The sequence below is a fragment of the Rattus rattus genome, chromosome 1, assembly GCF_011064425.1.
Source record: "Rattus rattus isolate New Zealand chromosome 1, Rrattus_CSIRO_v1, whole genome shotgun sequence".
NCBI lineage: Eukaryota > Metazoa > Chordata > Mammalia > Rodentia > Muridae > Rattus > Rattus rattus.
In genome coordinates this window covers 245,300,321-245,372,409 of record NC_046154.1, presented here as the reverse complement: position 1 = coordinate 245,372,409, position 72,089 = coordinate 245,300,321, and the positions used below count along the sequence as shown (strand labels likewise).

At 44.1% G+C, this 72,089-nt stretch overlaps 1 protein-coding gene across 2 annotated transcripts; it reads left to right on the top strand.

Moving 5' to 3' along the window:
• Positions 1-29,047: 29,047 nt before the first annotated feature.
• Positions 29,048-71,119, top strand: Kcnk9 (potassium two pore domain channel subfamily K member 9). Of its 2 annotated transcripts, XM_032916409.1 has the most exons (3): positions 29,048-30,170; positions 62,708-63,662; positions 68,758-71,119. In XM_032916409.1, the coding sequence occupies exons 1-2, from the start codon at positions 29,888-29,890 to the stop codon at positions 63,616-63,618; spliced, it is 1,194 nt and encodes a 397-aa protein (XP_032772300.1). In that variant the 5' UTR covers positions 29,048-29,887; the 3' UTR covers positions 63,619-63,662; positions 68,758-71,119. The 2 variants fall into 2 exon arrangements, with proteins under 2 accessions (XP_032772300.1, XP_032772294.1); XM_032916403.1 differs by lacking the exon at positions 68,758-71,119 and having other exon boundaries at positions 62,708-68,738.
• The last annotated feature ends 970 nt before the right edge of the window (positions 71,120-72,089 follow it).

Sequence of the window (72,089 nt, the reverse complement as noted above, 5' to 3'; positions counted from 1 at the left end):
CACATAAACATGATTTTAAAATTTCAATAAGTATGTTTGCCTTAGTGGGTGCTCTGTATTTTTGGAGACATTTGTACCCAACCCACATGACTTGGTTTGTGGCCCATTGTGTAGCTGAAGGAAAGTTACCCTGTAGATATCATACTACATCTTGGTTTTCTCTCCATTGTTATGACTAAGATCATGGCCAAAAGCAACTTGGGAGGGAAAGGGTTTATTTCAACTTACAGTTGTTGATCATGAAGGAAAGTCAGGACAGGATCAGAAGCAGAGGCTTACACACCCTTCATTCTTATACCACCCAGGACTAACTGCCCTGGGATGGCACCGCCCATAGCAAACCCAGCCCTCCTACATCAATCATTAATTATGAAAATGCATGACAGACTTGCCTGTAGACCATGGCATTCTGTCACCTGAAGTTCCTATCCCTAGATGACTCTAACTCATATCACATTGAGGGAAACAAAAAAACAAACCCAGCCAGGACAGCCTCTCAGAACAGAATGTTTAAATTAAAAGCTAATCACCAAAAGGTAATTGTAAGTTTATCTCATATTTGAATATTAAGATACATTTTAGATAACTTTCAGTCAAAAGAACAAATAACCGTGGAAAATAAAAAATGTTGAAAATGATATAGATAATTCTGCTCTGATGGGCATGTTTGATAGGCTTAACTTGTCTAATCAAAGGAAGAAAACATGGAAGTTAATAAGCTGATCACCATCTGCAAGAGCAGAGAACACTGGTAGGAGAGATTAAAGAAAACTGAAGGATATAATTAAAGATAAGACCAAAAATTAATACTATAGGAAGGAAACCCACAACAGCAGAAAGCCAAAGGTGGTTTCTTGAAGAAAGCTGATAAAACAAAGACGCCTCTGACTAGATTAATAAGAGAGAAAAGGCACAAATAAACATGTCACAGATAAAGAGGGGACATCTGACCTTTCAGACAGTCATCGAATGAACTTTTAAACATAGGAGGAAATGATAAAGAACCTTATTCTAGACCACTTGAAAACTTGAATGGAAATGTAAGCTTCTAGAATATGTAGGGATAAAACTGATGGCAGCAAATCAAAGGGTAAATATTTGTAAATTGATTACAGAAGTCTATCCAATGTATACAAAGAACTCAAGAAGGTAGACGCCAGAGAGCCAAATAACCCTATTTAAAAATGGGGTACAGAGCTAACCAAAGAATTCTCAGCTGAGGAATATCGAATGGCTGAGAAGTACCTAAAGAAATGTTCAACACCCGTAGTCATCAGGGAAATGCAAATCAAAACAACCCCAAGATTCCACTTCACACCAGTCAGAATGGCTAAGATCAAAAACTCAGGTGACAATAGATGCTGGCGAGGATGTGGAGAAAGAGGAACACTCCTTCATTGTTGGTGGGATTGCAAGGTGGTACAACCACTTTGGAAATCAGTCTGGAGGTTACTCAGAAAATTGGATGTAGTACTACCTGAGGATGCAGCTATACCATTCCTGGGCATATACCCACAAGATGCTTCCAACACACAAAAAAGAAACATGTTCCACTTTGTTAATAACCAGCAGCAGGAAACAATCCAGATGCCCCTCAACAGAGGAATGAATACAGAAAATGTGGTACATTTATACAATGGAATACTATTCAGCTATTAAAAACAATGACTCCATAAAATTCATAGGCAAATGGATAGAACTAGAAAATAACATCCTGAGTGAGGTAACCCAGTCACAGATAAACACACAAGGTATGCACTCACTGACAAGTGGATATTAGCCCAAAAGCTCGAATTACCCATGATACTATCCACAGATCACATGAAGCTCAAGAGAAAGGACCAAAGTGTGTATGTGTCAGTCCTTCTTTGAAGGGGGAACAAAAATATTAATAGTAGGAAATACAGAGACAAAGTTTGGAGCAGAGACTGAAGGAAAGGCCATCTAGAGCCTGCCCCACCTGGGGATCCAGCCCATATACATACAGCCACCAAACCCAGATAAGATTGCTGATGCCAAGAAGTGCATGTTGAGAGGAGCCTGATATAGCTGTCTCCTGAGAGACTTTGCCAGAGCATGACAAATACTGAGGCAGATGCTCATAGCCAACCATTGAACTGAGAAGGGGTCCCCACTGGAGGAGTTAGAGAAAGGATTGAAGGAGCTGAAAGGGTTTGCAACTCCATAAGAACAATAATATCAACCAACCAGAGCTCCCAGGGACTAAACCACCATCCAAAGAGTACACATGGACAGACCCATGGCTCCAGCTGCATATGTAGCACAGGGTAGCCTTGTTGGGCACCAATGGCAGAAGAAGCCCTTGGTATCCCAGTGTAGGGAAATGTCAGGGTGGGGAGGTGGGAAGGGGTGGGTGGATGGGTGGGGAAACACCCTCATAGAAGAAGGGGGTTGGGATAGTGGTTTTATGGCAGGAAACTGGGAAAGGGGATAACATTTGAAATGTAAATAAAAAATATTCAATAAAAAAATTTTAAAAATTTCTTGCCTTGGGCAGGGGCAGGGAGTTAAATCAAGATGGAGAATGTCTTCAAAAAGAAACTGGAGCCTCCAGTTGGTGTATGCACATGTATACGTGTGTGTGTGTGTGTATGTGTGTGTGTGTGTGTGTACATGCGTGCGTGTGGTGTGTACATGTATGGTGTGTGTACATGTGGGTATGGTGTGTGTATGGTGTATGTATATGTGGGTATGATGTTGTGTGTGTGTAGGTATGGTGTATGTGTGGGTGTGTGTAAGGTGTGCGTGTGGATGGTATGTGTGCGTGTGTGCATGTGTCTATGTGCATGCCAGTTCTCACCTCCCACCTTATTTGAAACAGGGCACTTTGCTGTTCCCCACTGCATATTTCAGGCTCCCTGGTCTCTGAGCTTCCTGGGATTTGTCTGTTACCACTTTCCATCTTGTCTTAGGAACACGGGGGTCACAGGGGCACCCTATGGTGTCTGGTTTATGTGTGTTTTTGGGATGCAGACTCAGGTCCTTACACTTATGCAGCAAGCCCTTCACTCACCTCTCCAGCCCTCTACCCTCCTCACTCTGCTCAATGCCTTTTAACAGTGATTTTCTCATAAGCATTCAAGGAGTGGACAATGATAATGAGTGCGCAACATATTTCTTGATGTACATAATGGAGATATGTTAACCCCCAAACCCAGCAAAGATAGCATGCAAAAGGATGGTTTGGGATAGCTCTACATCAAAACTTCAGCTTGATGTTAGCAAACAGGTTTGCTGGTGACAAATAGAATTATCATGACCAAGTGCCTTTATTCAGAAGATACAAGTTGGCTGAATGGTAAAATGATGATGATGATGATGATGATGATGATGATGATGATGATGATGATGATAACCTGATGAATCTACCATGTTAACAAAGTAGAAAAGTCATGTCATATAATCCCTGTTACGGATATAAGGAAATCCTTTGGTTCAAGTTCACATCCTCTCATGATGGCACAAGCCCCAAGGCTCAGAAGAGCTAGGGCTAAACATCCTAACTAGTCCAAGAGTACACACACACATGCACACAGATACACACAACACACACATATATATGCACATATACATGTACACACACACATATATATATATATATGTATGTGTATACACACACACACACACACACACACACACACACACACACAGCTTGAAGTGGGAAGTTTGAAAATTCAAGGTCTGCTAGGCTACAGAGTAGTGTTCAAGTCCAGCTTGAAAAATTTTAGTGAGACCCTGTCTCAAAATAAAAAGTTAAAAAGAAGACTGGGGAATAGCTCAGTGCTAAAGTGCTTGCCTAGCATACACAAGGTCTGCCATGTTCAATCCCTTGCACCACAGACACAAACAAACAAACAAACAAACAAACAATAATGTATAGTGCAAACTGGATTGTCTCAGCTGAAATGTCACCAGAATTCTCTCTCCTTTAATACTTACATTTGTTTTTATTTTGTGTGTGCACGTGCCACATAGGTGCAGATGCCCAGAGTCCAGAAGAAAGAATCAAATCCCCTGAAGCCAGAGTTACAGGCAGTTGTGAGCTGCTGGACATGGGTGATAGGAAGCAAACTCAGGATGTCTGCATAAGCAGTCTGAGGCCTTAATCATTGAGCCTTCTCTCCAGCACCCACTGAGTGTTGTTTTCAAGATCAGGAATAAAGCCCCTCTGCTTCTGTTTCTTGCTGTATACACAGTCTTCTCTATGGAGGGAAGGAAAATAACAACAGGCCTGCAGTCCAGAGGAGGAACCGAAACTGTTGTTAAATCTGTATGTTAATATTATTAACAATATGGAACACCAGAGGTGCATTTATATTTGTTAGAATACAAGATCACTTTACAAAAATCTACAGCATTTTTATATCTCAACACAAACTTCTCAAAAATAAAATGATAACACTGACCCATTATAGATCTACATTAAAGAAAAAATGAGTCCATGGTTGACAGAATAATGCCTTCCCAAAGACAGCTAAGCTCTATTTCCCAGAACCCATGAATATATTAGATTACACGGGAAAGGAGAATTTATAAGTACACATAAAATTATAGTTGACAATCACTGGACCTTAAAATAAATTATCCGGACAGGATCAAGGGAATTGGAAGGGTCCTTAAAGGGGAAAAGGAGGCCAAAGAGAACCGGAGAAGGTGACATGAAGACAATTTAACCCATAGCCTTGGCCTTGAAGATGGAGGAATTGGTCATATGCCAAGAAGATCCTCAAACCCTAGAAGCTGAGCTAGCCCAGAAAATAGATCCTTCCCTGCCCATAGAATTCTCTGCAGTGAACACACTTCTGCCAGCACCTCAATGCTTCCTCAGTGATCTTTGGATTCCAGAACAGTAAGATAATGAATTGGTGTTGTGTTAAGCCAAGTTTGTGGTTGCCGGTTGCAGCACCAACAGGAAACTGATTCAGAACCACAGAATAAATCTCTTCTTTTATATGTAAGGCTTTAAGGAGAAAGCTATAAAAATTTATTGAAGTACATTAAAGCACGGCTAAGTAAATGGGCTGAGAAACTCTTTCTCATAAAGATGCAAATTCTTGCTAAGCTGATCTATAGATTGAATTCTGTGCCAATAGAAACCTTAATAATTTTAAGGTGGAACTTGACAAGCTGACTCTAAACTTTCTACAGAAATGCAGAGAGGTCCACTGGCAGCCAACATACTCTTGAAGATAAAGTTCTTTAAAATACATTGGAATAGGGTCCAGAAGATGGTCCCATTAGGAAAGTATTTGTCATACAAGCATAAGGGTCTAGGTTCAATCCCTGGAACCCACTTTAAAAAGCCAGGCATGGAACTAGACACTTGCAATCTGATTGCTGGGGAAGTGGTAAGAGGAGGATCTTTTCTGGCTAGCCAGTCTAGATAAGTCACTGAGCTCCAGACTCAGTGAGAGATGCTCTCTCAAAATATAGAGAGTGATTGAGGAAGACAGTAGACATAGACCTATGGTCTCCACATACATGTACACATGTGAACATATATTTGCATCCCACTGTACATAATGTGTCACAATACTAAATTAATTAGTGTAATATTACAAGGCCAGAAGTGGACCCATGCACATATATGTGCACATGGTTACTGAGAACACTACCTTCCTGTACTGGTGGGAGAGAAGAGGGTTCCGCCTTTTCACAATTATAATGACCATTATTTTGATAAATTGTAGTGTTTGAGCTCACTGAGAATCTAGATCTGGAAGCAGACTCTCCCTTGCCACCATTTAAAACCCTAATAACCTACATTATTTTATAGTGTATTCCAAAGCCCCTTGTCTGCAGATGGACTGACCCCTAACTCCATGGCAGGAAAGAAAAAGAATAACAAAACAGCCCAGATTTCAAAACACTGTGCCTATGTGCACAGCTGGAGGGTCAACCATGTCCAACAGATATTACTAAGGTTTGTCCCACTATATAAAAATGCTTACAGAGGAAAGAGAGAATAAGAAGTTCAGCCATGGAAGCTGTTCCATGGAGAGAAAACTCAATGAGGAATTCACCTGACTGCCCCAACTTCCCTAATCAGTTTCCGCTGGGTTATGAGTGCCTGATTTGATGTCATCTCTACTGTTGTTATTTTTTTTCTTTTACTTGGAAGCTTCACTTGCTCTGCCTGAAAGTCTCTAGATAGGGAACCCCAGTTGCTGCCTGAACAGGTCCTCCCCAGTTGGTGTCCTCTGGAATTTTGTAAGCCCCGGTTTTCATGGTATTATTTTTCTTTTGCTATCTCAACTGGGCCAGTCCAGGCGTCTCTACTGTTGGCTGTAAGTGCCCAATGGGATGATGTTTTACCATCTCTCTGCTACCCCTTGCTGTTACTCACTATTTATTTTCTATATTTACTTACTTAACATTTAATAAGTTCACTCATTCACATCCAAAGAGCAGCATTTGCGGATTGCAAATGGAAAACCCAAGCAGCAAGGAGCTGTAGGGAAAAAAGAGCTATTGGGGTCTACTGTCCACTCTAGAAACTTCAATTCCACAGGAGTCATAAATGTGAAAATCAGAGTGTAAAACATTTGGAAGATGTTCGCAGGTATTTTATGATATTAAGGTATAGAATGACACAAAAAGCACAAATGAAAGTGACTCAGCTGTACCAAAAGTTATAAAAATTGTCTTCTTTGCTACAGAATAAAGGGATGTGCTATAATTTCAGAGTAGTATGAGGAGGATCTGACACAGTTTGTTTTCTGTTGCTGTAACAAAATACCTAAGGTGAGATATGTTACAAAGACAAGTTTATTTAGCTTACAATTCAGGAAGCCAAGAAGCATGGTACCAATGTCTGATCAGTGGTGATAAAGGCATTGCAACATGACAGATTGGATTATATGAAATGGAGAGGGTACAATAGGATCAGAAGCCAGAGACTAGGAAAAAGCCAGGCTCCTGATAGTCCTCTGATGAGAATTAACCAGCTTTGCAACATCAATATTAATTCCTTCTGAGAGAAATGCTTGACCACCTTCAGAAGGCCCTGCCTTTTAAAGGCCCCATCCTTTCAGCACTGACATACTGGGAACATAATTCCAGCACATGGTCCTTGGGGGGACACTCTTGAAATATATGGAAGGCACAGTGCATTTTGTAAGATTATTCAGCCTAGCAATTGTGCCAGTCACTATGTTTACAATGTATGAATGAGAACAGCTACTGATGTGGCCTACTCAGATCACAGAGGGTGTCCCCCAAAGGGAGGAAGGAAGAAATGGCTGTGGCACAGAAGTCTACCACTGCCAGTACAGCTGACAGGGGCATTAGCAGAGAATTCTGAATGAAACTCGGTTGTGTTAGTATTAGCTTGACAGAATCTAGAATAACCTGGGAGAGTGGCCTCTGAGCATGCCTGTGAGGATTACTTTACATTAGTTGTTATGAGAAGACTCAACGTAATTGTAGGTAGGACCATTATCTGGTCAAAGGATCCTAAATGGTATATAACAGAGAAAATGAACTGAGCACTAGCCTACATTTTCTCACTGCTCTCTGCTTCCTGACAGTGAATTAAACAGCCCCAATTATGTTCCATGCTTCCATGCCTTCCCAACCCTTGAACTGTGATCCAGAACAAACATTACATCTTTTGAGTTGCTTTTCTCAAGGTTTTTGGCTCATAGAACAGGAGAAGAAACAACACAAGATTCTCTGGAAATGTGACATATGGCTCAGAATGTTTACAACAGAATGTTTCTTAACAAAAAGGTATAATCCTGTACCACACCGAGAGCAAGGTGGTTATATTGTGGCATGCCTACGTGATAGAATACCATGCAGTGGCTGGTATGCAACAACTGGATCTGTGACATGATGCTGAAGGCTCAAAATAGAGGACTGTGGTGATTTGACTAGGTATGGGCCCCATAGACTGACATGTCTGAATTATTGGCACATAGGGAGCGGCATTATTAGGAGGTGTGGCCTTGTTGGAGGAAATATATCACTGTGAGCATAGGCTTTGAAGTCCCCTCTGCTCAAATTATGTCCAATATGGGATCCAGTCTCCTTCTGATGCCTACCAATGAAGATATAGAACTATTGACTTCTCTGGCACCATGTCTGCCTGAACACTGCCATGCTCCTTCCATGATGATAATGAACTTAAAACCTCTGAAACTGTAAGCCAGCCCCAATGAAATGTTTCCCTTTATATGAGTTGCCAAGGTCATGGTGGTCTCTTTACAGTAATGAAACCATTACTAAGACAATGACAGAAAGATACCATTAGTTTCATTCCAGGTACTTGGAATTACAAAAGTAAATTGATGATGCATTTACAAGGGATATGCACATAAGTAAAAAAAAATCAAAAACAAGGAAGAAAAGATAAATGAATAATGAACACAAAATTTAGCATACTGAGGGAAAAAAGAATAGAATTCGTGAAGAGGAAAATGTAGCGTTGGGAATTAAGTGATGTTCTATTTCTTCACTTGCACAGTGGAAACTTATTTCTATGTCTTTTTCAAAAGAAAATCACTATTCAAATCAGGTGACGAGCATTGGTAAAGACATGACTTTGGGGAAAATGAAGTCCTTTGGCACGAACTGAGAAAACCACAAAGAATGCTTCCTTTCTTCCTTTACCTTTGTAATTTAGTTTGCCATTTCAAACCTGCTGATTAATCACAGCATGCTTCTTGTAACCATCCAGGAGAGTGACTCCCTAAATTGGGTGAAGACAGAGATTTCAAAACCTCGGACAGCGCTCGAAGACCCGCTCTCAGCACCACGGACAGCACCACGGACAGCACCACGGACAGCACCACGGACAGCTCCACTCAGGTTCGCCCCCTCTTCAGCACCAAGGACAGAGATCACACCTACTACCATTGTAGAGTGCTCCTACAATGGTTCTCAACCTTCCAAATGCTGAGACAGTTTAATACACTTTTTCACGATGTTGTGACCACCAACCATAATTTTTTTGCTACTTCATAACTGTAATTTTGCGACTGTTATGGATAATATGAATGTTTTCATTTTTCTATGATCTTAAGAGACCCTCGTGAAAAGTTTGTTAGAACCCACAAAGGGGTCTTGACTCACAGGTTGAGAACCGCTGCTAGAGGTAGTAGACGAGCACAAGTCAAGATATAGCTCCTTTGTATCTCCCACCAAGCTGGTAGACAACTGCAAAAGAGAAGCCAGGCCTCCTAACCCTGATCTAATGTTCAGCCGATCTTTCCTGTATTTGTTTAAATGCACAGGAACTGTCAAAGGAGAGGTGCCCAGGAGACATATGTGACTTTCTTGTGAACCTACAAAAGAGTGAACTTTGCAGCTGACCTTGCCAAGCTCAAATCTTTACTCTGCCCTTGCCAGCCCAGTGAAGCCCTGGTATACCCCCAAGTGGACTGTGTCACCTTTCTGTTCCTAGGAGAATTCAGTAATCCAAAGTAGAAGTGTGCAACTAAAACAGAAGATTTCCAAACCCTTTTTCCCCTTGGTGTATTTCAAATCAGAAAGATATCTTTTTTATGGAATGTTTGAACTTGAGAGATGCTAAAACAATATTACCTTATATTCTCTTCTTTGGAAATAAGCTAAGGGAAATGACCACAAAAATACTTGGCCTCTTGTGACTACAAAGCCTCAGAGGATGCCTTAGCTGTGTCCAGCTCTGCTTATTTCAGATCTTCAATGATTCAGTGACCATTGTCTAACAGGTCCTCTGTTTGCTATGCCAAGAGAAACCAGAAAAAGACAGGTGATATTGTGTTTCCAAAATATCTCGATGGGAACTTCTGGATGCCATGGCCCATACCTTTAACCCCAACACTCAGAGGCAGACACATTTCTGTGAGTTTGAAGCCAACCTGGGCTACATGATGAATTCCAGGACACAGAACTTCACAGTGAGACTCTGCTTCAAAAATAAAAAGTCCAAAGTATCTTAAAGGTCAAGAATCATCAATGGCACACAGAATTCCTAGAATTTACACAGGGCAAAGGATTCTTTTTATGTAGAGTTGGGTTCCTTATGCTAGTGTTTTTTTTTCTTTTTTCTTTTTTTTCAGAGCTGGGGACCGAACCCAGGGCCTTGCGCTTCCTAGGCAAGCACTCTACCACTGAGCTAAATCCCCAACCCCTATGCTAGTGTTTTATGTTGGATTCTTTACTTTTATTCAAAGTTCTCTGGTCTGTAATTCACATTTTTGACCTTATTTGTATGAAAATTGCTCTAGATATATGGGATGAATAAGGGAATTTACAGAAATTAAAATAGTTTAAGTACCATGAAAGTGACTAGGTCTTTAGAAGTTAGATAAGACTGAAGCATGAACTTGCCTGAGCTTGATCCCTTTTGCTGAGCTCTGATGACTGATATTTCTATGGTAGTTGGTATATTAAATTTTCCTTTTTATTCTTTCATTGATTTTGGTAACATGCTTCCACTGGGAAATTGTCTCTTTCCTTGAGATAACTTAGCAATACACTTGTTTATTCTTCTTTCATAATTATTTTTATTTCCCCTGTCTCTGCACTTAAGCTGACCATGTCTGTTTTCTCACTCCAATCATGTCTAATTTTACTCTTTCTTTATTCTCTGTAGTTGGACTCATGAGGGTTTTTTATTATTTTTATTAGTTTCTCTGAAGAACCAGTTCTTGCACTTACTTCTTACCACATTTATATTTTTATTTTTTATAAGACAAGGTCTCACTGTGGATTCCTAGCTGTCCTGGACTCTCTATGTGGACCAGGATGGCCTTGAATTTACAAAGAATAGCCTGCTTCTACCTGGGTGCTGGGATTAACAGCATGCCCAGCTTGACTTCTCTTCTTCCATTAATTTCCGTCTTTATGAATTTCCTCCTTCTTATCTCTTATTGATTCTCCTAAATTCTTGAGGCAAATGGTAAAAATGAAGTCATGTTGGCCCACTTTCAGTGAAGGTATTTGAGGTTATGTCTAAATGGGATTGTTTCTTACCCTTAGATACATACACTTCTTACACTTTAATACTTTGCTTCCTCAAAAGTCCTTATGTTTTCTATATATCTTCTCTCTGATCCAAGGTTGTGTAGAGATACTAAAAATTTAAAGTAAAGTATTTGAGTTTTCCCCCTCCTGCTATCATTTACTGTTACCCATGTAGGGTGTAGTCAGAATATGCAGCCTTTGAAAACCTTATTTCTATGTTTCTGAATTTTGCAAAGTTTTATGTCCTATTCCATGTTGGTTACCATCAGAGGCTTTTGGAAGTGTTCATTCTCCATTGTATATCGCACAATCACATTCTGTTTACATTTTGCAATTCCTATGTCATTCATTTGGGCTTTGTTGTTTGTCTTGAAGTTTTCAAATGTAAAGAAAAGTAGAGAGATTCATATAATGAATGCCATTCACATGCCATTGTAACCCAAGGACTGTGCACACTCAGTCATGTTTACTTTCCTGGGGTGTAGAGTTCAGAATATTTCACTATTAAGTGCTCAAGTACCTCTTTTAAAAGAAATGTCCTTTCCCATATATCTTCCATATCATTATTGTACTTGGAAAATTATGCTGACGTATATAGCCTTCTCAAACAATCCCAAAAATTACTTTTGAAGGTGGAATTGCTTAAACTACTATACAATGAAGGACCAAGCAGTATATTCTGGATATTTATTAATGGTTGATCATTGTTCTTCAATTGCTGATTCTTTTATTTTTGCTTTGTTATTAGCAGGGTCATGGATACCCAGGTTGACCTTGAACTCACTATGTGTGTATTTTACAATGACCTTGAACTTTTAGTCCTTGTTATAGGTCTGTGCCATCAGACCAAGTTATTTGTACCCACTGACAAAAGAAATGTAAAATCAGTTATCTTGAACTGATTTTATTTATTTATTTATTTATTTGGTTCTTTTTTTTCGGAGCTGGGGACCGAACCCAGGGCCTTGTGCTTCCTAGGTAAGCGCTCTACCACTGAGCTAAATCCCCAGCCCCTCTGATTTTATTTTTTTATCAAATTGTCTTTTCTAAGTTTTTATTTTTATATTTAGGTTCTTCTATTTTTAAGTAATTATATATTGCTTCATCGTAGAATATTCTGATTGGTTCATACATTTAGATATGTTTGACAATTTTTTGAGGTGGGTATTTGCCAGTCCTACTTTAGTTTCATTTTATTAATTATTAATCAGTAATGCATAGATAATTTGTCAGCTTCTGCCTCCTACGTGCTGGATTTAAAGCCTTGCCACCACACCTAGCATTTACTTTAGTCTTATAATTATTTTCTTAGCCTTTACTTGAAATGTTTTAAATATTTTAATATTGAATATATTTTAGTATTTTGACATTAATATTAATTGATACAAATAATATTAATTAGCATTAATATTAAATGCAGAAATATTTTGATACTTCTGTAAGTGCATTTATTCTTTGGTTTGTTTTGTATATGATTCATATATAAGTGTCTGCCTTTTATTATATTTTGAGTTGTGTGTGCATGTGTGTGCACATGCATATGTGTGTATGCATGTGAAGAGGCCAAGGACCTGTTTCAGGCTTTGTTCCTCAGAAGCTATCCATCTTTTGTTTTTGAGACAGGGTCTCTCACTGGCTTGAGTTCATCAAATGGATTAGGCTGCCTGGCTAGTGAACCTTGAGGATCTGCTTGTCTCTGCCTTCCCAGCTCCTGGGTTATAAGCACTCTCCACTATGCCTGGCTTTTTAAAATGTGGGTTCCAGAGATTAAACTCAGGTTCTTTTGTTTGCAAGGTCAGCACTCTATTGACTACAGCATCTCTCTCTAGGTCCACTGTCTGTCGCTTAGTAGAAAATTTCTATTCTTTCCATTCTCACATTAACCTACTGATTGGTTCACTTTAGGCAGATTTTCTTGGTTCTCAGATTGAAACTCACCATCCTTCTGTCTCAGCCTCCCAAGTACAGGGATTACAGGTGTGTTCACTATAGGCATATATTTTTCACAACCTACTTTAATAAGGGTTCCCCTCTAGCTCATCACCCACCAGATGTAGTGGGAAAAAAAGGTTATTAGGATACAAAGTGGATTTGTTCAGAAATAGTTCTTTGGGGGTGATTCTAATATTTTTGTTCTCAGTCCAGGATACTAACAAACACCAAATGTGAATCAGCTACAGCCCAGTCCACTTGGCAGACACCAGACATGAATCAGCAAGGGCAGTTCAAGCCAGAAGAAACTGAGAGGCTTGCTAATCAGCCTGAGTCTTCAGAAGTGATAAGAAGCTGCAGGAATCTCATGGAAAGTTCTTTGGTGAATTTCTCTCTATGAAGTCACCACAAGCAAAGCTCAGCAATGCAATGGAAGGCAAAACAATGCATGCATGTCATCAGCGAAGACTAGTGAGGCAGAGCAAAGTGAACTAATGCTTGAGCTCCCATTGTTTCTCTTGGTCTAGTCTGGGCATTGTACCAGGGTTGAGATCATAAGTGGATTACATACAGATCTTCCCTGTCCTTTGGAAGTGCAGAAGGAAGACTGCTATATGGAATTAAAAAAGCTGTTTAAAATGATAGACAGTTGGAGCGATGTCTCAGATCCAGGTTGGGAGCCGAGGAAGGCTTTCTAGAGGAAGTGAACAAAGAACTGGAGGCAGAGGAGTTTTGGGGGAAGGCTTCGCTCTCCTTCCTTTTCCTTGGGAGTTGACAATACCCCATAAAGATAGAAACAAGATGCCTGTGCGTCCTCAAAACAGCAGGGTGTGTGCAGGGATATTGAGCCATGCTGCAAGTTGTTGTCACCTCAGCCGCTTTTGCAAAAATACCTTATGCCCACGAAGGTAAAAATGGCAGAGGAGAGAACCAAGCCTCCAAAAGCTCCCCCAAACTAAGCCAGAAAGTAGCGGCATACTGCTTTAAGCCCAGTCCTTAGGAGGCAGAGCCATGTGAATTTCTGTGACTTCAAGGCCAGCCTGGTTTATCAGAGCGAGTTACAGGACAGCCAGGGCTACACAGAGAAACCCTGTCTCATAGACAAAAGAAAAAAAACCACACAACATAACAGAACAACCCCTCACTCTAAAACCAAAAGGAAACTAGTGAATGGAACAGTTCATTTGGCTTACAGGTTACAGTCTATCTTCACAGGAAGCCAAGACAGGAACTCAAGGCAGGAACCAATGCAGAGGTCGTGAAGAAATGCTGTTTAATGGCTTCCTCAGTTTGTTTTCTTATTCACTTCAGCACCACCTGCCTAAGGGTGGCACCACCCACAATGGGCTGGATCCTCCCACCTAATAATCAATCAAGAAGATGCCTCACAGGCTTGTCTAGAGGCCAATGTTCTCAGCTGAGTTTCTCCCTTCTCTGACGACTCTGTGTCAAGTTGACAAAATAAAAACAAACAAAAACCAGTTTGGGATTTCTACCTTGGCTGAGTGCTACCAGGATTAGAAAGCTTCCAAACCTCCTTCCTCTCCATTCTACCAGCTCATCTCTATTGTTTTGCTATAGAGAAAGTGAGAAAGGAGGGCCCTTTCTTACCAAGTCAGATGAGTAGTAGGTGACAGTTTGGGGACCATGGCTGAAGCCTGATGTGGAAGCCATAGTTGCTTTTCAATCTGTGTGGGCTCTGGGGCTCCATCTGTGGGACAGAGTGGTTCTAATGATGGGGAGTTAGTCATCTTGGAAGATGCTTTATGGGATAGGCTAGGATTCTCTAGCCAGGGGAAAATTCCTATGTTTGTTACTAAATCTTGTTAATCCTTCCTAGATAGTATTATCCAGTGACCTTAGCTCACTGAGGGAATCCTATTTTATCTCTAAGTCAAAACCCAGGATTGGGTTGTTTTCCTTTGCTGTAACTTGGTTATGACTTCTCAATCAATTGTTTTTAAGTGTTTTTTCTTTTTGCCTTGAATAATATTTTGATTAATTCTTTGAGAGTTTCTTTTTCTTTTCTTTTAGACTTTCTTTCTAACACAATACATGCTGATTTCTGTTGCCCCACCTCTACCCCTCCCAGTTCCTCTCCACCTCCCCTTCCATCCCGATCTACCCCCTTTCCATCTGTTGTTAGAAAATGAGAAAGTTTCTATGGGACAATAATAAAGTAAGATATAATAAAATAAAACAAAACACATTGGAATTGTACAACATAAACAGAAAGAAAAGAGCCTGAGAAGGTGCAAAAGACAGACTCATTTATTCACATGCTGAGGAATCCCATAAAACACCAAACTGGATTTCATACTATATATAAAAAGAATCTGTAAGGTATAAAGAGTGAAGAGAAAAAAGAAGTAAAAACAATAATAAGATAAAAATGGAAAACCCCGACATGATATTATGAGGTAAGAAACATTCAAAGGTAACATTGAGCTCATAGTTTGTTGGCCATCTACTGCTAGATATGCAGCCTACCCTTACAAGCAGTTTGTTTCCCCAGTGAGACTCCCTTAAAGAAAACTAAGTTTTCATTTGCAGGTGGTTATCAATTGGAGATTGATTTTGGAGATTGTTTCTGGGTTTGGGATGGGGTTCATATTTCCATTTCTTTCAGTCCTGGGACCCCTTCTGCTACAGACTGATGCAGACTGTGCATGCTGCCTCGGTCTCTGTGAGTTCATATGTGTATTCACTTGACTCTTATTCTCTTTCTTCTTCCTCTTCTGAGGGAGTTTCTATCCCCCAAGGAGAGGGATTTTGAGACATTCCCATTGGAGTTGAGTGTTCCAAGGTGTCTCACTCTCCACACAATGTCAGGGTGTGGTCTTTCTGTATTTGTCCCCAACTATTACTGAGGAGAAAGTGTCTCTGATGATGGCTGAGCAAGGGACTGACCTATGAGTATAGCAGAATATCATTAGGAGTCATTTTATTGCTATGTTGTTGTTTGTTTTTCTCTTCTGTTCTCTTCTCTTCTTTTTAGAACAGTAGTATTTGGGTTGACCCAAGGTTCCTGTAGTATCTTGCTCACCCAAGCAGTGTCAGGTATTGGTTCCAACTTGTGGTGTAGGCCTTGAGTTCGATCAGAGACTGGTTGGTTATTCCCACGAGCTTTGTGCCATCATGGCACTATGCTATCTTGTAGGGAGGATACCATCGTAGATCAAAGGTTTTGTGGCTGAGTTAGTGTTGATGTTTCTACTTTGCTAGCATTTAGAGAAACATCCTATAACAAAGATGCTAACACATAGAGATGAAGGCTCTAAGTAGACACCAGCTTAACTTCTCCATGTTCATGATGTAAATGCAACTTTTATTCTCCTGATGTAATTGTCATCTTTGAGGATTTACTGCCTCAGTCTGCTAACCTAGGCCTAGGCCTGGAAGTTTCTAGCCTCTATACAATCCTACCTAGGCCTAGAGTATTTTCAGCCTCTGAAACTTATCGTTGAATAATCTCACCCTTTCTTGTTATTTCCGATCTCTGGATGGCTGGTTCAACCCATGTGTTCTGGCTTAAACTCCTCTCCAAGCTGACTGATTCAATCTATCTTCTTTCAATTTCTAGCCGAATTTCTCTGCCTGGCCTCATACTAACTTTGGCAATATGTTCTAATCTTCTGTCTCCTTCTCATTTTCTGGGTCGTTCTGTCTTCATTTGTGTCTAGCTTGTTCTTTCTTTGTAACCTGTCTCTGTACAATTGTTCTAGTAAAAATGCTTCCCCCCTTCCTCCCCACACCCTTCTCTCTGCTCTGCCCTCTCTTATGTAGCTTCCCTTTCCTCTCTCATCTTGTGAGAGTTGGACATATCATCTTCTGTCAAATCCTTCCCTGATTCATCACTTTGTCTGCCATTCAATTAGACATCAGGTTCAAATATAAGTGCTTCCTCCTACAAACTAACTTTAACTTCATTGTTTGGAATTCAAGGGATTAAACTAAGAACATGTCTGTATTCCAGCCAGATGGGTTAAAGGTATGTGCTAGGGCTGAGACACACCCTAACTAGAGACAGGGCTTTTTCCCCAGTAACTAACACAATCTCCATGTTCACAGTGTGGTCAAATATACTGCAACCGGGTCATACATTTGTTGTCTTCAGCTATAGGGCCTTGCTGTCAGTTTGTGGAGAGCAACCTGGGGTCTTGGCAACAGCCTGGATTGTTTGGGAGGTCCCCATAAAACCCCCTTTTGTTCACAACTCAATTAGATGTAACCCAATCCTGGTACAGGGAGCTTCGTTTGGTGGCGAGAGTTGTCCAGTCTCCTCCACTACGTGGTGCTTTAATTTAGATTTCCTTTGTCTGTATATATATATATATATATATATATATATATATATATATATATATATATATTTTATGAAGCTTCTTCTGTATTTTGTTTCCATATTACCCCTGAAATATCTCTTAATTTTAGCTGTATTTTCCGATATTTCCTTCTTCATCACCCTCTTTCCTTTCCTTTTCCATGTGAATGTCCAGTTCCAATCTCGTTCCTCTCATCAATCCATAATTCTTTCTCCTTGCATGGAGAGATTTATCTGCCCCTCCCATACCACAGTCCCTTACTCTATATACAAATTCAGTGATTCTATGGCTTGTACTTGACTATAATTGACTTAATAGCTAATATCCACATATAAGCAATCACTCAGGATGTTTTCTTAGTGCCTGAAGATGTTATTATCTTACTTTTTCTTCTAATGGCTGAATAACATCCACAGTGTAAACGAACCACTTTTTCTTTACCCATTCTTCTGTTGAGAGACATCTATGATGTTGCCAATTTCTATTACAAATAGAACAGCAGCAAACAATTGAGTATGTGTCCTTGCTATAGGATGGAGTCCTTTGTGTATATGCCCAAGAATGGTATAACTTTATCTTGAGGTAGATAGATTCCTAGTTCTCTCAGGAATTGTCACAATGATTTCTGTAGTGACTGTACAACCTTGCAGTCCAACCAGCAATCGATGAGTTTTCCCTTTATCCCAAATGTTTAGTAGCATGAGCTGTCACTTGTGTTTTTGATCTTAGCCATTCTGACAGGTATAGTATGAAATATCAAAGTGCTCTTGATTTGCATTTCTGTGATGACTAAGGATATTGAACATTTCTTTCAGCGTTGCTTAGTCATTTCAGTTCCTTCTTTTGAGGATCTGTTTAGATTTGTACCCTATTTTTAATTGGGTTATTTTTTATATCTAGTTATTTTTAGTTCTTTATATATTTTGGATATTAATTCTCTATCAGATGTATAGCTGGTAAAAATAAATATTTTTCCTTTGTCTGATGAAGATGTTCTTTGCCATATATAAGATTCATTCTCATGAGGTTCTGGTTATTTAGTGTTGATCTTAGTGCCTGTACTAACAGTATTCTTTTGAGAAAGCCTTTTCCTTGCTATTGAGTTCAAGGGTATTTCCTACTTTCTCTTCTGTCAGGTTCTGTGTATCTGATTTTATGCTGCAGTCTTTGAGCATTTTGGAGTTGAGTTTTATTTGGATTCTTCTACATATAGCCATCCAGTTTGACAGCACCTTTAATGACAGCACCTTTAACATTTGTCTTTTTTTCCCAGTGAGTCTTTCTGGCTTCTTTTTCAAAAATCATGTGTCCATAGTTGCATGGATTTATGTTTAGGTCTTCAGTTAGATTCCATTGATTGATGTATCCATTTTTGTGCTAATACCATGCTGTTTTCATTATAATAGCTTTGTAGTACAACTTTAAATTGGGGACAATGACACCTCCATCAGTTCTTTCATTGTCCAGGATTGTTTTAGCTCTCCTGGTTTTTTGTATTTCACCATGAAGCTGAAAATTGTTTTTTGTTCAAGATCTGTGTTGGGGATTTTGATGGGGATTGCATTGAATCTGTAGATTGTATTAGGTAGGATGGCTGTTTTACTATAATACTCCTACTGATCCATGAGCATGGGAGATCTTTCCACCTTTTGATAGCATCTTCAATTTCTTTCTTCAGTGACTTGAAATTGTTTACCATACAAGTCTTTTACTTGCCTGGTTAGAGATCCTCTAAGTTATGTTATATTGTTTGAGCCTATTGTGAAAGGCATTGTTTCTCTGAGCTTATGCATCTCTGGATTGAAGGCTTGCTTGATCATGGTGGGTAATCTCTCTGATATGTTCTTGGATTTGGTTTGCAAGTATTTTACTGAAAAATGATACGTCTATGCTTATAAGGGAATTTGGTTTGTAATTTCCTTTGTTTGATGGGTCTTTACATGGTTTTGATATAAAGATAACTGTGTCCTTATAAAACTAACTGGGTAATGTTCCTGTTGTTTCTATCTTTTAGAATAATTTGAGAACTATTAACATTAGTTCTTCTTTGAAAGCCTGCTAGAATTCTGTACTAAAAATCATCTGGCCCTGGTCATTTTTTTTGGTGGTGATCCTTTGGTTAATATGTGTATGTCACTAAGGGTTGTGGGTATGCTCACATTGCTTATCTGATATCGATTTAACTTTGGTGAAAGTGGTAATATTGAGAAAAGTATCCATTTCTTTTAGATTTTTCAATTTGGTGGAGTACAGGATTTCACAGGTATGTCCTTATGATTCTCTGGGTTTCCTCAGTATCTGTTGTTATGTCTTGCTCTTCACTTCTGATTTTGTTAATTTGGATATTCTATCTCCATCTTTCAGGTAATTTGAATAAGAGTTTTTCAATCATATTGATTTTTCTCAAGGAATCAACATTATTTCATAAATTCTTTGTATTGTTTTTGTTTGTTTCTATTTTATTGAGTTTTATTATTTCCTGCCATCTACTCCTTTTGGTGTGATCTCTTCTTTTTGTTCTAGAGCTTTCTTTCAGCTGTGCTTTTAAATTACTAGTATGAGATCTCTCCAACTTTTTAAAGTATGTGCTTAATTCTATGAATGTACCTCTAAGGTGCCTTTACTTGTTTCCCTAAGTTTGGGTATGCTGCTTATACATTTACATACAATTTGAGAAAGCCTTTAGTTTCTCTCTTAAATTTGGTCTTGACCCATTTTTCATTCAGTAGAAAGTTATTCAGTTTCCATGAGTTTGTAAGCTTTCTGTTGTTTCTGATGTCTGTACCCAGCTTTAATCTGTGATGGTCAGATAGGATACAGAATATTATTTCAGTTTTCTTTTATTTCTTAGGACTTGCTTTGTGTCCATTGAAGTAGTAGATTTGGGAGAAAGTCTCATGAGGTGCAGAGAAAAATGTAAATTATTTTGTTTGGGGTGAAATGTTCTGTAAATATCTGTTGGGTCCATACCAATTAGCTCTAGAATTGTTCTGTCTAACTTTTGTCTCAATGACATGTCCATTGGTGACAGTAGGGTATTTAAATCTCCCACTATCTGTGTGTGAAGGTCAATATGAGATTTAAGGTGTAGTAGTGACTTTTTTTTATGATTTTGGATATCCTTGTGCTTGGTGCATAGATGTTAAGAATTGCAACATCTTGATGAATCTTTTTGGGGGGGCAAATGTAGTGTTATACATTGTCTTAAAAGTTAGTTTTGAAGTCTATTTTGTCAGATATTAAACTGGTTACACCTAACCCAGTCCCAAAAGTACATGAATAGTATGTACTCACAGTGGAAATTAGTCATAAAATACAGGAAACCTATACTACATGCCACATACCCAAAGAAAGTAAACAAGAAGGATGGTTCAAGTGAGGATGCTTGACTCTTACTTAGAAGGCAGAATAGAAGGCTCTCATAAGAGGCAGATAGAAGGAGGGACCTGGGTAGGAGAGGAGATTGGGAGGGGAATGGGAGGGTCAGGACCAGGTGTGGGGAGAGATAGGAGAGATGGTCAGATGGCCATCAGAATAAATGGAAATATGTAACTGATGTGGGGATATGGAGGGCATCTCGAGGATGTGACAGAGATCTAGGATAAGGGAGGCACCCAAGAATAATTGGAGGTGACTTTAGCTGTGACTCACAGTATTGCAGATTTGGAACCTGAAGAGGCCATTTCCCATAGCCAGGCAGAAATCCCAGTGGAGCAATAGAGACACCAACCCACTCACAAAATTTTCTACCCCAAATTTATTTTTCTTTATATAAAAAATGCAGGGACAAGGGATGAAGCAGAGACTGAGGAAATGGCCAACCAATAACCGGCACAACTTGAGACCCATTTGGTGGGCAAGCACCATTAATAATACTGTTATGCTTGCAGTTCCAACCAGATACAGATACCCACAGTCAAATAGTGGATGCAGCTTGGGGATGACTATGGAGGAACAGGAGGATTGTGGACCTGAAGGGCATAGGAACTCCACAGGAAGACCAACAGAGTCAACTAACTTGGTCCCCTATCTGGGCTCTCAGAGACTGAACCACCAATCAAAGCAACTTTTGTATGGCTAGATTTGTAGATAGATATTGTTACATTTATTTTTTTCATGGAAGGTCTTATTTTCTCCATTATGGTGACTGAAATTTTGTTGGGTATAGTAGTCTGGGCTGCCACTGGTGATCTTTTAGAGTCTGCAACACATCTGTCCAGGCCCTTCTGTCTTTTAGAGTCTTCATTATAAAGTCATGTATAATTCTAATAGGTATGCCTTTACATGTTACTTGGTCTTTTCTCCTCGCAGCTTATAATATTCTTTCTTTGCTCTGTATGTTTAGTGTTTTGATTATGATGTGCCAAGGAGACTTTCTTTTCTGGTTCAATCTACTTGGTGTTGTACTCCATGTACCTTGATAGGTAGGCATCTCGTTCTTTAGGTTAGGGTAATTTTCTTCTACGATTTTGTTGAAAATATTTTCCATGCCTTTGACCTTTATTTTTTGTCATTCTTCTATTCCTATTATTTTTAGATTTGGTCTTTTTTTAGTGTCCCAGATTTCTTGAATGCTTTGTGTCCAGAGTTCTTTTAGAGTTATCATTTTCTTTGGCTGAGCTGTTCTTTTATTCTATCGTGTTTTCAGTGCCTGAGATTCTCTCTTCTATCTCTTGCATTCTGTTGGTGAAGCTTGCCTCTGGTTCAAGTTCCTAAGATTTTCATTTCCAGATTTCCCTTAGTTTGGGTTTTCTTTGTTGATTCCATGTCCACTCTTGGGTCTTACTCATTATCTCCCACTATTTGTTTATTTTCATAGATTTCTTTAAGGCATTTGATTCATTTTCTCTTTAAGGCCTTCTATTATATCCATAAGGGTTATTGTATGTCTCTGTCCCGTGCTTCAACTATCTTGCAGTATTCACAGCCTGCTGTGGCAGTGTCGTTGGGCTCTGGTGGACACATGCTGTCCTGTTGTCATGCTTTGACACTGGCATCTAGGCCCCTGGGGCTGGGAGTCTGTAATTTTAGGTGCTCATATCAGGTTTTGTCTTTGTTCTCTGGGTGTTTCATTCCTTGCTTTCTGTTGCCCTCTCTGTTCTTAGGAAAGAGTGATGGCTGTGTTGCTTGGTGGGGAACTCTCCTGAGATCCTGATAGTGTGGCCACTGGGAATTATGGGTAAAGTGTGTCTATATGTATTGGGAGCTGACACTTAGGAATGGGGATAGCATATGGGATGCTTATGGGGTCCACGGGAGGGAGGAAAGCTACACTCCACAAGGATCTGCTTAGTTTCCTGTGAACAGGTTGGGGTGGAGCAGAGAGTAAGGAGAGGCCACAACAGGGAGTCCATTACAGAGCTGGGGATGAACCTGGGGATTGGATTTGAAAGAGCAGTGAGAGAGGTGAAAGATCTGAAATTACCCTCTTTGCTTCCCTCAAGAATTTCATACAGTATATTTTGATCATATTCACCCTCCCCCAACTCCTCCCTGTCTACCCAACTTTTTATTTATTTTTAAATTATTTATTATTAAATTAACATTTTATTTTATTAATTTATTAAACATCACACCATATTAGATAGAATTATTACATAATTAATTAAAATTTATTATTACATTAAATTGACAATTATTTAATTAATTATGAGAAGTTTTTAATCCCATTAAGTCCATTTTTTTGTTAGCTAACATGTGCATAATGTGCATTCCTGTCGAAGACAAAAGATAACTTGTGGGAGTCGGTTCTCTTCTTCTACCATGAGGGTTCTGGTGATCAAACTTAGATCAAAGGCATAGAGGCAAGCGTCTCTATATGTAGAATCACCTCGCTTGCCCTGTTAAGTTTTATTAAGAAGGCAGAAGAATAGGTAAACAAGTGGCCCTTGACTCTGACTGCCTAACTACTGCCAACACTGGGTAGTGGGGAGGTGATGGGAAGAAAGGTCACCAATGTTATCTCTTGCCTGTATCTCATGAACAACACACTGACAAGTTTGAAGATTGGAAATCCCCAGTGGGATCACCAGGGCTTGGCAACCTATGTCCCCAAGACATTCACAACCTTGGAGGCCAGGAGCTTGATAAGTAAGTCAAAGGTCATGTTCCCTGAGCCTCTGTAAGACCCAGTCTCTGTGTTCCAATCACTGGTTTGCCTCTTGTGTCTCTGAAGTTCTAAGCAACCTTCCTTTTTTTCATTACTCCAGGTCTTTGCATCATCAGCAACAAAGCTCTCTGTACTCGGCAGACTCATCTTAGTGTCTTTTGAATTTAATGCAGTAACCACAAAAACATTTGGGAGACTTGTTGGGTACTAGGGTCTGTAGGCTTCCATCTTCCTTCTCAATCTTTATGTTTTCACATCATCATATGGCGTCACCCTTGTGGTCTGTTTCTGCATGAAGAAGTAGTAGTAAAAGAAGAAGAAGAGGAAGAGGAGAAAGAAGAAGAAGACAAAGAAGGAGGAGGAGGAGAAGGAGAAGGAGAAGGAGGAGAAGAAGAGGGAGAGGAGGAGGAAGGAGGAGGAAGAAGAAGAAGAAGAAGAAGAAGAAGAAGAAGAAGAAGAAGAAGAAGAAGAAGAAGAAGAAGAAGAAGAAGAAGAAGAAGAAGAAAAAAAACATAGTTTCCAGCCTGCCATATCCTGCAAACATTAACCATTGTGTTAACAAGGGACAATAGGAATGGCCTTCTTTGGCCTTCCTTGGGACTTTTCCAACTACAGTAATACATGGTTCCCCCTCAGATATGGCACTCCAGCCTGGGGAACAAGGAAAATCTTAGAAGCACCATATGTGGCACCAGAGTGGATTCTTAAGAGGCAAAGAACAGCAGCTCAGACAAGAGGGTCTACTGGCACCTGGATTTGAGGCTAGGAATGATGAAAAGTGAGGTCAGCCTTGCTGGCAGACTGTCAGCATGGGCATGCAAGGTCAGTCCCTTCAACAGAGAGCTCTGGCTTCCTGACAGAGAGGGGGAGGTGTTTAGCTGCAGGTGGGAACCCAGGAAGAGGGAATCTGGCCAATCCTAGTACTTGATGGATGCCCTAGACTGTGCTCCAGAGCTGGCTCAAATCAAAAGAGATGCTAGGTCTAAATTCGTCTCCAGATCCAAGACTGCTCATTTTCTTGCATGCAGCTCTTTAGCCTAGGGCAGTGGCTTCCAAAATGGCTTTCTGGGACCTGATGCTGCTTCCCCCATATGTACTTCCATTCTTGAGTGAGTTTGGGAATCTCCCATAACAGTACTACTGTATGTGGAGTGACCATCCTTCTTAGCAGACCAAAGCCTTTGAGAAGATTCATCTTCTCCTCTGCTTAATTCAGTGTTGGTGCAATGGAGTACCCATAGAACACACATGCTCACATACCAAAAATGGTTTGGGAAATACTGGGTAAGCTTTCTGCCCCACACAGGGGTGCTTTTCTCTGGAATCTGACACTACTGGGAGGCTGAAATGAAGGCAGACTACCAACTGTACAGATTGCATGGCTTTGGAGTATATTTAAGGCTGGAGGGAGATCCTGTTTGTGGGGGACTTCTATTGCTTACTTTTCCTGTTGGCATTATAAAATACTCTGAGGAAAAGCAATTTGAGGAAGGAAGGACTTATTTTGCCTTCCCAGTCCAGGGTAGATAGCTTATCATTACCAGGATAGCATAAAAGCTGGAGCTTGAGGAAGACGGCCATATCACATCCACAGTCAGGAAGGAGAGAGAGATGCTAGTGCTCCTCTCAGTTCCTCCCTTTTAGTCAGTCGTGGACTCCAGCCAAAAGAAAGCTGCTGCTCAAGGTTAAGGTGGGTCTTCCTACATCAATTAACCTACTGTAGGCCATTCCTCCATTCGAGATTCCATCAAGTTGACACCATCACAGGGCTCCCTGGTGGGAAGACTCCTCTCTGCTCCTGCCTCCAGCTGGGGCAATGAGAGAACTCACCTTCACCTGCAGAAAGTGGGGATAGTTGTGTACCCTCTGCCTGCATCCAGAGATGGGGATACGGTTGCGACAATGCATTTGGCACTTCCAAGGATTCATGATGTCCAGGGAGTTGTTGACAGTGCTGGCTTCTTCTCAGCCAAAAGAAATTGCCCTGGGCTAGCAGTGGCATCAGCCTGGGATGCTTGGCACAGAGTGCTGTACTCCCCTCTCTTGCTTCCTCCCTCCCTCCCTCTCTCCCTTCTGCCTTCCCTCCCTTCCGCAGCCCCTGTGGAAGACACGCAGTGGGGGTGTGAAGAAGGACTGGCCCGGGAGTTCGGTCCTCCTTCATTGTGCGTCTAGGGTATGCCCTCTCCTGTGAAAGGGCTGGAGGAAGGGCTGCAGGCATGTGTGTACAGAACAGAACAAACAAGTAGGCGGCAGAGTTATAAAACCGGGATGTGTTTTATTAGCTAATAAGATGCATCTGCTTTGATTAAAGAGAGAGCCAAAGTGGAAGGAGGTCTAGGGACTGACTCCTGAAGGGGCACAGAGAGGCTGTGAGCCACTCACTGGTCACGACTGTGCCCTGTATTGGAGTCCTCAAACCCTGTCTCTCCGTGTCTCAGCTCTTCTCTGAACCACTTACTCATGCCCGAGTCTAGTCAATATGCCCCAGGGTTACACCTAGGAACCTGCAGCCCTGCTGGGGAAGAAGAGCTGTCATTGATTCAAAGGTGGACAGAGGAGCCCACGTCAGACAACGGACACCGGCAGGAAGAATTTCTGAGCCTAATTGGCAATTTTCCAACAGACGAGGACACTATACCATTTTTTTTTTTGAGCATTAAAAAAAAAAAAATCCGTGGGCTCAGTATCCAACCCTGGAAGGTGAGACTCCCAGAGCCACCCTTGGTGTGTGTGTGTGTGTGCGTGTGTGTGTGTGTGTGTGTGTGTGTGTGTTCGTGTTCATGCGCCCATGTGCTGCCACCATCCTAGCACTCACTGAGCATCCACCTGGAGTGGGAGCTGTGCGTCTTTCCTGAGAATGGTTACTAGGGATGCAGGCAGAATAGCCAGGACCCAAGTTCCTCCCCAAAGAGTTTCACTTACACCCTCAGTCAAAAGACGTTCAAAAGTTGGGTTGTGGGATGTGGACAGGAAACTTGGGACTGCAAAATAACTGGGATCCCGGAGGAAATTCTGGAAAGAAGCCTGAGGACAATTGGGTCTAGATGGGAGTAATTCTGTGGTGTTGGACAGGAGGCCTTTCCTTCACCTATAAAACAAGATGAAGCTCCTTTCCGTCTTTCCAAAACGTTGTATGGAACTGGAGCTTCTCTGCGCAAAACCTGGAATCCAGTCATCGGAGCTCAGCCCATCCCCCTGCTCCTGCACTCGCCTTTGGGGACAGCTTGGACTTCACTGCAGTCTGGTTGGCTCAAACGTGGGCAGATCTGTGGGTCGGAGTCCAGCGCCGCCTGGTGGCGCCGAGGCACATAAGCCCTATCGGACCTCTTGCGGGCCCGACGGTCAGGCCGTGACTCAGGGTGCCACCTCTGCCAGAGCAGCAGCGGGAGGCCTGACTGGGGTTCCATCGTGGGCTGAGCCACGACTCAATTAATTACCAGCTGCTGGGAATCTTAGTCGCTCGCTTGTGGTGACTCACCCTGCAGCCAGGCTCCCTTGCAAAGCATGGGGGCCTTGGCTTCCAAAATGAATTTTGGGGAGCGCACCTGCTCCGTCGGAGCTCCCCATCCGGATACCCGGAAGACCAGACGGAGACCTGACTGTTCAGGCATAGCTCACAGAGCCAACGCCCCTGCCCTGTGGTGCACCCAGGATCCTTTGAATTTGGGTGAAAAGCTTTTTACCTGAGAGCCTACATAAAGCCCTCAGCCCACTGGGTAGACAGAGGCTGGGGCATGATTTAGGAGGCGGAAGAACACAGGGTTTCTAAATCTCCGAACTCTTCAACAGCCGGCGCCGATTCACAGGCTGCTCCTATGTCTATGGACAGCTTCTAGCTCTGAGTTGTTGCTTGGTGGTCACCAGATCTCTTCATCTGCATCCTTGGCTAGGGACAGAGACGATAGCCTGGTCAAAGAAACCAAACCCTGGGGTCTCAAAGCTTGGTTCTATGTGTCCCAGTCCCCAGCCACTGCTCTAGGGGGAGTCTTGTGAGTAAGAAAATCTCTGCGCAACCTAAAGAGAGATGGGTGGGTGGGGAACCCAGAAGGCCTAAACAGAATCTTCTTGATCCGCAAAGACTAGCTAGGAGCTCCTTGGCCAGATCCTCCTGTTCCATCTCCAAGTCTGAACCTGGAGGGTGCCTCCGGGTGATTCGCCCAGAGCGCGGTGTGTGTGTGTGTGTGTGTGTGTGTGTGTGTGTGTGTGTGTGTGTGGTTGTTGTCCCTGCACCCTGCTCCTCGGCGGAGGAAGCAAGAAATGAACAGAGAAGAAGCGGGGGCGCGCGCGCGGAGGAGTGGGGGGGGTATTGCTGGAGAGGGGAAATGAAAATTCCTGTCCTTCTTTCCTTGAGGTGCAACTCTTAAGAGTGCTGGTCTGCGCAATTCGCCGGAGCTCTAGGGGAAAGGAGGGTCAGCAGGTACAAGACCACCCGGGACACAAACCACTATCCGAAACCAAGGAGGCTGTCAAAACCCCAACGGTCTAGAAGGCAGTGTCCTAGCCAGTAGGGTGCCGCTGAGCCAGGTGGCTGCTGCAGCTGGAGTGGTGTGTGTGTGTGTGTGTGTGTGTGTGTGTGTGTGTGTGTGTGTGTGTGCAAAAGGGAGAGCGTGTGGCCACTGCTGTTGCACTCTCCAGTACTCATCATCGCCCCTTCCCCTTTTATTCCCAACTCTCCCGGTTTTGTTTTTGTTTTTGTTTTTGTTTGGTTTTGCTTTTGCTCTTCTGATAAGAGGTTAATTTGCCTCCACTGGCCGAATTCGTTTCTCGTCCCCAGCTTCCGGACCCTCAAACTCTCCACTTTGCCAAGGTTGCGTGCGCTCTTAGGAGACCAGTACTTTTTCAGAAGGAAGCCACCCCATCTCCATCCCAAACCTTCTAGAGGCTAGGCTCCCATCCCCGCACTCTGGCGGCACCTAGTTCTACCCCTCTCCTTCTCTCTCTCTGGCCCTCACTCCTGGGCTCCTTCGTGTGCACCCTGTGAAGCACTAGGTCTGCTGCAGGAGCTGCCACCGCCGCCTCTCCAGCTGGCTGGGGACCAGGCGGGAGGTGGCGCGACCCAGAGGCTGCAGGAGGGAGGGAGGGAGTGAAGAGAGGAGGGAGGGAAGCCAGTCCTCGGAGTAGCCTCCCCCCCCCTCCCGCCGGAGCGGGGCCGTCAAACGCAAACACGCGCGCACGCACACCCGCGAATACATACACTCGGGCTCCCTCCGGCGCGCACGCACAGCGCCTCAGGCAGACCAGAGCAGCGGCTGCCTCTCCGGACTCCTGGACGCCAGAGTCTTAGGATCCTCGGGCAGCTGATGCGCCTTTGCCTGTCCCTTTCCCTATCCTTCAGTTCCTCTAGGGCTGCGGGACCCCTCCCGCCGCCGCCGCCACCTCGCCCGCCGCCCGGCGAGGAGCTGGCTGGCCGGCCGCCGCCGCGCAGTTCCCTCTTCGCACCCGAGGTAGCTCCGTCGCGGCTCCTGTCTTGGGCTTCGTCCTGTTCCTGAGCTTCAGAGGGTGAGCGGAACAAACTTCGCAGATCAGCTCTCGCGCGGCGGGCACCCCGCGTGCCCCGCGCGCCCAGGTGGGCACGGGGCGTTCGGATCTTGGGGCATCGGGTTTCCTCGCCCGTTGCCCTGCTAGATAGACTTTCTCCCTGCTTGCAGGGATTCTAGAGACACCTTCACTTAGTAAACTTTCCATTTCCCCCAACCCAAAGGGGTGAAGAAAGCTAGAGGGAGAAGCAGGTCCCCGCGGGGCAACCGCCACACTGGAGGCGATTAGCTGGGCCCCGCTAGCCGGGGAACGCATCCAGAGGGATGGGGAACCCCTCCCCGGGTCTCCCTCTGTCCCGGCTACCGATCCTGCCCCAGCCGAGCCTGCAGGCTCGAGGGGCGAGGTGCCGAGGACCAGGCAGCCCTCGCGGAACGAGCTTGGGTCATCCATCCGCACGACCATCCGCACTGGGGCAAACCGTTTGACCCAGGCCTGGCATAGGGTGTCCCGGGTCCAGGATCGCTGGCCTCCGCGCCAAAGCGATGCCATCAACTTGCCCACCATCACGCGCACCCCGGTGGTGATCACCACGCCCGCGGACCCCCCTGTGTACGCGGAATCCGTTGCACTGGGTGCTCCCGAAGAGCCCGCTGCACCCGCGGAACCCGCTGCGCCCGCGGAACCCGCTGCACCCGCGGAACCCGCTGCGCCCGCGGAACCCGCTGCGCCCGCGGAACCCGCTGCGCCCGCAGAGTCAGCCGAGCCTGCCGAGCCCGGGGCGTCCACTGATGCCGCGGAATCCGCAGAGTCCCGGGAGCCCGCTGAGGTCGCTGAGTCCCAGGAGCCCGCGGCACCCGCGGAGGCCCCTCAGCCTTCAAGTGGTGAAGTTCGTGAGAGCGAGGACCCCCAAGATGAGACCGAAATTTCCAACATCAGCTGTGGCATCTGCTGCTACCACCGCCTGCAACTTCGACTCCACCGTAGTAGCGGAGGCATAGTCCGCGCGGCGCTGCACTGGGATTCTCGCGGTCTGGTTCATCTCCCCTTTGGCCTGAACTTCTTGGCGGCCATGAAGCGGCAGAACGTGCGTACCCTGTCCTTGATCGCCTGTACCTTCACCTACCTGCTGGTGGGTGCCGCGGTGTTCGACGCCCTCGAGTCGGACCATGAGATGCGCGAGGAGGAGAAACTTAAAGCAGAAGAGGTCCGCCTCAGAGGCAAGTACAACATCAGCTCCGATGACTACCAGCAGCTGGAGCTGGTAATCCTGCAGTCCGAACCCCACCGCGCTGGTGTCCAGTGGAAGTTCGCCGGTTCCTTCTACTTCGCCATCACTGTCATCACAACTATCGGTAAGGGGTGTGCCGCCACCGGGCTCTTGGGAGACAGAGGAGGGGTCCAGGAGAGGTAGCACACGGAACGAGGCTGGGGTGGGGGTGGGGGCTCCCCAGGTTCCAGACAGACCCTGTTTCAGAGTCTCATCCCCCAGGGGGCATGACCTCACTTTTTCAGGGGATCCGCGATCTGGTGCTTCAGACTGTTCTGGTGTTTGGGCCAGGCTTGGGAACTCCCAGAGTCAGTGCTGTTGTCTTGAGGGTGGAGGCGCCACTTTGAGAAAGAGTGGAGCGCTAAGAATAATCCCACAGCCAAACACCCACCCACCTAACGCCCCTGTTCTGGCTGCACTTCCCTGAGTGGGTTCCAAGGCTTAAACTCTTGGGGAATTTGGGACAAAGCTGGCGGGGCATTAAGTGGCAGGAGGCGGCTTTTGGAGCTAGGAGGGGTGGTACTGATTCTTCCTCACCTGGGGACCTTTTGAGAACCAAGATTTCAGCACCCAATATCCCTCTTTTGGGTTGTGGAGAATGTTAGGTCCTGGGAGAAGAGTTTTCTCTTCTATGGTTGGGGTGGGGGTGGGGGGGCAGCAGGTGGCCTGCAATGCGGACCTGGTGGGTTGGATAGGGCAGTGCTTGTTTGCCCTTGTGGACTGAGACGGTGGACCAGAGGAGTCTGGATGTTGTTTGAAACTGGGGGAGTTTAATCCATTCTGGAAAAGAGTCTATCTAGTACAAGATGGGGTTGCCCGTATGTAGGTTCCCACACACAGGTCACTGTCTACAGATCAGTCTTTCATGGATCCCTGTGACTGCATTCCCACTGAAGCTAGTGGTTGGGAGACACCCCTAGATTGGCACATGGAAACCTGTGGGATTTGGGAATGCCAGGCTTTATCCCAAGGGAGGAGGCAGAATGGTGTCTCTGGCTGGCCACTTGCCCTGTCATGGCACAATGCCTTGGTCCATCTCTTTGGACCTGTGAGGATCAGAATGTGGACTCAAAGGTGGTCTCTTTTGCCTCTGCGTCTTGATAAGAAACCCTCTTCACTATCCTGGTCCTCCCTCTAATTTTCCCATGCATTTTGTATTAAAAATTAAAAAACAATTTTTTTGATCTGAAAAGCTCTGTGCTGTTGAGGAGGGGGTGGGGGTGGGGGTAGGGGTGGGGAGTACACAGGATTTGAGGGTGCCTGCCATATGCAACAGGAAGCACCAGCCTGGGACAGCCTGTCTTTCCTTCTTGTTTGCAAAGACTTTTTGAGAGTTGTTTAATTTAAATATGCTCAAAATCAGGGTAAGTTTTCATGTCTGGGGGGAAGATATCACCTTTATGTTATTCACAACATAAAGGACATGTTGTTCCTGCTGGCCCCAAACCTCCACCCCCCACCCTGTGGCATTTTCAGGTTGGAGGAGAGGCCAGTGGTCACTGCATCATTTCTGTCTTTGAACTGTGGTGGTGATAAACAGATGTGTTTGGGGGACAGGTATGTTTTCTGGAAGGCAAGAATATTGCCTGTGACACACAGAGAGGGGGGAAACCTCACGGTCCCCTAAAAGCGTCTTTTGTGATCGAGGTCTGAAACAGGGACTTTGTTTTCAGGCTAAGTTCCCTGTAGTAAAAATCAGCACAGAAAACTGTTGACTACTCCTTAGAGGTGGGTGACACGGTGAGAAGGCTCGGGTTAAAACTAGCAGAGTCATGTTGCAGCATTTCTTAAAAAAAAAGAAAAAAAAATAAAGGAACTAAGCTAGAGGTAGCTTTCACTAAGGTGTACTTCCTTCATTGACATGATTGGCAGTTCTGGACATAAGCTTCTAATGTTTGAAACTCCAAAGAAAATGGCGTCAACAGAAGAGGAGCAAATGCAACTGTTGTCTTAGCCCCTGAAGAAGGGCACTGTCATCATCAGTACAGAGGAAAATGATGACTTTTCTAATTTCCTTTATTGGGTTTCTCTTGATTTTTTAGAAAGGTTGAAAACACACACACACACACACACACACACACACACACACGCTCACATGTGCACTCTCATGCACATACATCTACACTCTCATGCATATTCATATGATTACATACTATTACACACATGCACAGACATACATACTCTCATATACATACACACATGTATACATCTACATATATACACACTCACATGCACATATATATACATACACATGTACACATACATATATACATAAAACATATCCACTTGCATGCACATTTATATACATGCAGGCACATGTAGGCAGACACACAATCATACATATACACTCATATATACAGTCATACGCATGCAGATACACATGCATAGGTATACAAACATACATACATATATACATACACATGGGTACACTTGCATGCATATTTACACACATGTAGGCAGACACTCAAGCATAATATACATTCATATATACACTCATGCATGCACATACACATGCACATCATACACACATGCATATACACACATGCACACATATGTACACATACATACCCACTTGCATTCTCATTTACACACATGCAGGCACACATGTGGGCATACACACAGTCATACATACATACTCATATAAACACTCATATGCATACATATACATGCATAGGCACACACACAGACACACATATGCATAATTTAGTGCAAGCACACATACACACATTCATATATGCACACACATACACACATACACACATATGCATACATACACACATGCATACATGCACACAGAGAGAGAGAGAGAGAGAGAGAGAGAGAGAGAGAGAGAGAGAGAGAGAGAGATGTCCTAAGGCAGCTGAGCTTGAGTGGGAAGACTGGAATCTGGAGCCTTCCATACAGTGAAGACTACAGCGATGCCATTTTCTGATTTCCAGCCTCAGTTTCCCCACCTGTAGAAGACCTATTATATAATAACCACTTGACAGGCTGCCTTTTATCATCAGCCATGGGGATGCAGGATCACTCCACAGCCCTGCACATTGAAGCACTTAGTAGATGCCAGATCTATAGGAAATAAAACACTCTTGCAATTAATTTTGTTTCTTTTCTTTTAGAAATGTAAGTACAAGTGAAGGTGCTTTTTAGGCCTAGGATAAAAAGCAGCCCAAAGCCATGCTGTCATATGAATTGTCTTTTATTGGGCAATGACATCAGCAAGTGAGCTTTGTCTTCACAGCTATCCCTTTTCGGCTAACTTGGAGTGATTTCTTGGGTGTGTGCACGTCAACTTTGCACCCAGACTCTGGTTGTGGCAGGAGCCCCTGGAGCTGGCTAATGAACATTGCTTCTCAGATGTAGTTGTTAATTCACTCTTTGGAATGGAGTTGCAAACATATATCATTACCACTTTATTCTGAATCTGTAACTATGCCTTCATGAAAGACTTTGGACCATGATGTCGACTCCAGCCGTAGCTCTGGGAGTTCTGTGCTCTGGTGTTGTTGTCACTTGCAGCTCTCTTGAATGGAGTTTTACTAGTTGGTTTTGAACTTGAGTGAGACCCCCTTTCTTGTAGCCCACTGATCTGATTGGCTGTGCAGTGGGGGCCTAGGCAAGTGCGGGAAGTAGGTGGTGTTGAGTGGAGTGTGCGTGGGCACAGGGGATTGATTAGCCTTTTTGCTGCTTGGGGATGAGGTCTTGGAGCTTGCATAATATGACTGGTATAAACGTATCACCTCCCACAGTGGGAGGTTTAAGCTAAAACTGCCTCACAGTCAGCCTCTTTGCAGAAAGTACCAGAGATGGGATTGCCATCACCTGTTTTTTACAGTCTAACATCTATCATCTAGATGGTCACCTTTAGGATCGTTAAAAAGGACGACACCAGATGCCATCTGCCAAGCTGTGGAGGACAATTTAAAGGCTGGTTTACTACGGGGGAAGAAGGGTGGGCTTGTGGCTTTTTCTCTTTAGGTACAGTTTTGAGGAACAGGGAAGAAGCACACACTTTCCCGACTCTCCGAGTCCGTATGAAACTGAGGTGCTGTCATAGGAGTGGAGGTGACTGGTTTAGTATTGGGGTCTGCAGACAGAGGTGGGGCTGAAAGAATTCCTAGGGGTCCTGCCCTGTTCTAGACAGACATGGAACTCCTTCCTTCCCAAGTCAGAAGCAGATCACTGAACACTTTTCACAAAATGGACAGCATTCATCACAGGTCTTGAGGTGACTATGACCCACAGTCATGTCAAGCACTTGGCCTGACTTGCTTGTGCTGCCTGCTCTGACACTAGGGATAGTATAGATGATAAGATAAAGTCTGGCCTCCACAGAAGGTGCTGGAAGCCCAGATAGTTAGTTGGTTTAGTCCAGCATAAATCAGGTACAGCTAAGCTCAGTGAGAGTCTTTACCTCTCCTGTGCTGTCTACCAGGCTAACCACACACACACACACACACACACACACACACACACACACACACACACTCACACACACATACATGCACATACATGTACACAGCATCCTTACACATGCACACACATGCATGTACAGCACCCTTCACATACACATACACACTCACGCATAATAGCATCCTTAATACACATGTGTGCATACACTGGTGCACTCATACACACATGAACATGGACACTAATACACACATACCCAGATTCCTTACACACACATGAACACTCACTCACACACAGCATCTTTACACACATGCACACACACCCATGCACAGCATTCTTTACACACACATGAACACTCACTCACACACAGCATCTTTACACACATACACACACACCCATGCACAGCATCTTTACACACACATACACACACAAGCACAGCACCCTGACACACATGTGTGCATGCACTTGTACAACCATACACACACATGCACACTTATGCATGTATGCACTGAATCCTTTTACATACATACACACTCACACACAGCATCCTTAATGCACATGTGCACACACATGTACATTTACACAGCATTCTTATACACACACACATGCACAACATCCTTTCACACACATATAAATACAGCATCCTTATCATGTATGCATGCACTTGTGCACTCATATATACATACATACATACATATGCATGGATGCATTCACAGAATCCTTACACATATGCACACTCACTTACACACACCATTCTTACAAACACATACACACAGATGCACAGCATTCTTTCACACATGTGTGCATGTATATGTGCACACATACTCAGATGCACACTCATTCACACATGCTCAGAATCCTTACACATGCACACTCATTCACACAGCATCCTCACTCACACATGCACACCATCTTTTCACTACACAATACATATTCACACAGAGAAGCATCTTACACACGTGTTCATGCTCTTGTGCACTCACATACACATGAACACTCAAGGATTCATTCACAGAATCTTTATACACATACATACTCACATACAGCATTCTTACACACAACATGCACACACATGCACAGCATCCTTTCAAACACACATAAACACTCATACACACAAGCACAGCATCCTCAGACACATGTGTGTATGTAATTGTGCACACATGCACACTCACACACAGCATGTTTACATGCACACACATGAATAGCATCCTTTCACACATGCATACATACACAAGCACAACATCTTACACACATGTGTGCATGCTCTTGTGCACTCACACACACAAACATTCATGGATACATTTACAGAATCCTTACACACATGCACAGTCACATATAAGCATGACATCCTTATACACATGTGTGTATGTACTAGTGCACACATACACAATACACACTTACACATGGCATCCTTATACACACATGCTCACACATGGCATCCTTATACACACATGCTCACACATACTCATACACAACTGCTTACACACATGCATAGTATCTTTTCTCACATACTCAAATATAAGCACATCTTACACATATGTGTGTATACATTTGTGCCCACATATACATGTACATTCATGCACACATGCACACTCACTCACATACAGCATCCTTATACACACACACATGCATTCATGCACAGCACCCTACACACACATGCACACACACACACACACAGCATACACACACACACACACACACACACACACACACACACACACAGAACATCTTACCCACCCCAGTCTTTCAAGTCCCACCCTTGCCCTCCTCTTTTCCAGTCCATCTCAGCCTTGTGGATTCTGTTTATTCTACCTCAGGTCTAAACTACCTTTGTTCCCTGAACCTATACTGTCCAGCACTGAACTTGGCATAGAGTAGGCATCCCACAAAGTACTGCAAAGCTGAAGGAGGACCAATGGGACAGGTTGATGCCTGAGGAATCATGGAGCTTGATCTCTCTCTCTCTCTCTCTCTCTCTCTCTCTCTCTCTCTCTCTCTCTCTCTCTCTCTGTGTCTCTCTGTCTCTGTCTGTCTGTGTCTGTCTCTCTCTGTCTCTCCCTATCTCTCTCTGTGTCTCTCTGTCTGTCCCTGTCTCTCTCTGTCTCTCCCTATCTCTCTCTGTGTCTCTCTATCTGTCTCTGTCTGTCTCTCTCTGTCTCTCCCTATCTCTCTCTAACTCCCTCTATGTCTCTCTGTCTCTTTGTGTCTTTCCCTGTCTCTCTCTGTGTCTCTCTGTCTCTGTCTCTCTCTCCATCCACCCATGAACTAGTGAAAGCACTGCTCTGCTTGACAGATGAGGAAACTGAGGCAGATAAGGCAATGGACACTAAAAGAGAGGGCATAAAAGACCATAATGCAAATAGGGTCTCTTTACTGCAGGCTCTAGCTGGGAAGTCATCCCAAGGGTCATGGTAGGCCTGTGTGCACCACCTCACTATTTAGGGAGCCTGCTCAGCCAAACCTAGGTGATGGATAGCATTGGGAGCAAGGGGGTTCTGAGTTCTCCATATCTAGGTGGCCAGCAGCTGTCATGCTGAGGATGCAGGAGGTGCCTAGACAGCTTTGCTTCCTTGGATCCTCTCTAGTCCTAGCCCTGGCCATCCTTATTCAGCTCAAGGCTCTCTAGCGAGCATCCTGCTTAAAGGTGTCATGAAGGAAACAGGGAATAGGGCTGTTGTTTTGGGGTAGCGTTACAGACACTTCTCCCTAGATGTGTAGAGACACTCTGGTGCTCTGAAACAAGAATGAGATGAGAGGCAATCTGTCACATGCTCTGTTCTGGCTCATCTAACCTAGGAAGATCAGAGAGGGAAGAATAGGAGCAGGAGGTGAATGTCCTATGTTAGGTATCCTAGCAACAGTTGTCCAGGTACTTACTATGGACACCTCTATCCACCCATGCTTATGCACATATGCACTTATTCACTTTGTGACCTCACAGCCACTCACTCATTCTACCACCTACCATTGTATCTTTTAATCTTCTCTGGACCTTGTCACTCATGGCCTCACCCACCTAACAATGTCACCCCTACCGATACATCATTCACTCCCCATTAGCCAGTCATCACCCAGTCCTCCATGCACTTGGACAGTCAGTCATTCCATCAGCCAACATTGCACCACTCACCCACCATTCAACTTCTTCAATGGATGCACACTGTCGTCCTTGCACATATTATTTAGCATCGGACACCATGTCACTCCTCTTCTGTGAGCCTGTCATTCACTTCCACAGTGGCCACAGTATTGCTCAATCCTACACGCACCCACCCTTCATTTCCCATTAGCTACTAGTGAAGACTCACTGCTCCACAAGTCCCTCTCACTGTCCCACCTACTCTCATATCACCATTCTTCCATGAAACTCCTCTATCTGACACGAGGCGTTACTTTGTCCTGCATAACCTGTCATCAGCTGCCACCCTTGCAGTGCTCAGTCTGCTGCACATCTGCCAACCTCGCCCTTCATTAACTATGGCACCATCCAGTTTTCTACACAGATACAATTCCTTCATACATCTGTCACTGTGTCACATGTGCCTCCATTCCTCTATCACTCATTACTGCACCTGATGCTGTGACTATCGCTCAGTTACTGGGCACCTCTCGTCCATTCCTCTACATAATGATCATGTCTTGTGGCCCTCCATAGAACTGCCATTCACTCTTGTCTCATTGTTGGAGCATTTGGTCCCTTCACCCAAATGACATGTACATCCACATTCACTTAGTGCTCCTTCTTTACTACCACATCACTTGAACCTGCTATCCACTTCTTTATCTCTATCAACTTTCCATTCCCCCTTCCTCCTTACAATGAGAGCCTCCTTCTTGATTATTTATTTTATGCAGTCTTCCCCACAATTGTCACTCAAACATCCAGCTGCCATCTCATCATTCAGTTCTCTACCCACCTGTCACACATCCCCCATCCTGTCTTGCTATGACTAAGTTCTCCACACACCCCTATCTACCATTGTCTTAGCTTTCCATAATCTCATATAGTTTCCCTCTGAGATATCACTATTCACATATCTGGGAAGTATCCACACTCCCACATCCCATTGTAACTTAGTTCTTCACACATATCACCCATTTCCTTGCCCACCATCCTCTCAGTCACCCACAGACTGGTTATCCATCTTCTCATCTTTTATTGTGACACTTGAACTTCCAGCTACCTATCACTCAGCCCCCATCTGCCACTGTCACTCTCAGCTCTCCAACTCCTTCGTATTCATTTCCACATTCACCTCTGCACCATACACTCGTCCATTCACTTGCTATTCATTTTCTATCAGACCCTAAACCCCTCCCACCTCCATGGGCTCCTCCTTCACCCTACTGCCTTACCTGTATCATCATCTCTCTAATCCCACCATTCAATCTCTCGTCTCACATGAATTGTTCAGTTCTTGCCACATGACAGTCATTATCTCTCCTGCCATTGTCTGGCTCACTTCTTCAAGTGCTTGCCATTCATGCTCCATCTGCCAGGGCCCAGGTAGCTACTCTTCCTACCTGCCTTTTTCTCCTCCATTCTCAATTGTCCCATCCAGTTCTTCCTATACCTGTCACTTGTTTCCTGTCCACCACAGTGCCACTGAGCTTTCATGCACCTGTATTTATTCCCTTCCTGCCATTTTATCACCCAAACCTGTCCTTCTTCCTGTCATCCCCCATTGTGTTACACACGGTCCAGCTACCTACCATTCACTCCTCTACCCTTCCCAGTTTCCTTTAGTCACCCACACACATCCAGTCCTTTTGCTATCAGCTAATGTATCATCCACTCCTAGGTGCACCTGCTATGCACCTGTTACATCATTTAATCCCCCACGTACCTCTCGTCTGTTCCCAGATGCTCCACATCACTCATTCTTCAGTGCACAGACCATCCATTCCACTATATACCATTGATCCCTCAGTCCACCCTGCACCTGTCATTCATCCTCCTATGCATCATTACACCATGCAGTCCTTATTTACTTGGTTCTCCTAAAAACTGTCCCTCATCCCCCATGAGAATCACTGATCATTTAGTCTTTCACACACCCACCACTCATTTCCCTATGGATCATGGCATCACCCAGTGCCCCATATTCTGTTACTAAAACTATAGCATCGCTCAGTCCTTATTGTACTCATCTCCTATCCCCCTATATGCTGTGACATCACTCATTCCAAACATCACAACCTTGTTCAGTCCTCCACACAGCTACCATAAAGTATACATCATGAAATAAGTCAGTTCTTCATGCACTGCCTCTTTATTTCCCATAAACATCACACTATTCATTCCCTCTTGCCTCTATTTATTGCCCTCTCCAGCATCTCGTTAGTTCTCTATGTGCTTGCCACTCCTTCCTCCGTGTGCCTGTTGTTCATTCCCCTACACATCGTTATGTCACCCAGTTCTCCATGAACCTGTCACTCATTCTGAGAACCAATGATTTCACTCCATCATCTGTCAATCATTCCTCTATACACCATTACATCATTCAGTTCTCTGTGCATCTGCCATTCATTTTCTCATGGATTGTTTTGTTACATGGTTCTTTGTGTAACCATACCCATTATTACCCATCAGCCATTGCATTATTCAGCCATGCACTTGCTTACCACCTTTTCTCCACTTTTAAGGTGTCACTGACTCTTCCATGCAATTTTCATAGTTTCCCTGTTAGTCCTTGAATCACACTATGCTCAACACACTCGTCATCATTTCTCATTTTCCGGAATGTCACTCAACTCTTTTTTTTTTTTTTTGAGACAGGACTTCTCTGTGTAGCCTTGGCTGTCCTGGAACTCATTCTATAGACCAGGTTGACCTCAAACTCATGGAGATCCACCTGGCTCTGTCTCCCAAATGCTGGGATTAAAAGCCTGCACCACCATTGCCTGCTTATTGCACAATTTTATATGCATCTGTTATTCATTCTTCCACCCATCATTGTATTTTATCATTCATCCCTATTTCTGAAGATTTAGCCTGTATCTCTATATTAGCCAGTCATTTCTTGTCTGTTTGTATCATCACTGTCTGGGCACAGCATCCCTTCTCCAACCTTCCACCATATCCTTACTTCTCCATCTGCTAGTGCCTTACCTCATCCTCTATACACCTATAAGTTAGTCCTTCCTGTTATATCAGTCTTCTGTGCACTACCCATTCATCATTCCATTCACGGTAATACCCCACAATACACACACTAGTCTTTTATTCTCCTCTCATTCATTTCTTCATGATTGTGCTTTTCATTTCCACAATGGGCCCAGTGTCACTCAATTCTTTACACACCCATCCTTTGTTTTCTCTTATGCCTTGTTTCACTCAGTCCTTAAGTCTGTGACTCATTCTACTCTCTGGCATTGCATATCACAGTCCTTCACACTCTCAACATTTGCCCCTACTCCCCACCTGTCAGGGCACCATTAAGTCTTCCTGTACCCACCATACATTCATCTTCTACATGGCATCATTGAGTTTTCTCTGCCCTTGCCACTCATTTCCCCTCTGTCAATATATCACTGGGTTGTCAGTGCACCTGTCACTCCTTCTTCACTCCACCATTGCTCTAGCATTCAGCCCTCTAATCACCTGTCATTAGCTCGAGCATCTGACATTGTATCTGTTACTGTCTTCGTCTCTTTCATTTCCATATCTGCTGTTGTGTTTGTAAATGTATTCATCCTCCTATCTTCCAGTCTCTCTCTCCTTCATACATGTATCCCTAATTCTCCAGTCTTATCCCCCTCAACCCTGCCATTTGTTTTCCTATGCATCCTAGTGTCACCTCATCTTTATTCACTTTATACTATTATATTATTCACTCCTCACTTGCACTAGTCATTGTACAATTGTACCTTACATTTATCTGCCCTTGTATCGTCATTCTGGCATTCAACTATCTACCATGTCTTCCCCAAGTTTCCCTTGTATTCAAGGTCTACCCTACACCCATCATTCATTTCCTTTTCTGCCACTAAATCACTAAGTTCTTTCCTGTCATCCCTTCCCCCATTTTCCATGGTATTATGCTTTTGGGTACCTGTTACTCACCTGACAGACCCTTCTGTATCATTTAGCCTTCCATATATTCATTCCTCTATCCACTTTGTATTCATTTGTAATGTATTCATTATTCTGTCCACTTTGATCCTTTTATTACTTCCACATTTAGTAAGTCCATGATGTACCCAGGCAATCTCTTTCACAAACTGGGGTGATGTTTGGGTCACTTCCTTATAGTTGATTCTGGGGGGTGTATGATGGCAGTTAATGTAGGACAGGGCAGGGAAAGCTGAGCATGGAGTTCTAGTGACTGGCTAATACAGAGATACAGGCTAAATCCTCAGGAGGCTGGTTTAAAGAAACATTCATGGTGGGAGGTCCTGGAGATAAGCTCTTTTCTGACAACACCTGAATAATAAGGAATTCTGGCTGCTGAGAAGGTAAATATGGTGTTTGTAGGGGACAATGTTCAGGCCAGGGGACCCCAAGCACAAGAGAAGTGGAAGCTAGTGTGTATTGAGTTACAAAATGAACATCCCATCACTGGGAGGAAGAAGTTGAAGTGATGGTAGTGAAAGCTTACAGAACATACAAAAATACCCTCACATCTCCATACCCACCTTGTTGGTATTGTCCACATGTACTTCGAGAATTATCCAGCAAGTGTACACTTACTTCTGCTTATAACATAGAACCTAAGAAACTGAATTGAGAAAATAGTAGTTCTCTTTGTAAATTAGGAAGCCTTAGTAAGCAGATACCTGCAGAGATTTGGTTCATATCTTCCAGTTCAGCTATCTAGTTTAAAAGCTCTGATTGACATATGTGTTTTATTTGGCTCTTGCATTGTTCAAAAATCTGAAGCATTAGCTAACAACATCTATTGACTTTATTATAGTAGGTTACCTTGATATTTGCTTTTCTATTTGTAAACACTTATTTTACTTTATTTAGTTTTATTCCCTCCCCCCGCCAGCTTCAAGTATAAGCCTTTTTTCCCCCTTAAAATACAAAAGGCTATGTGTTGTCCTCTGTTTGCTACTTTGGATGCATCCGATCATCAACTATTTGTAAAGAATTTGCAAATGAGTGTTTTTCTTTTAACCAATGATCTGCAGATCTTTTTGCTTTTTATAATCAATTATTTACAAGTTCTTTATGAGTTTGTCTTGTTAATTCAAGAGCTAAGCGTGTGGGTTTTAAAGTCATACAATATGCATGCACATGAATTCTTGTTAGCAGAGAGATCAGAATCATGAGCTTACAAGCTTATTTCCATAGGCTTTTGCTTGTTGAGCAACCTTGGGCATAAGATTTGACTTCTCTGTGCTTTAGCCTTTGCCATTTATGTAATGCAGAGAATAATAGTTGCAAAAATGGCTGACAAGATGTTTGGGATAATTGGATTTATTTTTTATTGCATTCTAAACATTTAAAACAACTAACATACACTGTCTGCCATAGTCTATAAGCACATTTCAAATTCAAAGTTTCTGTATTTTAAATTTTGGGAGGTTTTTCTTTGTTGCTAAAAATTGATCTTTTGCTAAGTCCTCCAACTATTTGAAAAGAACATTTAGTTCTCTGTTATATATAAAGTTCAGACATTTCTATTACTTTGGACTTATGTATGTTTTCTTTCTCGAGAGTTGGAAAATATTATTGGCTTACACACACTGAGTTTAGCACAGTGTCTCAGGCTATCATTATGCTAACTTGCATACCTAACTGGTTCATGTGCTCTCTAGGCTCACCATTGTCCCAGGACCACCACACTTTAGACCCCATCACTCATATACCCCAGTCGCTTGGCTCCTTGGATACTTTAATGTGCATTCCTTGCCTTATAGTCTGTTCATTGCTATTATTAGCAATTATGGCTCCTAAGGATGCTCCACTGGAATGCTTCATTATTGAGGTTTATCACTGTCTCCTTGAGTTGGGCAAATATTGCTTTTTGTGCTTTGAAGCTATGCAGTTAGATGCATATAGGTTCATGTTCATGGTTTTTTCTTGGTAGAGACAACAAGATTTTTTATTGCGTGTGATGTTTTTTGTCTGAACCTCCCTTTCTGTCCTAATGATTCTGGAGTCAGCTTTCTTTCATTAGCACTTGTTATGTAAATGTTAATGTTTTTAGTTTATTTTTATACTTTTTCTTCTAGGAAGATTTTGACATGGCTTGTAACAAAAGATACAAATATAGGTGAAAAGTCAGTGTGAAAATCTGGGGATCCATGTACACTCACCCCTGTAGGAATGTGATAGGAGTTCACGTTTTCTTAGATTGAAGGGGCAGAAAGGAAACAAATGCTGTAGATGCCATCATTAGGAACAAAGGGCACTGAGCTGCACAGGTATGTAGTCTTGTGACTTCACTGAATGCCATAGCATTCATACGTGGAACACGGATGAGGACCATGCTGAGCCCAGGCTATGCAGAAGCAGCAGAGACCTTGGAGAACCCAGGTAAGTGATGGTCATATCAATCTTCAGGGCCCACTGCTCAGAATTATCTGGGGCCTAAGATCCTTTGATTTTTCTACTTCATCTTCCCTGACATGTTCCTGTGCCAAACACATTGTTGTTCAAGGCAGGAAGGATGGAAAATGCCAGAAGGGTTATTTTAGCCAAGTTATCCCAACACCTCTCTAGAAGTCCTACCCAACATTTTTTTCCCTGTATCCCATAGGTTAGATGTGGGTCACATGGCCACAACTACCTTTTTTACTTTGAGCTTTAGACTCTGATTATGAAACAAATCTGGACACAGATTTGGCTATTAAATGTGATGGCTGATGATGGAGCCCTAGAGCTTGCTCCTAAAGGCAAAAGCCACCAGCTGCTGTTTTGCTATCTCAGGATATCGTCAGGGACCCCGTGAAAGTGAGGATAAATTATGGAGCCAAAATAGGTGCTGGCAGGGGAGCACCACTGAGAGTGGAAGGGAGGAGGTGTGAACAAGAGGAAGCTGGCATCAGGGGAGGACTTCTTAGAGCAGAAGGGAGGAGGGTGATCAGGAGGAAGCTGGTGGCAGAGATTACATGAGAGTAGAGCGGGGAGGTGAGGGGTGGGTGAACCTCTTTTTGGCTGATTTCTTTTCTTCCTGTTCTCTATCCTAGACATCTGTTCTGTATCCCATCCCTCAAAAGCTAACAGGATATTATTCTTTCCATCCTCTTAAGCATCCACCCTGAGCCCAGCAGTATTTCTTTATAAAGCAGGGTGCTAAGCACCCATTTCCCTCCAAATGCTTTCTCCTTCCTACAGGTGGCAATTGCAAACAGCGCCAGGATTTTGTCCTCTCCGTTCATTAGAAGGGAGCTGCTGTGCTCCCTTTGGTCCCTGGTGGTCCTGGCTGAAGTCTTTCTTTCTCCAACACCCAGGAGACCCAGTCACTGGGACTGCTTTCCTCTCTCCCTCTCCCTCTCCCTCTTCTTCTCCCCGTCCCTCTCCTCCTCTTCTTCCCTCTCTCCCTTCCCTTACTCTCTCCCTCCCCTTCCCCTTCTCCTCCGTCTCCTCCCCCTCTCCCTTTCTCTCTCTCTCCTTTTTTCTCCTGCTCTGGGTTTTGCTCTCTAGCTCAGCCTAGATTCATTCTGGGCATATGTAAGTCCCCTGTCTGGTTTTTGGCTTCCTTTGGGGATGATCTAAGCATTTGTTTTAAAGGGCTGGCGGGGGAGGAGGGACACAGGCATTATGCAACATTGTACTCTGAAGATGTTCCACACCTGGCCTCCTCCCAGTTGCATGCATTTGTGGTGGCTCAAGGCTGGTATTAATATACATTAAGTCACTACCCTGCTTGAGAGCCATCAATGTCTCTTTATGAACCACATAAATGATTACCAGGGCCTTTGAAGTTCAAACTCTTGCTGATATGTAGCCTTGACTCTCATTGCACCCCCCTGTCCCATGCAGACTGAGTCAGGGGCTATGATAGACTCCCTTAATGCTCAACATCCCTTCTCCATGCATTTTCCTCTGGCTGTTAGCTGCCTCTCATTTCTCTGTAGCCTCAGGGCTCCAGCCAGCTAAGCACCTGTCAACCTGTGTCATATCAGCTTTTCCCAAGCCAGACTTTGTGCACTGCCCCCAGCACCTCTGGCCAGGGACCATGTTGTTACCTGCCAGTGGCTGAGTTGTCCACCCACCAGTGTCTAGCACTAAGCAGGCCCTCAGAGAATGTTTGTTGAATGAACATAGGCATGTAAAAGGGACAGCTTTCACGAGAGCTATATTTAACTGTTCGAGAATATTCTCTGGGTTTTTCAAAAAAAGCAAATCTTGAAGAAAAAAAAAACAGCAGCCCACGAATCTGAACAGCAGGTGTTTGCAAGAAGTGGTGGGTGGTCTAACAGGAGGCTGTCTGTTTCACAGGAGGCTTGAGTTCATCCTGTGCCCCCTCTGTCTCTTGTCCAAGGTGCCTGCTGATTTTCCAGGTTCTGTTGGAACTTTCAGAAGGAGAAGCCCTAAAAAATGGTCTCCCCCACCCCCACGGCTCCTATTTCTAAGCTTTTGGCACAGTGCTGTCTCACTGTCCTGCTTTTAACTGTCCATCTGTCAGTTCAATCCTGGGGTCAGTGTGTTGATATCTTTGCCAAGTAGGAGGAACATAGAGGGGTAGGACAGTACTTTAGGTTGCTGGGGACCTCATCACTATGGGCTGTTGATTCAATGGGGTTCCTAGAGAGGCTAACCCTAATAAAGGTTCTGGATCTGAGGGCAGAGGGCAGTCAGTTGCTCTGTATCATGTGCCCTCTGCTTGGGGGCAAACTTCCTCCACCAGTAGCCTTGGCTTCTGTCCCAGATAAACCTTCAGGGCTATAAGGAACTCTACAGAGGCAGGTCCAAACTTATTGCAGGTGCAGACTACCTGTCACAGACGGTACATGGCTCTTTTGTATTCACATCATTGGCTGCAGTGGTGCATGCTGCAGCTCTAAAACTAGCGAAACAGCCGTGAATGTCAGAACTATGCTTCGGGAGATGGAGGATTTGTCCTGCTGCCTCTCTTCCAGCACAGGACTGTCTCTTGTGTCCCCTCCAAGGTGTGGTGTAGGACTCACAAGCCTTCAGAACTGCCACCTGCTAGATCAGGGCAATGGGAAGTTGAGCAAGAGAGCAGACAGGATTCTCTATGATCTGGCCATAGAACTCTTGACCACAGCTAGGCTGCCTGACTCTTTGCCACACTACGGGCATAGGCATTGCAACTTCAGGCCCCTGTTTCCCACCACTGCCGTCCAATGCTGTGCCTGAGTTCTTGGCTGGTCTATGCAGAGGCACTGCCAACAGGAAGAGAGGCTGCCAGTTCCTGCCAGTCTCAGGCACAACTCCCAGGTCCCTGTAGTCATGGGTTGGGACCAGGTGGCTCAAAGGAAGATGATGAGGTAGGGTCTGTGTCTGGGAGGGTCTGGTGTTAGCAAATGGTGACACTCACATCTTCCATACAGCTGTGGCATTATAGGGTAGTTAGTTATTAGGAAGGGCAAGAAATGGGTGTGAGAGAGACATATGCTTTCAAGCAGGGGTAAACTTTGGAAGGTGAAGTCTCAGTATGAGGAGCTTAGTTCAAGCTATTGTAGCAAGCTTATAAATAACAGCGATTTATTTACTGCAATTCTGGAGGCTAGAGGGCTGAGGCCAAGTTAGAGACAAAGACAGAGTTGGCGTCTCACCTCCCAAAGGCACTATAAGCAAGATCAAGGCTGCCTTCTATCTGCCAGGTGATGCTGGTTGGACAATTATGTCTTCAAACCTAAGTGCCTAGGAAGACTTGCTGACTTCATCCTACTCTGAACAGACTTAGCTAGTGGTGAGTGGGTTAGACTGGGATTGGTTCAGCACAGCATTGTGGATACCCTAAAGCTGAGAAGGATCCAGATATGGCAGGGAAGATCCAGATGCTATAGTCCTAATTCTTTCTCAGTGTCATGTCCCTCACAATGCATGGGGTTCTCCAGTCATTGGACTCAATGAGCTTTGTCTCCACTTTGCCCCTTTCCCTGGATATTCAGTGGAGTTTGAGACCCCACAGGCCCCTCTCTGTCTGTGTGCCAGCTGTGGGCAATGGGACTCTTACATGGAGTATTCAGAGTCTGGGCCACCCCTGTCCCACCCTTCTGTCCTCCTTCCTTAGAGACAGTCCTCAGACCCAGGGCGTTGCCATGGGGATTGTGAGCTGGAGTCTATTTTGAGATCATGTTAGAGTGTGATTTTTTAGTTCTGTCTGGGCTGCCTGTTGGTTTCCCTGCTTGTCCAATGACTAGCTAGAGAGTTTGGAATGGTTTTGCTACAGAGATACTACTCCTTGATGTGACAGACAGGTGACTGGCATCCAGTCTGACCAGTATGCACCTGCTAGTGGTCTACGAGTGTCTCTATAACCAGGGGACGGTGAGGTGGGGGATGCCTTCCTGCAGGAGATGTCCTCAGCCAAGATTCAGCACTCCTAGCTACTCACTCAGCTGACTGCTGCTGGCTGGTCCTGTCTACAGATGGCAAGGGAACAGTAGATGCCCTAGAAGAGGAGCGGGGGGGGGCTTCAGCAGAAAGAATAACATGGTGAAGGCCAGAAATGGAGGTGCTGGTGACATCTGAGAGTAGAGGTTAGTTCAAGAGGAAGCAAGGAGGTGGAGGCTCACAGGTGAGGGTTGCTAGGCTCTAAATGCAGACCCTTCCCATCTCCTATTTGCGTCTATTATCTGCTCAGCTCACTCCCAGACACTATGTGAGGCTAATTCACCTATATCCAGGGAGCATCTCCAACTTCCTTTGCCATCCTCTTGAGAAGTATCCTACAGAGAAACCTGGGGGACAGAGGCAAAAGCCGAGCTCTGATTCCAACTTTATTTGCCTGCCTTCCCCCTCCTGTTTCCATCCTGTAGATGAGCATACCGACGCTCAAAAGACCCCAGAGACTTTCCCAAGGTTCCATCTCATTGATGTAGCTTTCATTTGCTGTAGGCAGAATTTGTTCTCTGAATTCTGTCCTCTCCTCAGGGGACACCTCCTTGGGGACCCAAGGTGGCGACTCTCACTAGCAGAGCCTTGGGATGTGGGGATGGTTCTCCAGCTGCAAGGAGCTATTGGGGTCGGCTGCATCTGCTCACATTCTGGCCTATGTAATCTTTTCCTCAGAAATTTCTCTTTGAATTTACACACATGAGAATGTGGGAAATTGTCATAGGATTTTTGATCACAAAGTCCCCACAGAGGGTTTGGAATCTCATGACTCCTGTCTCTCCCATGGCCATGGCATCCCTGGTATTCTGTCACCTAGACCTGCTGGGAGTCGCAGAACTTTATATCTCATTTGTCCCACAGCCCAGCTCAGGGCTTGGGAAATCTGCAGAGTCAGGTTGGAGTGGGGGAAAGCCAGCCAGCCTTGTGTCTGGGCGGTGAGAGGCTATTTTGGGAGCAAGTCAGGGAAGGAGTGCTTTGTTTTGTTTGCTCCTCGTGACTACCAGAGGTGGTGGAGCCCTGCACTCCTGTCCTGGACAACTAGTCAGCTCCATGTCAGGGACTGAGTGGGGAGGGAGATCGACTGGTATACTTCATGACAGTCAGAGGCCACACAAGTCAAATCCCCACCCCTTATCACTGTCAGCTTGCTTACCAGCAGTGTGTGAGAGAGGAGAATAGATGAGGGGAGGAAACTCTGATTCTGACATGGTAGTCTTGTTCCCATGTCTTCCACCTGACTTCATGTGGCCATTCCCAGCAAACCTTTGTCCCAACTAGTTGCTTACTCATTTTATCCATTCCATTCATTTGCCCATTTAAATTATTTTAGCTAACCATTTCTCTGTCCACCCATCTGCCCATCTATTCTTCTTCATCCACATTCCATATGTCTACTAGACAATGTCTAATTTTTCTCATCCGTGATCTATAATTTATCTTCTACCCACATTCCATGTGCAAATCCACTCATCTTTTCAGTATCCACTACCCGCCTATCCATTTTCCATCCCTTATTCATCTATTCATTTGCTAGCTTGATTCCATGCATCTATGCATCTGTCTTCATCCATATAACACACATCTATCCATCTTTCCATTGTTTGTTCACCCACTCATCCATCTTTTCATTCGCTGTCCATCCATCTATTCATTTATCCATTATCTACTCATCTGTCTATTCACTATTCGTCCATCTTTCTTTCATACATCCCATAACTACCCATCAGTCCATCCATTTATACTCTCACCTTTCTATTCCATACATCTACCTGTTCATCTATTGTCCATGCATCCATGTATCCATAGATCTATCCATATATCCACTCTCCACCTTCCATTAAACTTTCATCTATTCATCAATCCCCCTATCCATTATGCCTCCATCCACATTCCAAACATCATCCATCCATTATCAGTTCACCTTCTATGAATCACCCATTCACCCATTTCCTCATCTACTGGCTCACCCATCAATTTCCAAGCAGACATCCTTCCACCCCTCGTCTATCTACCCTTTTGCACCCAATGCTATAATCTGTGTTTCCTGTTGTCATGAGTCCCAAAGTAGGTGGTACACAAGATACACTGATAATCTGCTTTCCCTACTAAAGGTCATCACTGACAATGAATCTGGCATCTACAGTCAATTGTGTTAATCTCGTAATATCCCTAGAGTCTTGGAAAGCTTTGAGTAGGGTGTTATGCTAAGAGATGGCAGGGATCAAATAGACACCTGAGCAAAAGACTCTTGGAGAAGATCAATTTTCAGTTTGAGGACCAGTTAGAAGTCCTTCTGTTCTCTGCTGTCACTGTAGTCGAGGGAAGAGCTTTGGGGCATGGCCTGAGTGGGGAATGGCTCCGCAGAATAGGGACCATCTAGAAAGTCATGGATCTGAGGTTTACTAAGGGATATGGAACCAGACAATTGATGAAATGAGAAATGATGGAAGAGAAATGAGGAGCTAGATAATGTCATGTCAAGAGATAGGAGAATGTCTGTCTATCTGTCCACTGGGTGTGTCTGTCTATTGGACACAGGTGATGGTTCAGACTTCCAGCTTGATCTGGATGTGCTCTGAGGCTGGCTTCTTTTCTAGAAGCTCTGTTCCTTGACAACTGTAGAGATGGGAGCTCAGTGCCATGGACCTTTGGCACCGAAGATTTGATGGTTCATGCTTTTCATGTAAATAATAGAAACACTCCCAGCTCCCCTGTTGTTCATACAGGAAATTTGAGTCAATCTCAACTAGTTCCAACGAGGTGGTTTCATTTTCTTTGGTGACATCATCCTCACCTTCCACAGGTTGGGGACACTGGGTTAGGCAAAACTTAGGTTTCTAGCTTGTCATATGGCCTCTACACCATTGTCTTACCAACTCTTAGCCTCCACTACCCATGGGTAATAGGAGGGCGCTTGGGATTTCAGTTTGTCTTATGTGCTATGAGGTTCTAGAGCCTGGGCATAAGGTGAGTCCTCACACAACATAGAGTAGAAAATTTCCTGAGTCTGTTACCTGAGAGTGATGCTGGCTGGCACAGGAGATTGTGTACTCAGCATAGGCCTCTGTGCTGTGTACAAGATGGGTTTTACTTGAGCTAATAATGCTGTTTTGTATTTGCAGAGTGGTTTATAGGTTTTGAAGGTATGTCCTCATAAGTCTTCTGATTTGAATGTTGAATGTTGACTAAGTGAGAATTTACATATAGTGGGTAAATTAAGGCTAGTCCGGGACTTGGGATGAGGGAGAAAACGTCAATCTTGCTTAAACTTAAAGCAGATGCAGCACAAGGACATAAAATATTTTCTGTTTTCTTCTTATTTTGTTATGGTAAAAAATAGACACAAACTATGTTCATGATATTTACCACCCCAAATTGTAAACTTGAGACACAGTACATTTTAAGAAAATGACCTCTGCCCCCTTGGAAACTACAGGACTGATAGCTGTGACTTTGCTAGTACATTAGTAGTTGGTATGTGTTGGACTGGGTGATAGACACACAGGCCACTGCTTCTGAATATCATTACATGAATATCCGTGAGTAGCGGAGGAGTGCTTTTATGGAGATAACAGATGGGGATCCTACAAACTTCATGAAATACAGCAGTAAATCATCTTCACAGTGCATACATGTGTGTGGGCAGCTGACTTCATCCTCAGATCTTAACATATCAAGTTCAGAGGCTAACACGAAGCTAGAATAAGAGCCCAGACTAGTGCTTTTATTCTTAGGAACCCTCAAAGACCAGCAGGTCCCATATTCTTCCATTTGGAAGATAGACAAGTTGGTATTTAGTTACCCCCACTCCCAACTCTCAGCATGAGGTTCCCTGGAGGAACATTAGGGCAGGTAGCATTAGTAGAGTCTCCTATGATGTAGGGATGGAGTTTCAAGGTTAGGCACAAGAAGTTACAAAGGTCAGAGCAGGGGAGATTCTTTTTATTCATATGTATTCTTTCTTAGCAATATAGACAGTCTTAACTTATGATGGTTGAACTTTGTCATAGATTAAAAAGCAATATATGTTTGGCCAAAAACAACTTAAATTCTACATTTTTATCTTCTCTCAGGTTAGTACTCTGTGGGTGGTATTCTGTCTTTAATCTAAGCCATGCAAGATGCTGCACTTCCCTTTTGCCATGCGAGCACAAGGAGGAATTCTGATCTCTAGACTAGTGCTTTTGGGTGGTATTCTGTCTATAGTCTAGATAGTGGAAGATGCTGCAGCTCCTGTTTGCCATGCGAGCATGAGAAGGAATTCTTCTTTCTAGACTAGTGCTCTTTGGGGTGGTATTCTGTCTATAGTTTAGAAAGTGGAAGATTCTACAGCTCCCATTTGCCATGCGAGCATGAGGAGGAATTCTGATCTCTAGACTAGTGCTCTTTGGGGTGGTATTCTGTCTATAGTCTAGATAGTGGAAGATTCTACAGCTCCCATTTGCCATGCGAGCATGAGAAGGAATTCTTCTCTCTCGACTAGTGCTCTGTGAGTGGTATTCTGTCTATAGTTTAGATAGTGGAAGATTCTACAGCTCCCATTTGCCATGCGAGCATGAGGAGGAATTCTTCTTTCTAGACTAGTGCTCTTTGGGGTGGTATTCTGTCTATAGTTTAGATAGTGGAAGATGCTACAGCTCCCATTTGCCATGCGAGCATGAGGAGGAATTCTGATCTCTAGACTAGTGCTCTTTGGGTTGGTATTCTGTCTATAGTTTAGATAGTGGAAGATTCTACAGCTCCCATTTGCCATGCGAGCATGAGGAGGAATTCTGATCTCTAGACTAGTGATCTTTGGGGTGGTATTCTGTCTATAGTTTAGATAGTGGAAGATTCTACAGCTCCCATTTGCCATGCGAGCATGAGGAGGAATTCTGATCTCTCGACTAGTGCTCTTGGGTTGGTATTCTGTCTATAGTTTAGAAAGTGGAAGATTCTACAGCTCCCATTTGCCATGCGAGCATGAGGAGGAATTCTTCTCTCTCGACTAGTGCTCTTTGGGTTGGTATTCTGTCTATAGTTTAGAAAGTGGAAGATTCTACAGCTCCCATTTGCCATGCGAGCATGAGGAGGAATTCTTCTTTCTAGACTAGTGCTCTTTGGGTTGGTATTCTGTCTATAGTTTAGATAGTGGAAGATTCTACAGCTCCCATTTGCCATGTGAGCATGAGAAGGAATTCTTCTTTCTAGACTAGTGCTCTTTGGGGTGGTATTCTGTCTATAGTTTAGATAGTGGAAGATTCTACAGCTCCCATTTGCCATGCGAGCATGAGAAGGAATTCTCTCTCGACTAGTGCTCTGTGAGTGGTATTCTGTCTATAGTTTAGAAAGTGGAAGATTCTACAGCTCCCATTTGCCATGCGAGCATGAAGAGGAATTCTTCTTTCTAGACTAGTGCTCTTTGGGGTGGTATTCTGTCTATAGTTTAGATAGTGGAAGAATCTACAGCTCCCATTCGCCATGCGAGCATGAGGAGGAATTCTGATCTCTAGATTAGTGCTCTTTGGGTTGGTATTCTGTCTATAGTTTAGATAGTGGAAGAATCTACAGCTCCCATTTGCCATGCGAACATGAGGAGTAATTCTGATCTCTAGACTAGTGCTCTTAAGTTTATTTGGTAATAACCTCATCATTTGTAGGGCATCTGTATTCAACAGAGAACAAAATCTTGGTGGTATGACAAGAGGCTGAGGTGAGAGCATGGGTTTGGAGACAGGAACGATGGGTTTCAGATATCAGGTCAAGTAAGTCTATGTGCCAAGTCCTGAGCTGTGTGGGATACCTGGCTCAGCACAGCATGGGACACTCTTCATTGTTCCCAACAATAGGGAACAATGAAGATTCTACAGGGTGTGTTATCACCCTATTCAATATTTGATTATCTTGTCCCTCTTTGAATTGAGGCAAAAATATATAATATAGAACCATTGGAAAGCATTCAGTTCAGTGGTATTTAACTTTTGACATTGAGCAACAATCACCTCTTTCTAGTTCTATGCATTTCAACACTTGGAGCAATGTCTCATTATCAGTCACCACATTCCATTGTCTCTTACTCTATCCCTACAACCATGAATTCATCTTTTGTCTCTGTGGGGACTCAGTCTTATAAATGGTATTCTGCAGTACTTGGCCTTTTGAGTCCGACCTCTTTACTAACAGGGTATTTTTGGGGGGCTCACACATGTAGCGAGCATCAGCTCCTCTATTTTTCATCAAGATGCTATTCTATTGAACTATGCCACATTTTGTTTGTGTGTTTCTGGTTTTGAGGAGGTTGGACATTTCTAGCTCTGGGCAGGAATGTGTCTATGTTTATGCATATATATTTATTACCAAGATTCCTGCTCTCTGCCTCTTTTGGTTATGCTCCTAGGACTAAGGTGGCTGTGTTTCATGGCCATTTGGGTTTGTATTTTTCTTATCTGCCACAGTGGCAAGTTTCATATCCCCTGGTAACCTGTTCCAGAGGGGGGAAGAGTGGCAATGGAAAACTCAAGGCTGGGGTATAGAAAAGATATACAAATAGTAGAATGAGACTATGGAAGAATTCATGTATTGGCTTGGCCAAAAATGGCCCTGACAGAAATGGAACCAGGCTTTCTGGTAACTGTTAGACCAAAGGAATCCTATGGCTACCCCAGAGAAGGAATAGGATCCAGGTTCCATTTCAGGGCAACTGATCTGTATGGCCTCATCTCACCCTGTACTGGATATAGAATCCCATTCTAGGCCCTGGAGAATAAGGGGAGAGAAATCAAGTTTGTTGGTCACTAGGCATTGTGCCTGTCATGGATACAGTGGCCAGAGACCCACAGTTGAGCTCTCTGTAGCCTTTGTCTAGCATGGAAAGCACCTGCTAGATTCATGTTCTATACAGGACCTTGAAGAGGGAATAAAAAATTATAGACTTTCAGATCTTCTCAAAGGACAATGGGAAGGGCACTCTCAATAGTGTGGCTGCTGGCTGAGACTGGGACAAGGTTTAAGTTGCCATTGTATCAAAACATTCTGTTTGGGATATATGCACATTTATGATTGTGGCACTTTTTGAAACACTAACTCTTTTATCACTTCAAAGATTAATTAATTAATTTATTTAGTCTCTAGTAATAGTATTCATTTTGGACCCAATTTCTTACCTGGTGTTAGCACAGACATGCCAGGTTTTTCTTTGAGGGGGGGCAGTTTGCAGGACATGCCTTGTGTTTATCCTTTTATTTAAATTTGCTCGTCTTTGAATTTTAGGTGTGTCTTTTATAGGCAGCAGCCTTGGGTCATGGCATTTGGGTTGTATCTTTTGTTTTGTTTTTGTCTATCTGCCAACCTCCAACTGCTGATTGGACTGTGTAGTTAATTTACACTTAATGTACTTACTGATCTGGAAGGTGTTAAATCTGCCATTATGCTGCTTGTGTTCTGTGTTCCTTTGTTCCTTCATTTCTCCATTACTGGTTTCTTTTGTGATAAGTAGACCGGAAAGCGTGTCATTTCCATTCTCCTGTTGCTTCTTTTGTGTTTTGAATTAGCTCCTTAGTAACTGCTCTGGAAATAACAATGGGCCTCTTAAAAACCAGCTAGTTGAAGATGATAGTATCTTATAACTTCAGTGGTTTACAGAAGTTTAATTTTTCCTAACATAGATCTACTTCTTCTCTCATTATTGTTGTACAAGTAAAATATTTATGTACTTATCTATCATTGCTTTATATTAAGTCACTGCCTCCAACACTGCTTTATCAGTTAAGCGGTTTCCTTTTATATGGAAGGAGAAAGGGTGTGAATAAAGCCATTTGATGCTTTTGTATATTTACACATGTAGTTGCCTTTACTGTCACCCTTTCGTTCTTTTATGAATGTGTACTACTGACTACAGTTCTTCCATTTCATTCAGAAGGGCTTTTAAAATTATTCATTGCAGCAAAAGTCTGCAAGCAAATAATACTTTTGTTTTATTTTTAATGTAGAAATGTCTTAATGTCTCTTTTTTAAAAGGAGGATAGTTTAGTTGGATATAAAATTTTTGATTGAGTGCCACTTTCATTCAGCTCCTTCACCATGCCATTTCACTGTCTGAGAACATCTTATTTTTACTTGAATTTGCAGAGTAGTTTAAATGAATGTAAAATTCTTGGAAGATTTTTTTTTTCTTTCAGCATGTCAATCATGTCAGTCCATTGTCTTCTGGACTCTGCTTTGGAATAAGAGTCATTCATGGGCCCTATTGAGGAATTCTAATAATGAATTGCTTTTCTCTTGTTCATTTTAACATTGCATCATTGTCTTCTTGCATATACAGTAGATTAAATGTGATGCATCTAGGCATTTATCCTTCTTGGCGTTTGTTAAGCTTCTCAGATGTTTAGATTAACATTATCATTAAAGTTTGAAAGGTTTTGTACATTATTTCTTTAGATATTCTTTCTGCTGTTTTCACTCTTCTCCCAAATCTCCAATGAGTGTGGAACACTGCGTCTTCAGGTATTTTCACCATTCCTTTCAGTTTCTTTCCCCAGGGAACATTTTGCACACTTATGGATTTGAATAGTTTTGTTTGCATCTATCCACCCATGCACCTAACACCCTGAGAAGAGAACCCATGGTGGCCATCTTAGTTTTACTGATTATAATTCATTGGAACATGGAAAATTTTGACTGTCCTAAGTACTTTTTCATCTAGGAAGTAGAAGTGGTCATCTAACAACTTCAGGCATGCCAAGGGAGGATATATCTCACTGGTATTAGGACCTGGTCCAGCACATTTGCTGGTACTTACTTGGTTTCTTTTCTTTGCTTTTTGACAAAAACCTTCAAGGCCAGGACCACTGTGCTTTTGACTAAAACACAAATGGCTGTTAGCAACAGAAGCAAATTAGAGCCCAACACATTCCACATTTAGTCTATTTAGGTGAAGAAATTGTGGAGCCTCTATTTAGAACTGATGAATTAAAAATGATGCTTATGAAGAATGCTATTGGCAATAGACTAGTGTTAGCATTTTCTTATAGTTGCTTGTGTGCAGTTTTCTCTCAGCCATGGGAAAAAAGTATTTAGGAATAGGGTTTGGAAAACATAAGGAAAAGTTCCCACGTCTGAGTGGAAAAGGTGGTGAGTAGACATTCCTAAGTTTTGATTTCTCTTCTGTTTTCTCTTGTTTCTTTCTATTATGTGAATTTTTATTTCTATAGCCAGTAACTTTCAAAGTGGGAAAGTCTAAGAAGCAGAAGGGACACTAAAAATAATTGGAAGTCTAGGAGATAATCAGGATTGGGTGGGTGGGGATATTTTTACCTCTTTTCTTGCTTGGGTTTTAATGTCTCCATCCCTGCATGGTTAGAAAACTTGCCCAGGTTATAAAGCTGAGACATGGGGAAAGTCCATTAGGACTAGGGTTGTCCATTGCTGCTATCGTGCAGCAATTATGGGTATCATGCATCCGCTGGCAATGCCTCCCTGTACCCTTTGCTGGTGATGTCTCACAATGCTGGTTGATGGGAATTAGCTGTGACAGATGCACAAGTGTCCACCCCAGCAACTGTCATCCTTGCTTTTTTGGGAAGGATATCAAGGACAATGTTCCACTTGAGCATGGTTTTCTTTCTGTGGAGCTTCAACCAAGGAGTTTAAATAGGTAGATGCTTACTTTTGGGTACCTTTTTTACCCCGGAAATCCATCCAACTCCTTGCCTCACCACAGCCCACAAAGAGACACTGCATCAGAAGTCCAGCATACAGTAAGACTGTAAAGTTAAGTCTTCAGGGGTTTGGAAATTCAGTGCTCTCACGGCTCTGTGGAGAGGGACACACCAACAAAGCAGAGGTCAGTGCAAATAATACAGTCTAGCTTGTAGAGTGGACTGTTGTAAAGAGGTCACCAGAGATATTGCGAAGTGTGGAGGTTTTCCCTCAAATATATAGGCTTTCCTTCTGTCAAGGTGAGAGCTTTGCTTACCTCTGATCACCCACAAATCTTGTTACACTATAACTGACCTGAAGTCTTCTGAGCCTAACACTATTAGCTAAGAGAGGGAGTGTATATCTTCCTGCTGATGCATCCCAATCCAGTGCCTGGCGGCTTTCAACCATTACTGATTTTCTTATTCTATCCAAGACTTTTCAAACATCAGCTGGATTTCTATCTTTTTTTTTTCTTATGAGTATTTGATTTGTTTTCCCACATTTTCTTGTAGAGATTTTTGAATGGTGGCGAATACAGGAAAGCATGGCAGAAAAGGAAGGTTTTGTGTAGGTACAACAGAAAAACCAGTAGGATTTCCATTTCCTGACCAAGGGGATGATGTGGACACCTCATTTGCACTATGGGTGTGGCTGACAACGGGGGCTGATGTAGGAACAAGTCCTGGATCAGCCTGACATGGGAACTTAGAAAGTTATCATGCTAAGTCCAAGATCATGGACACTGTCACATTCATGTGGAGGAGAATACTAGGAAAGGTCACCCTCTTTTCCCCAGGAGACGAGTTATTGAGTGTAAAAGAGTTTTAGTTTAGTTCCTGTTACCTTGGGCTATCAGTAAACACTGGTCATTACTACTTATATTTTATATCTATGCCTAAGTTCCATTGATTGATGGTACTTTCTGAGAGAAAAATCCACCAGGTAACATAAGTTTTGCCAGTGAAAAACTTTAGTGGCTTTTCCTTGAGGTTCTTGGACACATCCCAGGAGGGAACCTGTGCAGGTATGGGACCTATGCTTGCATTCATGGTCTGCAGTGACAGATCACCCGCCAGAGGGCACCCTTGCACCTCTGGTAGCAGGCTGAGAAAGACCACGGGCCAAGGCTTCCACTATCCTGCCACCCTGTGGGCTCTTTGTGGACAGCATTTCCTTAGCTACTTCTAAAAGCAAAGCTTATGTGGAGGAGAGGGCCAGGCTTTCTTAAAAGCATGGGGAGAGGCTGTGAATCCAAGCCTGTGTGGAGGAGAATAGGGAGCTCCAGATTTTCTTAAAAGCATGGAGATGCCGTGAATCCAAGCCTGAGATACTTTGGGGGCTGAAATGTGTCCCACCCCAGGCAACTTCTGGCTTGGGGTCACATCGCAGTCTGGGCATTGACAGGTACCTCAGCAGCATAACATTGCCCTAGGAGACAGGGTTTTGTGACCCCTTTGCAGATGGAAGATAACTCAGCCCTTCCCTCTGCCCACTTTCTATGAGAAAGTCATGCTTTGCACACTTGCATGTTAAAGAACTGTATTTGTGGTTCCTTTCCTCTCTTAAGATACCAAGTTAAACAAAATTGACCAGGAAGCCTAGCTAGTTCCTCCTAGGAATCAGTGAAGCACATGAAGGAGTGTGTGCTTTTTCATGATATAAAACAATCTATCAGGTTTCCCTCTGCAGAACACAGAGGGCCCCTTGAATAAGCAATGGCTTAGCCTGGAATACCATAAACCCTGATACCTCCTTCCAGAGGAAAGGGCAAATGCAGCAGAGTACACTATAAAATGCTAGGTGACTTAAAGAGATCACTTCACTTCATGTCCTCTTTACAGAAGAGAGAAGGTTTAGGAAGCTGTGGGGGGATAGCTGTGCAGGCTAGCTGCATTATGGGCTGAAGTAGGAACCATCTTGGAAGCACAAGGGGACAAGGTTAGCTTCCTTCCCCAGCATGTCTCTTTTCAAAGCCACCCTGAGTCATTCTTTATTTGTATTTGTGCCTGCTTTAATCCCCACTATCAAAACTCCCCTTCTGTCATTTATAAATATTTGATTCCTCTCCTTTCCCAGCACCACCTTCTCTATATCTGGGCAGCTGGAGGAGACAGCACTGTAGCCCTCAGCTGGCACCAGGCCATGGACAGTCACAGTAAACATGGCAAGCATAAAGATGAGGCCGTGGAATGGAAGGGACTGACCGTTCGTCCTAAGGGGTCAATCTGCTTCAGGCTGAATTGGCCTGCACGGTACAGGGACCAGTCTTGACTACTAGGCAAGGCTGAATCACAGTGAGAACTCAGATGGCTTCGGAAAGCCTGGAGTGGTAGCATGTGCGTGTTATCCAAGCACTTGGGAGGCTGAGGCAGGAGGATTTCTGTAAATTCAAGAGGAGGTTATGTAATGAATTCCAGGCCACGCTGTACTAGAGAGTGAGAGCTTCTCTAAATTAAAAAAAACAAAACAAAACAAAAAGAAATCAGAAAAAAGGCTTCCGTTGGAGGTTTTTGGGAGCACATACTTGAAGAACCTAAGTGACAGATAAGGGGACCCAGCACTCAGCTTTTGAGCCAGATGATGCTGTGTTTACTTCTTGCATTAAATATATCCCAGGTAGAACTGTTAAGAGCTCAGTGAGTCCACCCCATCTGGCCTTGACGTCTGTTGCAGGTGAGCTTCGTGCAGAAGGAGAGGAAATAACACATGTATGTTTTATATTTCTCACCACATGATTCATTCTTTCCTCGAGTCCTAAATCTCCCTCTTTGGGGAAGGGCCCCCTCTTCCAGTAGGTGTGCCGCGCTGATCTGATGGGGTAGCACTCTCCAGCTTTGAAGAGCTGAACATGCAGGCTGTTTCCTTTAGACATGGGATTCTGGGTTAATGGTTTTCCCAGACTCTGTGCCAACAAAGCTCCAATTGCTTCTCAGCCTTCGTTGCTTACGATTAGATGTCAGTAGTCTAAGAGAGTAGTCTACAAGGAGTAGGCTTTGTAGAATCAGTTGTGCCATTTTTTTCTCCTGTCTTCCTTTCAGCAGGTCTCTCTTGGGCTTTCTTTTAACTTCACTGGAGTGCGGTTTTCTTTAAGTCTGTCCCACCAAAGTTCGCAGCGACTACTGAATCTGTCACTTTGTCTTTCACCAAATGTGGTTGATTTGAAGCCATCATTTCTCCCATTTTCATTTTATCTTTCTTTCTCGAATATCTCTTAATATCTTTTGTCCCCAAAGTTTTGTGTCTTGCTTTTTTCAATCCTTCCCTCTTTTCATTCTTCACACTGCATGATTTGTATCAAATATGCATTGAGGTCCTTCTCTGCTTTTCTGCTCACTACTCTGGCCTGGTTCCAACTTTGCTTCAGGCCATTTATCTTCCTTTGCAGTGGATGCTGGGTATCTGAGGCAACAGAGTTCAGTGATGGATGGGGTGGAGGGGTTGGTGGCTAGAGAGAATGAGGCCACGTCTTCTGGAGAGACCACAACCTACAGCAGAGGGATGTGGGCAGAACAGAAGTCAGAGTGGGAGGGAGACCTGAGTTTGGCAGGTTCTATTAGATCTCTGGTCTCAGAAGGTTTGCCTAGCAGTCCACCTAGAGACATCATCATCCCACATGTCAGTTGACAGAGTCTCTGGGATATAACGTAATAAAGGTGGTATGTGACCTTGAGCGTGTTACTTGGGGAGACATACATGTCGCCTTCCTTGATGGGGCAGGATTTGAAGATGAGTTCTAGCCTCCAAATTCCCAGTCCAAACATTCTCCATGATGTATTTTCCTTTCTTTCTGGGCAGTGTTCATTTCAGAACTCAAACTAGAATGGACTGGTATTGAGGTCTTTGAGGGCTGTGTGTTCTCTCTCTATCAAGGTGACTTTTGATACAAGGTTAAATTCTGTCCCTTAGAGACACTGCCTAGGCATGAAGATACATCACTGAACAAAGTGAACAGCAGAGAAAGTTCTTTCTGCTCTGCCGCCATGTCTCTCAGTTTAAGCTCTTTCTTTTAGCCTCATTCTTGGCGGATAAAAACACCAGGCTCAAGTTCCAGCTCTGACCATGTCAGATTAGTTACCTGCTAAGTCACTTACTGCAAGCTTAGGCTTGCTCGTAGGCTTGGAGTCATTACTCCATTTGTTTAGGGTCATTATACAATTTTAGACAGGGATGGCATATGAGGAGTCAGTCTCTTGCTGGCCCACAGTATCTATTCTTTCATTAGTCACTCTTTCTGTGGAGCTGTGGTAGGGATATTCCCTTTTCTCTCTTGGGTTTTTGTACTTAGTAGTACATATGCTGTGTGACACTGAGAACATTGACATGCCTCAACCTATCAGATATCCAACTATTATGAGGGATTCTCCTCAAATGAGTCTTCTTTGCCTCTTAGGTGTCAGTTAAGGCTGATAAACATCCCTTATCCAAAATGCTTCAGCCCATTTTTTTGTGCTCGAGGTTTGGGAGCACTTCAGATTTGGGGATTTTTGTATCTCTATAATGAGATCTTTCAGGGAAGAGACTCCAGAGTAAAAGCAAGCTCCATTTGCATATCACACACACCTAATAAACAGCTTAAGGTGATTTTTAGATCAAACGAGGTTTCATTGTATGGACATTTCTTTTCGCTGCATCATGTTGATACTCATAATGTCTTGAGAGCATATGTCTACAATCGGAGTACTTGGAAGTGGAGGTAGGGGGTAAGGAGTCCCAAGCCAGCCTCATCTACATGAGTTTGAGGTTAACTTGAACTATATCAGACCCTGATACAAAGCAAAAAAAGTTTTGGGTTTTGTAGCACTTTTGATTTTGTTTTGAGATTAGAGATACTTAATCTGTACGCTGAATCTGTCTCTTTGTAGCGACATTTCCCTGAATCCCTCCTTCCCCAGAACTCATGTGACTCTTGAAATAAATGGTTCTTCTTTATCTTTATATACTCTAATCTCCTGTCTGTTAGAAATGTCTGATGTTTCTACGTCTATTCCTGAACCCCACAGAACCTTCCCTAACTATTGTCCCTACTCTTCTTCTTCTTCTTCTTTCCATAGGATATGGACATGCTGCACCTGGAACCGATGCTGGCAAGGCCTTCTGTATGTTCTATGCTGTGCTGGGTATCCCTCTGACGCTGGTTATGTTCCAGAGCCTGGGCGAGCGCATGAACACCTTCGTGCGCTACCTGCTGAAACGGATCAAGAAGTGCTGTGGCATGCGCAACACTGAAGTTTCTATGGAGAACATGGTGACCGTCGGTTTCTTTTCTTGCATGGGCACCCTGTGCCTTGGGGCGGCTGCCTTTTCCCAGTGCGAAGATTGGAGCTTCTTCCATGCCTACTACTACTGCTTCATTACACTGACTACTATAGGGTTCGGCGACTTTGTGGCCCTGCAATCCAAGGGTGCCCTGCAGAGGAAGCCATTCTACGTGGCCTTCAGCTTCATGTATATCCTGGTGGGCCTGACCGTCATCGGTGCCTTCCTCAATCTTGTGGTCCTGCGATTCCTGACCATGAATACCGATGAAGATCTTCTGGAGGGAGAAGTTGCGCAGATACTTGCTGGAAACCCAAGACGGGTGGTTGTCCGTGTGCCTCAGAGTCGCAAGAGGCACTACCCCATGTACTTCCTCAGGAAATACGGCCGAACCCTGTGCTATCTCTGCTTCCCTGGTGCCAACTGGGGTGATGATGATGACGATGATGATGACGCCGTCGAGAATGTTGTAGTTACTAATCCTGTTCCTCCTGCTGCTGTTGCTGCTGCTGCTGCTGCTGCTACTCCTGGTCCCAGTACCAGGAATGTCCGGGCTACCGTCCACTCGGTTTCCTGCAGGGTTGAAGAGATCCCTCCGGACGTGCTGAGGAACACCTACTTCCGGTCCCCATTCGGCGCCTTCCCTCCTGGAATGCACACCTGCGGGGAAAACCACAGGCTGCACCTCCGTCGCAAGTCCATCTAAGTGTGGGGAGGAAAGTACATGGAAGAATCATTTGTCATGCAGATGTAAGTTTCATTGTCCCAACTCCTCTTTCCCTCCTTATTTATTATTATTCTCTTTTTTTTGTGCTTACGGTCATCATCATTCCTTTCTCTCTTCCCTCCTCTCCTGGGTTCATTTCTTTCTGACCTTTCCAGCCAGGCAGAGCTGTCCAAAGGGCAAATAGAGGCCCATCCTCTCTGAAGCTCGCACCTGAGCATGAAGCATGGATTCCTTCCTTTCTCCCCACCAGAGTTATGCCTTACATTTCTCCCCACCCTGCCTCCTCTCTCTGGGGTGGCTTTCCTAGGACAGGTATGAGAACAGGAGCACCAAGACAGAGCTGAGAGGATACCCAACCGAAGCCTTTGACTGCCTACCCGTAGTGATGTCTCCGACCTAACTCCTCTCTTCTTCCCCCAAGGACTGGGTGGCTGTGTGTATGCGTGTGCAACATGAGTGTGCGTGCTTCTGTGTGCAGGTGTGTTGTGCGACAAGGTGGAAAGTATCAGGCATTCACTCCCTTCCCACTCATACAATTTCATTAACAGCCTCCTCGAGGTTGCTTTCCAAACAAACTAAACCCTGCAAGGTTTGATTTATCGCCTTGCCGAATTGAGCACATCCCACAAGGCACTTTTAACCCAAGATGTATCAGATGGCCATAGCTTCTAAATCTCATTTACTTCTCTTCAGGGTGTAGGTGGGTAAGACCACAGGGATCAGGTTACCTTACCAGTTTAAAATTAAACCTTAAGAATCGTGCACTTTGTGAACTGGTATGCATCATTGACATGAGAAAGCAGAGGTTGCAAAGGAGTAGGTCCAAAGCCACAACTTACTGAAGACATTTTGAATTTTGGCATTTCTAGTTCCAACAGTTTTCCCTGCAGCTGGAGTTGACAGGGTAAACAGGAAAATAGTTGGGACCCAAGAGTATCTATTTTATTATTCCCCTCTTCCTAACGATGATGACTATGACGATGAGCTCTGTGATGTCTCTACCTGCATGGATTAGAGTCCCAGTTCTGGAATGCTTGGATGAGAATGGCTATCGGAATGATGATGTGGTTTCTTCTCCTAATAAGAAAGCGACAGGGCATTCCTTGTTTAGAGATATATAGAGAGGTATATATTTCAGGAGAGAGTGTCTCTACATGCATTTGATCTGTAAATAGGGAGAAGATCATGTTGGTCTCAGGAAGAGTTTTAGAGGCTGTATCTTGGCCTACTGGGAACTTGTCAAGCTCAGGGGATGCTTTGTCTAGGTAGCTGAGAAATTCCTCCCTACTCTCAGTAAAGGATGACCCTGTAGGGGACAGTTTAGGCTAGAGAATATGGCACATCGTATGTAGGCCCTTTCCATCGCAGGAGTCCGAGGGCAGCTCGGCCTCCATATTCACTGAGGGACTCTAATTTCTCTCATCGCCATCCCTACCATCTCTAAAAGTCACCCCATTCACTCATCCTCCCCCTCCTTCGCACACTGGAAGTTCCTGGCTTTTGGATGGAAATGGGCTTTGGCTACACTACGCACGCACAAGGAGCGCACTCACTGGTCTTCAAGATTTCTTAAAGGACACAGCATCCAAATGCCACCAGTCCCAAGCATGTGTGCCATTGGGCTGAAACCAGGAGCATCCAGGACTCCTCTGGAAAGTCAATGCATGCACTTAATGCTACACCCCGTGTTGAAATATCCCCTTCGTCTAGGACACGGGACCTTCAAAAGGAGTCTGTGAACCTTAGACTCTCTTGGCCAAAGTTGACACATTCCAACTTCGAGGTCTTTATCAGTTCACTTGTTTGAGATTGTGTTGTGTGGAATGCCCTGCACAGGGCTCTCAAGTCTGTCCAGAGAATAGAAGCAATCGCTCTTCTTGAATGTTTTTGCTCTGCAAAGAGATTGTTGGCTCTTTTGGGTCACAAATGTGACAATCCTGATGCCTATATGCAGAGTACTTTATGCCTCGGAGGAGGTTTCCTGGACACATGTAGGAATTCCCCTGAAACTGTTGTAAGATTTGCTCTCAAATGGTGGGTAGGTATGTGTGATCACCTCTGATCGGTACATGGCATTGAGGCACTGAGAGAACCAAGGATTCACTCTCAGTCCCTACCCAGAAGGGTACAGAAGGTGGACTTTCCGACACCAAGGTGTCCTGACTCAGCCCTACAGTGGAGGAAGGATCCTGCTTGGTGTCTTCACAGGGCCAATCATTAGGCCCAGGAGTCAAGTCAGAGGGACATAGGCTCAGCCTATCTTTAGAGCTGGCTTCCTATTCATGTATCTGTGTAAAGTGGTCACACAGTGACCATTGTGTGGGAAGGATTGAATGACAGGTACATCCCTTCTTCCCAGAGAAATATAGATACCACCTTCTATATTCTCACAGAGCTGACACCCCTCCTTCTGCAAGGTGAAGGGCTGTAGAATGAATTCTCTTTCCTCCTCACATGATAGCCACTGATGGAAGTAATGAAGCAACTTGTAATTGGTTATCATCCTTGTATCCCTCCCACGTCTTCGGCTATTTATTGCCAGTTCAGCTTTGGAAGGAAGGGCACCAAATTGTCTCTTCCAAGCTCAACATAGAGCACAGAAGGAGGGAATGAGTCTTGGCTTATCTCCCTAAAGTGGATCTTCTCCAATGGCCGATTCATTCCCTAGCATAGGACCCCGTAAGATTGTTTTCTGGGCACATCTAGTGATGTGCTCTCTTGGTGTGAGAGCAGGGAGGAGTCAAATTCTTAAGGGTTTTCCTTTTTACAAGATGAGAGTGGGCCATTTCTATCAAGAGTCCACCAGTAGAGTCGAAGGGGCTCCTAGCAAGGAAAACTCCACGGGCTCCCTCATTTTCAGAGAACAACATTGAGATTCAGGAGGGTCAACATATCTGAGGTCATGTGTAAAGAATATAGGCCTTCACACTTCCTTTTGCTGTTGTCCTAGCTGCTTTGTCGATGTTTTGCACAGCATTCCAAAGATTCCCTATTACTGGACTTTATTGTGTCTCTGACCTGGACCTCTCTCCCTCTCTCATGCACTTGGCGGCTTCTTCAGTCAAGTGATTGTTGTCCCCTTCCCTTCAGTTAACCAAACCCCTTCAACAGACCTCATGCAAGGTTGTTTGCAGAAGGGACTCAGTCTCAGGAACTGGAGGCTGGCTTGCTGTTCAGTTCCTGGAAGTTAATTTGCCTTGTATATACATATACTTAATAAGATATCTGACTTGAACTCTTCACTAAGTGATCTCCATCTTTACTTCATCGAGGACAGTAAGAAATAGGCAATGATAAGGAGTAACCCAGAGTTCTGGGCTTGCTGATTTCTAGTGTTCATCCCATTTGGACCCTTAAAGGTACCCATCCCAGGAAGAAGGTGCTGTCTCACCCATTTGCCTGATAGACCTTGAACATCAAGAGTACTTCTCTCTCTGGGTTTTGAGATTCTCTGTTAGTCCCTGAACTGGAACCAACTCTGTTCTTTCTGGTTGCCCCACTCAGTTTTGAGGCCATGGTAGCAGCCTTTAGGATCAGAGCCCATGATGGGTGATTGACTGAGAGAGGTGCTGGCTTCAGCATGGCCATAGTAAGATGGGCACATCTGTATATTTTCTGTGTACCTGATTTAGGAGACATCTGCAGAGTAGATAAGCTGAAGCAGGTAATTTTTATCAATTTCATCCAGAAATGAAAGCTGTACAGATCTTGAATCCCAGTGCCAATCTATCTCAGCTAGAATCTAGAGGGATAAGGGCTCCTTAGAGATCTTCTTTGTCTATGTGCTTTGAGAGAAAGAAAGATCAGAAAGTGACTACCCATCATGGCGGCTCCCAGCTTCACCTCCATATATTCTTTCTAGAATAATGAAGCCCAGGTCAGACATTTGTCTACAGAGCTGTGAGATCTGAGATGTATGCTGGAATATGTCCATTCTACCAGCTCTTAGCTTGTCAGCATCTGTGAATTGTGACTTAGTTCTGAAAATGGTAGATGCACTGCCTCCAGAGTCAAGGTCTTCTCAGGACCAGAAAGCATCCTGGATGAGGAAAAGTGGTAGGGCAGGGACTGGCTCTTCTGCCTTGCCTCACTGGGCTCTTGGAAGTCATTTCACTCCTTGAGCCTCTGTAGCTTTCCCTTTAATCTGATGGTATAGCAAGGGTTGGGATTTAGGGGCACTTTGCACAAGATGAGCTTGACCCACAAGGACCTTTGGCTTAGATGATCTAGTCACATTTGAAGATTGATCCGCCAAAAAACTCAGCTAAAACTCAGCAGGAGTTGGAGAGCTGGAAAGGTGAATAGAAACAAGTGCTGGCATAGAGCATTGGACCACGGTGTAATGCATCATGGGTCCCTTAAAGTGCTAGGCTTAGATTGACTTTCTGTGGTCCCATCTTGACCACATGTTGGTAGAGGTTGATGCTTCAGGGAAACAAAAGTACATGATCACGAGTCCCCTGACACCGACTTTGAAAAAAAAAGTCTGAGGGTGACAGAAACGTTGATAGACTAGCACCATGGGATTCCCTAGACCTCTCACCCAGAGCCAGCCTCAGTATCCTCTTCAACACTGAGATGGTTGGAAGATAAGGTATCATGGTGTCTACAGCTTTTAGGTGGTTCAGCCAAAGATAACATTGTATATCTCTCATGAAAAGTGCATTCTCTTATATAGTAGTGGTGTTGTCACACCTAAGAAACTTAGCATAAGAATATCTAATATAATAATATAATCTGTATAAAGAATTCCCCGTGTCCCTAAAATGTCCTACTGAACTTGTTTGTGACTCTAAGATGCCCTCCAAGATCACACCCCACACCTGCTTGTCTTGTTGTCCCCCAACCCCCCAATTGAGGGCATCTCCCTCACTGTGTTTGTGTCTCTTGATAATTGATATTTTTGAGGACCCCAGGCCCGTAGTCTTGTAGAATGCCTATGATCTGCTGTCGTCTGCTTGTTCCCTCGGCTTGAGGAACTGTTGACAAGAAAATGATGTAGTTGATGTTGTTTAGCCCTGATTTATGCACTTGATGTTTGTCTCTCTGGGGACCTCTGTGGTTACTGCTTTTGTTGTGAATAAATAAGTCATATTAAATGTTGTTTTCCTCTGTTAGGGGACCTAACTGCATCTTCAAGAGAGGCGCCCATGGATGCTGGGTCTCACTGTGAAGCCCAAGCAGGCTTCGGATTTCTGACCTCTCCCGGGGACCTCTTCCACGAGGGGCGAGTGTCAGCACCCTTTCCCCTAAACACCTATGGGAATGGCCCAGCTATACCTAGACAAAAGGCACAGAGACATGCTCCTGTAGGGTCCCTTGCCTGCAAATCTGTTGGGCCATTTTGGCACCAAGCAGCAACCTCATGAGTGGCGATGACCACCACACAATCTCCTCACTTACTACAGTAGAAGACATGTCTCACTGTCATGTCACTGGCCTGCCCTGCCCACCAAGGGGCTATCATTTGTTATCTCTACCTTAGAGATGTTTTCTCTGGCATATTCTAGAGCACATTCCTTTCCCTTCCAACTGATGACAAGTATCTGCTATGGCCATGCCCTTTTGAAGGTAGAGATGAAACATCTTAGTCCTTCCTTCAAAGTTTTTGACACCCTGTGGACTTAGCAATGTCCTTCACTGGGTTCCTCTGTGTTTGCTTCTCATGAGTGAACATACTGAGAAGCAAATGCCTGATGGGTCACCCTTGTGTGCAGAGAGTTAGCAAGTGCCCACAGAGGTGAGGGAGGCCTCAGGGTAAAACAGGTCCAAGCATGAGTTATCTGCCTGAAGTAGACATGGGGTATTCCAATGCAAATCCCTGGAAACAACCCAAATCCTGGTTTGCATTGCACTGCTTGCTATTCAATTGCACGTGCCTTGGGAGTTGAGTGAGCCATTAGCAATTGGCCCAGGAGCTATCCACACAGCAAGGCACTTCAGTGTCTGAGGGTGGGAACATCTACAGATTATAGAAGCATGCTGGGATATTTCTCCCTGTAGTAGGCGGGCTCTGGTGATGGGAACATCACAAGGGGATCAGGTGGGGCAGTGTCATTTTCTTGAGGGTGGTAGGGTGGCTGGGAAGATCATACACAATGACACCGACCCTGAACCTTTGGAGGCTGGGAGAGACAAGAACATCTACTTCTTGCTTCTCTCCCATGCCCAGAGCATCTGGGTGTGCTGAAAGATGCTTGGGGCTGGTATTTTACACGCCTGGGACCAACCTCTGTCCTTTACAGTTGGGTGGTGGATTTACCCCTCCGTTTCCACGTCTGTTTTCACACTCTGACATTGGAGGTTCTAAGTTTTCACACGGTGCTTGTGAAAACTACATGGGAATGTTTACGGAACACCTGCTTTACTCCCAGGAAAGTATGTACACTTCGCCCAGCACGGGGCCTCCCTTCACATCCACTGGTTGTTGCTTTGTGGAGGACCAAACTATAACTGTAACTCCAGAGCCATTCTGGTGCAGTGCTGTACAGATGAAACATCAAGCACGTCTTGTTGTATGTGCGAACTCTGCTGCTGGGAGGGGTGTGGGTGATGGGTAGGGGTGCAGCCGGAGCACTTCTGTTCAGCAGGTGGCTGGCAAGGTTCAGAAACGCTGCAAGACTGGATCTCCAAGCCCGGTGTCTGCGGATCCCAGAGGGCTGGTACTGAAGTGTATGGGTAGGGTGGAGTGGGAAGCTTCAAACACAGAAAATGAAACAAGGGCATGCCTTAGAGAGAGGAGAGAGTGGTTGGGAAAAGCAGAGGAAATCACATGGGTGGGGCTCACATTGGGGAGGAGGCTTTGCATGGAGTCCCAAAGAAGGGGAGAAACTTCCAGGAATGTACCTAGTGGATGTGCCAGCTCCTTTTCCTGTATTAATGTCAATGCTAAGAGGGAAACCATGTGCTTGTTGTTTAAGCCTGTGATTGTCATTTCTAACCTTGTAGACATTTATCTTCAGGCATCATCTTTGTGCCAGTGGATCCCAGAGGACACATCCAGGACCAACGGTAGTGAGTTCTCTGGCATGAAAGGTGGCCAGCATGCCCATGCACATGGCAAAAAGTGGCTTCTATCTGCACAGGACAAAGGGCTTCTGCTGGACCCTCTCCAATAACACTGTGTGACCCTGACAGGTGACCCTTCCTGAGAGGTAGACCTGAGAATGACTTAGAGCATAGAAACGCTCAGCCAAGGATGGTTCTGGAAGGATTGGGGTAGAGCTCTATACTGCATATGCTGCTATAACTGACCTTCTAGAACATGGGGTTGAGAATCTGACTCCAAAGGATACCTTGGTTTTGTCTGAAATTGTGTGGGGACACAAAGGTGGGTAGTGGGAGGGGTGGGCTTAATCTTCCCTACCTTCAACATGCAGACAACTAATATGTTGAAGAGCTCTGCCAGAGGTGGGTAGCCTATGGTCTGGAGGGATGTGGGAGAAGATGAAGGACCTTGAGTAAACTTGGTTCATTTCAATAGCTTCCCATTTGATCCTGAGTCCCGACATCTTTGGAGGCTCCAATCCAGTTCTGGAGATACTTGGTGTCACAAGAGCATACTTGATTTGGGGTGTGGGGTGGGGTACGTGAGGGTGCTTGAAAATGCGTTGGCTCTGAAAACAGTGTTGATTTGCCTTTTGCAGTTTGTTAGGCAGTAGGGAGAGGGGCCTCTAGGCATCTTCCTAAGAGCCAGTCCTTTCTTCCCTTTCTTCCTTAGATATAGTTGGGTCACAGGGCCTTGGCAAATCATTTCTCATTTCCTCTATAGAAGATAGAACGGCCAGGCCAGAAGCAGGTATCTCTTAGATACACACTGGTACAGAAGAGATTCAACCCATGTCACCCCACTCTAGACTCCTTGCTGACATTTTGGTGGTAGAGGTCAGAGGAGAGACAAGGTCAAGCCATTTCAAGACCAGGTGCCTAAGAATTGGCCAATTACCCTTCCCTAGAAACTTACCCTTTCCTAGGTTGAGCTGTACTGTGAATTTCTTATTGAGAAATTGGACGGTACCTGGTTATCATCCATCCCATGGGCTCCGCCAGCCCCCACAAACAATGGCATGGCTGTGGGTACAACAGTCACCACAGTCAACCAAAGCCCTTCTTCTCCTAAAGGGTCCTTACTACACTTTACCTAGAGAGCATGACAGAGTTCCAGATGTGAGCTGCAGCTCTGGGGACATTTGTGTGCAGTACTAGCTGATGCCCACACACTGGTTCCACCTTCTCTCACAGATCAGGTGGAGCAACTCTATCTAGCTACATTGAAAGGTACTTCATAAGGATTGCCCTCTCTGGTCCCACGAGGCTGAGTTCAGTGGACTGAATGTGGTCTACAATGAGTGAGCGGTTGCTGTAGGTTTAAGGAGTAGAGACAGGAACTAGAGCATGCCTGGACAACTGTTTTTATTTCTTCAAGCTGGAACTTTAGAAGTTGGGTAGAA

Coding starts and splice junctions, on each gene's coding strand:
- Kcnk9 (XM_032916409.1), top strand. CDS start 29,888: ATGAAGCGGCAGAACGTGCGTACCCTGTCCTTGATCGCCTGTACCTTC. Junction 30,171..62,707: donor CACTGTCATCACAACTATCG/GTAAGGGGTGTG, acceptor TTCTTTCCATAG/GATATGGACATGCTGCACCT.